At 42.5% G+C, this 72,089-nt stretch overlaps 1 long non-coding RNA gene across 1 annotated transcript; it reads right to left on the minus strand.

The window, feature by feature from the left end:
* Window positions 1-41,488: 41,488 nt before the first annotated feature.
* Window positions 41,489-59,257, minus strand: LOC120380001. The gene is made up of 3 exons (XR_005587624.1): window positions 59,123-59,257; window positions 53,979-54,605; window positions 41,489-43,601 (listed from the first exon to the last, which is right to left on the minus strand). It is a non-coding gene; the product is annotated as an uncharacterized LOC120380001 (long non-coding RNA).
* Window positions 59,258-72,089: the final 12,832 nt, after the last annotated feature.

The raw sequence follows: 72,089 nt of genomic DNA on the forward strand, positions 1-72,089 counted from the left end.
GGCACCCCTGAGTTCTAATCTCTGCTCTGCTGTCTGGCTTGGCACAAGTCACTGAGGCCTACATTCGCTAGCTCATAAATAAGACACTTAAATCTATATTTAGAGCATGTAACTAAGTGGCCACATTTTTCAAGGTGATGAAAACATACAGCTTCCATTGGAGCCACATAAGAAACATGAGTAGCAGTGACAGGATGGGTGAGGTAATATCTTTTATTGGACCAACTTCTATTGGTGAAAGAGACAAGGTTTTGAACTACACAGAGCTCTTCTTCAGGTCAATAGCAGTTCATTTAAAACCCAAGAAATATGCAAAAGCCAGGGCTATGCACCTGGAAAGGTGTATGTGTCCGTAAGTCTCCAATTTGAACACATGCCTTAGAGGTTTTTTAAAAAATGTGAACTTTATCTTTAAAATAAATATTTCAAATAGATATAAAATGGGAGCTATTGCAATAGACAGGTTGTAGCTCTAAGAATGCTCGTTTGGGGAGATAGACTATGTGGGTATAACGGAAGCTCAGCACCACTGAAAATCAGGCCTCTGACATAACTCCCTAACTCGCTAATTTTAGGCGCACAAAACTTAGAACATTTTGGCCTTACACTGTGTATCAGTTCCCTATCTCTGAGCATGGGATCAATGCTATTTAACTGCTAAGTAATGTTCACTCTCAGTCCACCAGCTCTCATTCCAGGCCCTCTGGAGAATCCTTCCTTTTATTTAATGGCCCTGTCTCCTTATTTCCTCTTATGTTATTGCCTTAAGAACATAATAATGGCCATACTGGGTCAGACCAAGGGTCCATCCAGCCCAGCATCCTGTCTGCCGACAGTGGCCAATGCCAGGTGCCCCAGAGGAAGTAAACTTAACAGGCAATGATCAAGTGATCTCTCTTCCGCCATCCATCTCCACTCTCTGACAAACAGAGGCCAGGGACACCATTCCTTACCCATCCTGGCTAATAGCCATTAATGGACTTAACCTCCATGAATTTATCTGGTTCTCTTTTAAACTCTGTTATAGTCCTAGCCTTCACAACCTCCTCAGGTAAGGAGTTCCACAGGTTGACTGTGCACTGTGTGAAGAAGAACTTCCTTTTATTTGTTTTAAACCTGCTGCCCATTAATTTCATTTGGTGGCCCCTAATTCTTCTATTATGGGAACAAGTAAATAACTTTTCCTTATTCTCTTTCTCCACACTTCTATCATATCCCCCCTTAGTCTCCTCTTTTCCAAGCTGAAGAGTCCTAGCCTCTTTAATCTTTCCTCATATGGGATCCATTCCAAACCCCTAATCATTTTAGTTGCCCTTCTCTAAACCTTTTCTAATGCCGGTACGTTTTTTTGAGATGAGGAGACCACATCTGTATGCAGTATTCAAGATGTGGGCATACCGTGGATTTATATAAGGGCAATAAGATATTCTCCGTCTTATTCTCTATCCCTTTTTTAATGATTCCTAACATCCTGTTTGCTTTTTTGACTGCCACTGCATACTGCATGAACATCTTCAGAGAACTAGCCACGATGACTCCAAGATCTCTTTCCTGATTAGTTGTAGCTAAATTAGCCCCCATCATATTGTATGTATAGTTGGGGTTATTTTTTCCAATGTGCATTACTTTACATTTATCCACATTAAATTTCATTTGCCATTTTGTTCCTAATCACTTAGTTTTGTGAGATCTTTTTGAAGTTCTTCACAGTCTGCTTTGGTCTTAACTATCTTGAGCAGTTCAGTATCATCTGCAAACTTTGCCACCTCACTGTTTACCCCTTTCTCCAGATCATTTATGAGTAAGTTGAATAGGATTGGTCCTAGGACTGACCCTTGGGGAACACCACTAGCTATCCCTCTCCATTCTGAAAATTTATCATTTATTCCTACCCTTTGTTCCCTGTCTTTTAACCAGTTCTCAATCCATGAAAGAATCTTCCCTCTTATCCCACAACAACTTAATTTATGTAAGAGTCTTTGGTGAAGGACCTTTTCAAAGGCTTTCTGGAAATCTTAGTACACTATGTCCACTGGATCCCCCTTGTCCACATGTTTGTTGACCCCTTCAAAGAACTCTAATAGATTAGTAAGACATTATTTCCCTTTAGAGAAACCATGTTGACTTTTGCCCAACAATTTATGTTCTTCTATGTGTCTGACAATTTTATTCTTTACTATTGTTTCAACTAATTTGTCCGGTATTGACGTTAGACTTACCGGTCTGTAATTGCCGGAATCACCTCTAGAGCCCTTTTTAAATATTGGCGTTACATTAGCTAACTTCCAGTCATTGGACACAGAAGCTGATTTAAAGGACAGGTTACAAACCATAGTTAATAGTGCCGCTTCCTATGTACTTATCAACTCTTATGTACTAATCAAGCCTTATGTACTTATCAACTCTTGCTACTAGTATTTACCCCACCACTGTCTGTATCTTCAGAGATATAGGAAGGCTAAACGTTATTATACAAAGACTTTGCACCCTTACTCTGTTTGTTTGTTTTGTTTTAATTTCCTTTCATGCACTTTTTGGCATCTCTTTCTATCTCTGTCAATGGCACTATGGGCAACTTTCACCAACTGAGGATTTGGCGCTGAAAATTTAGATACTTATTTGTATAGCTCAAGTAGGCTTTTTAGATAGGAAACAAGGTCCCTGCCCTGAGGATCTTACTAATTTAATTAATTTGCTTTTTTAAAAGAGAGGACAATTGGAAGGTACTATGCCTTTTACAGTAATGGCCTGACTCCTGTAACTAGCTTTGTGCTGGCGCGAGGGCAGCTCATGAGAAGTAACTTGCAGGACTGGAGCTTTAGCTTTCGTTTATTCCTATTCTAATCAAATCAAATCTTTTAGGAAAGATTTTTCTTATTTTGACAATATAGAATTTTTATATAGGAAATATTTGAGGAGGAGAAGAACTGGGGTTGGTTTTGTTCAACATCTTTATTAATGATCTGGATGATGGGATGGATTGCACCCTCAGAAAGTTTGCAGATGACACTAGGCTGGGGGGAGAGGCAGATATGCTGGAGGGTAGGGATAGGGTCCAGAGTGACTTAGACAAATTGGAGGATTGGGCCAAAATAAATCCGATGAGGTTCAACAAGGACAAGTGCAGAGTCCTGCACTTAGGAAGGAAGACTCTCATGCACCGCTACAGGCTGGGGACCGACTGCCTAAGCAGCAGTTCTGCAGAAAAGGACCTGGGGATTACAGTGGACAAGAAGCTGGATATGAGTTAGCAGTGTGCCCTTGTTGCCAAGAAGACCAACGGCATATTGGGCTGTATTAGAAGGAGCATTGCCAGCAGATTGAGGGAAGTGATTATTCCCCTCTATTAAGCACTGGTGAGGCTACATCTGGAGTATTGCATCCAGTTTTGGTCCCCCCACTACAGAAGAGATGGGGACAAATTCGAGAGATTCCAGTGGAGGGCAACAAAAATGTTTAGGGGGTTGGGGCACATGACTTACGAGGAGAGGCTGAGGGAACTGGGATTGTTTAGTCTGCAGAAGAGAAGAATGAGGAGGATTTGATAGCAGCCTTCAACTACCTGAAGGGAGGTTACAAAGAGGATGGAGCTAGGCTGTTCTCAGTGGTAGCAGATGACAGAACAAGGAGTAATGGTCTCACGTTGCGGTGGGGAAGGTCTAGATTGGATATTAGGAAACACAATTTCACTAGGAGGGTGGTGAAGCACTGGAATGGGTTACCTGGGCAGGTGGTGGAATCTCCATCTTTAGAGGATTTTAAGGCCCAGTTTTACAAAGTTCTGACTGGGATGATTTAGTTGGGAATTGGTCATGCTTTGAGCAGGGGGTTGGACTAGATGTCCTCCTGAGGTCTCTTCCAACCCTGATATTCTATGATTTGGTTCATTTCTTTTGTTCACTAAGGTTCTGATCAAAAGCCCAGTGAAGTCAATAGAAAGACTGGCACTGATTTCAGTGAGCACTGGCTCGGGCCCAAAAGTTTCTTTTTGTGATCCTCTTGTGTAAAGGATTTTGCAATCATATTAATTATATATAAATACTAAATGGTGTAAGTATTAATAGGTGAGTCAAGATCTTTTCAGTTTTGACAATATTTACACCCTGATTCCATTATCTTTTTTTTAAATTATTTTTAGTTGCTAGGTTATTCAAGTGTTGAGCATCAGGACTCCTGGGTTTTTAGAGCTTTATGGTCTTATCCAGGCCTGCCACCAATTTCCACCCAAACACACCCACAATCAGTGTTGTTAAAGCATCGTTATTATGTACTCCTTGAACAAGGTAGATTGCAGAGCTGCTACAAGCAGTTTGCATTCTGTACTACATTTGAACTGGCTACAAAACTTCCATTATAGTGAGAGATACAAGAGATGTGTTCTCTTTAAGATACTTTAATGCACTGCCAGGTATAGTACTTAGCTGCTCAGGTAAAATATGTTACGCACACTGCCACCTTGTGGCTGAACATTATAATAGACTTTAGCCTTCCATCATATCCCCCCACACACACACCTTTGAGTTTTACATTCCTTTGTTTCTCATCTGCGTGCAGAGCTATCCATTGCCTATCTGCCCTCTCACCCATACATATGGTTATCGGCAGGAACAGAAGCAATCTGTGTAAAACAGTACACTTCTTCCCTGGCTGCAGATATGGAGAGCCTGAGGGCCTGGCACACAGCAGACTCGTGTGGTGTGGGGGGTGGGGGAGCAGCAGTAGGATAGAAGTATGCACCACAATTTTCCTAGCTGCTTCTTTTTCCTCTAATGTATACCAGGGAGGAAGGGAGTGAATTTGGCCCGTGATAGTTCTTGTTCTTTTTCAATATTATTTCAAATGGAATTCTCTTCACACTGTACAAACTGAGAGCTGAGTTTTGCAAGGGATGGAGCAGCTTTCTTTTGTAAGTTTCTAGCTCACGCCATCTTTCTAGCAAATGTTTTTCAATTCTTTTCTCAGCTCATTTCGGTGTGATGTTTGCTTTTGGTGATATAGTTTTCTTTTCCTAATGTACTTAAAGTTACATTGTGAACAACAATTGCTACCTATTCATATATGGTAATTTATTTATGAAGTTTCCCAAGGATAACACTCCTTCCTTCAAATTAATGTCTTGGAGATACTTTTGAATCTTAGTCAAATAAGTACATTTCTCCTCTGCCTATCAAAACAACATGATAGTGCATTTATTCACAAATCCCATTTCATTGGCAAGGATGTTATTGATTCAACAGGATGTGAATGAACCTATATTGTATCCTCATAGTTATGCACATGCCTAACTTTATGCACATGCTTAACCCTCATTGAACTTAGCTTGAAGTCAAGCAGGAATTAAAGTACTTTGATGAACCAGGGCCTCAATTCATGTATCAGAGAAGAGGTCATTGTTGTGATGGAGGGTTGTTTGAGCATATTGCATGTTGGTTTCAGTTTTTTGCAGTAAGAACAATAAAGCAAGCAGAGCACCCAGCTGGAAAAAACTGAAACCAACATGAAAGTGAGGCTCTGCACTGGGGAGGGGAGAGTGCTCAAACAATTACAGGGAAAAGGCATCACTCACATAATGACTTTTCAGTAAACATCTGGGCAATATGCTCAAACAACCCTCCATCACAACAATGACCTCTTCTCTGATACATGAATTGAGGCCCTGGTTCATCAAAGTACTTTAATTCAACATGAAAGTGAGGCATCACTCACATAATTGGGTCCAGTAATATCGCAACGTGTCTCTAAATATTAAAGTTGAATCATTTAACTCAGGTTTAATATATACGATCCAACTCATAAGCTATGGCCTTTCCATTATTTCATATAATTAATAGTAAATTATGGCAAGACTATTACCATTCTTTAATTATTACTGGAGTTTATTACTATGATGTAAATCTTGCTTTGGATAGCTCTGGGAGCTCATTTCCTGTAAAATGGATGAAAGTAGCATGCTTTACCTAGAACTAACTGAAGCTTTCCAGTCATCTTTACAGTTAGTGCAGAACGCATCTGCCCATCTCCTGAGCAGAATGGATCAGTGAGAGCCCTGAGCGACAGGCAATTTCTGGGTCAAGTTCAAGTTACTGATTACCTCCTGCAAATCTCTAGAGGCCCAACTACCTCAGAGACCGCAGCTTCCTTTCTGCTCCCGTATGACAACAGCATTTATCTGGAATGCTTAAGCTAACTATTCTACATGAACAGTTCTTGCATCTGAAGAAGTGGGTATTCACCCACGAAAGCTCATGCTGCAAAACGTCTGTTAGTCTATAAGGTGCCACAGGATTCTTTGTTGTTCTACATGAGAAGCTCCAAGAAGCTGAAGGGCCCTCACCTCAGAAATTCATTCCCATCAGAAAAGTGTTTAAACCAGGCAGTGCAGCACAAAACCCTTCTGTTCAGGCTGTTCACTGCCACTTCTCCGACCACTAGCATTCAGCCCACTAACACTGTTTGTCCCACCATCTTTACTCTTTAAAGTTGGTTTTGCTCCTTGGCGGAAGGCCTTGTTCCATATGGGCCCAATTCCTAATGCTGAGTGCCCTCGACTCCCATCTTCGGAGGCACTCAGTACCTCACAAAATCGGACACTACATTTAAGAAGTGTTTTACATGCCATGTAGAGTTCTTCCAGAAACTATATAGATGGATGCTTTATTTGCAACAAATAAAGATATAAGAAGTTCTCACTAGTGTAACTCAATCCTCTTTACTAATTTTATAGAAGAGCTAACTCTATAAGACACACAGAGCCTTCATAGTGAACAAATCTTTCCTCCTGAGTTTGTAAATCATCTGAGTCATCTGAGAATTTATAATTTTGTCCTTGTCTTTTATTTCTCAGGTTTGGGCTCCTGCATAATGTTCACATGTCTGGCCACTCTTCCATAGCTTTAGCTTTTACTTCAAATTCATGACTACATAAAGTTAGTAGATGATGATTTAATAATACAGTTATCCAGGGCAGGGTTTTTTTTGTTTTGTTTTGGGGGTTTTTTGTTACTGTTGTTTGTTTCAATGTCAGCAAGGAAACAAAGAATTTTGCTTTGTATTTTTTATTCCTATTTTTGTATTTTTTATTCCTATATCAATTGGAAACATATTTCTTTTGAAAGACGTTTGCTGTTCCTGGCTTTAGGAAAACCTGAACCTGATAGCAGCAAAGAATCCTGTGGCACCTTATAAACTAACAGACGTTTTGGAGCATGAGCTTTCGTGGGTGAATACCCACTTCGTCGGATCCGTTCGTACTTGCATCTAAATCCTCTGCGTGCTGTAGCACCATTGACCAAAATGGGCAACCATTACTTTGTACATTCAGAGATGGGGGCGGGGGGATTTCAAGGTATTAAGGTTGATATTTTCAAAGCCACCTAAAGGCTCTGGGAGTCCAATTCCCATAAAAATTAACTTTTTTTTTGGCATCCAAATCCCTGGGCAGCTTTGAAAATCTCAGCCTGAAAGCACTGCCAGTTATACTGGAAACACTGAGAAACTGTGAGTTGTCAATGATTTCAAGGAATTTTACATGACAGCAGGAAAATGTTTCAAACAGAAATGCCTTAAGAGTTACAGAATAAAGTTATACATTTATAGATCCGAAACCTGCATAGAAAAGTAGATACTCTAGTCACTGGCTCTTTTAATCTGTAGTTCTAATACATGGTAATTTGTTTGCTGGATTTTTGCTTTTGACAGACAATGGGGAATTTTGTATATACTTTAATGTACTATTTGTGTTTTCTTAGAGGCTTGATGTGAATTTAGTGCATAATAAATGGTATAAGATGGATAGGGTGACCATACATCCCATTTTGACTGGGACAGTCCATTTTTTAAGCTCTCTTCCGGCTGTTCCGACATTTTTGGCAAAAGGAAACAGGACAAATGCCCACTTTTGTCAAAAAAGTTATGCGTGGAGGAATGTGCAGGGGTGTGAGCGGCATTCCAGCCCTGCATGGAGGGGATGGGGGATAGGCAGGGCTTGTGCAAGCAGGGACGCCAGCCCCAGCCTTTAGGAAATATTGTCACCCTATCTAGTATGTGAGTTGCTGCTCACCCAAGCCCTGCCTGCCTCCTGTGCTGCGGTGGGAGGTTTTGGGCCAACCCTGCATGGTGTCCCATTTTCCCTGTGGGAAGTATGGTCACCCTATCTAGTATGTGAGTTGCTGCTCCATCAAGCCCTGTCTGCCTCCCTCCAGGGGGCTCAGGCTAGCCCCGTGTGGTGTCTTGTTTTTCCTTTGGGCTATACAGTCACCCTAAAGATGGAGGTCTCTGGCAAATGAAGTCCTCAACTGATTCACAAGGCCATCAGTCTTGCAAAGTGCTGAGCACGCTGACTATGATCCAGCAAAGCAGCTAAGCATGTGCTTAACCTTATGCCCATGAGTAGTCCCATTACTTCCAATAGAACTGTTCCCCGGCTTAAAGCTGAACATATGCGTAAATGCTGTGTTGGATCAGTGCCAGAGTGCTCAGCGCCTTGAAGGCTGGAGCTCAAAGTTGGTACAGGACAGTAGCAGCAGTGCTGGCTTACCCAGTATGCCCTGCCAGCATGCTTCAGCTTGAGCTAATATCTTTTATTGGACCAACTTCTGTTGGTGAATGCAGGGGTGGCTCCAGACCCCAGCACGCCAAGCGCGTGCTTGGGGCAGCATGCCGTGGGGGGCGCTCTGCCGGTCCCGGGAGGGCGGCAGGCGGCTCCGGTGGACCTCCCGGAGGCGTACCTGCCGTGCTCCACAGGCACGTCTGCGGGACCGGCGACCAACAGAGCGCCCCCCGCGGCGTGCCGCCGTGCTTGGGGCGGCGAAATGGCTAGAGCCGCCCCTGGGTGAACGAGACAAGCTTTCAAGGCACACAGAATTCTTTTTCATGTCTGAGAAAGGTAAGCTGCATAGCAAAATGTACGGTGGAAGATTGTTTAGCATAAATAATTAGCACATATTGTAAGGAACCATTCAAGGTAGAGTTTTGGCCAATGGAAAACATTTATAACAATTGTGATATTTTCAATAATGTCCTTGATACAATTTTTTTTACATTGATAAAATATCAAAAAAGCGTGGAATATTTCTCAAAAATCCAAATTGTATAATGTCAAAGTGTTGCACAAAGTGTCATTTTTTAAAAGGACATTTCTTGACCAAAAAAAAAAAAAAACACCCCCACCCCAACAACTCTGCATTCAAAAAATTTGATCAGCTCTAGTTTTGACCGCTCAGTGGTGAAAGGGCTCCATATCCATTTACCAATCCCAAATAATCCAACTCTCACTGTGCTCCATAAAACATATTTCCCCTCTAGATAGGATAGGTCTCGTAAATTTGAATTAATAAAAAAGGCTACTGGAAAAATACTAGCATGAATAAACGTGGCTTTAAATGAGTGCTGCTCAGCAACTACATTCAAAATGTACAGTATTTTCTATCTGTTAAAATGTGTCATTTTTAATACTGAATTATAGTTGATAATTAAATTTACACAGCTGCATCAAACAGGATACCTGTTTTTAAAAGCGATTGCTATCAAAGGAAAGAACCCATCTTATTATCTATTCCCTGAATTCCTCAGTATTTTTAGCTCATTCTTTAATATAGTCCCTTTGGATTTTATTAAAGTACCGATTTTAAGAATTATTTGATAGCTAGGTATATTATATTTAGCGTCTGCAATAAAAGCAAAATTAGGCCCAATTCTTCACATGCTTAACTTCATTGCTGTGAATAGTCCCGCTGATTTCATAGTGACTTAGAAACCAGTAATTCAAGACGTAAATGCAAGTCCAATGGCACATAAAATCCAGTGCATGGGTGGTACCATAGGGTAATTGATCCATGTTATCAGTCTTTTGGATTAATGTTATACTCAAAGATCTAATGATTCAGATTTCTTCTACTGCATTTGACTGAGTGAAAAGATACAGTTATTATTTGGATTATTGTTATTAATGTTTGTGATAACTCCTCTGTAGTTCTAAAAATAATAATTTCAGGACTATTGTACAATGATTTTTTAAAGTATTATATATTTTGCACATTCTCCCCCCTTTAGGAGATGACAATGATGTGAAACAAATGACTGTAAAGACAATAGTCAAGGCCCTAATCCTGCAAAGACTTGTAAATCTTTGTAGAATCTGGGCCCAAAATTCTAAAAGTAGATGGTTTGAGGGAATAAACACTGTATACAAAAGAAGTTAATAGAAACTCAAAATTATCTGAAACCTAATAAAATCGCCAAGCTGTTTAAAATAGCCAGAGAATGAATACCACTTTTGATATGCTTGTCAAGCCACCAAAACCTCTTTATATCTGACTTCTAGACAAACAGTGCTGAGGCAAATATTAACTTCTTGTCTACTGAGATCTTTCCAATAATACAATGTCAATTACAGGGGATTGAAATAGGACTAGCTGAAAATCTTTTCAACTCTTTATCCATATTGATGGGATAAAGATAAACTCTTTGAGATAGGAACTAGATACATCTTGTTACATTTTCACACATTATTGGAGACTCTAGGTACAACCATAACATCCAAGATTAATAATAAATTTTAAAACTAATTATCTTACTGGCTAGATGACTTGAAATGTATGCCAAGATTTTCAAGAATAGGAGCCTAATGTTAAGCTGCTAAATCCTTATTTAGCCTCTTCGCTAAATGACTTGTCTTTCAGAAATCAGCACCTAGCAGCTGCCACAGAAATCCCTAGATCAGCTCCTTTGTTTAGGAGCTTAACTATCAGTGCTAATTTTTGAAAATCTGGGTTTTAGCTACTTCCTGGGGGCCTGGTTCTGCTTTCCTTGAAGACAGTGAAATCAGTGAAAGCTTTGCAGTTGTCTTTGATCAGAGCAGGAAATGGGATTTCTGTCATTGAATTCAGTGGGAGCAAGAATGGGCAAATTGATGGTGAGGTCACTGATATAACAGGTGCGTGAGTCTAATCCCATTGTTTCTGTACATCCAAAATTTGTTCTCTCCTGTACATGGTTCTTTTGATATTCATACTCTGATCCTAATAGGTCTGTGGGGAGGAAAAATTCCTGGACTATAATCCCACTGCTTTTGTGACAAGTCGGTTTCAGGACTGCTTCCTAGAATATTTTTTTCAACACCCATAAACCTAGAAACCAGCTCTTGAAGATTATATTAAAACCTAGATGTTGACAGGCCTATCGTATAAAAGTTATCATCTAAATTTTCAGTTTCCCCCCCTGGAGCTACTTGCAGAAAAAATTGACTCTATATGAATTTAGGTTAAAGAATCAGGCCCAAAGGTTTAAGCACTTGGGGTGAAAAGTGGGACCCATCAAATTCAGTGGGAATTTCACCCGTGAATTCACCAAGAAACTGAAACCTATCAGAACAGAAAAAGTCACTTCATTTGTTTACTCCCCATTGAGCCCAAATTCATCTGCAAAAATGTTTCTTAACTGATGCTGAGGGATTGAATAAGTATTTAGTGGGATTATTTAATTATAAATATGACAAGTTAAAGAGGAATTGCCAGGTTGGCATAAGTACAGGGTTAGACGTATTTTATTGCTGATACAGAACAGAAGAAAGATTGCAGGACTTCGTTAATGAACACTAACATCGTGAAAGAAGGATTTATATTACACCTGCAAAAGTCTACTCCCTCACTTTGGGCAAATAAACTTATTTTATTGATTGTATTATGCTGTTTCCTGGCATTACTAACAAACCAAATAAGTTATTCAACCCTCTTTAAATAATAAAAAGTAATTCAAACAAGTCAAATTAACGTAGAAATCTTGTGATAACCAGTTCAATTTCAAACTGCTCAGAATTCATTCCTTATCTGAGTAGGTTGCCAGATAAACTCTAATATTCTTCTGTAATGCCATAAGTCTTTTTTAATGTTCTAGAGCCTGATTCTCATGTACACTACAGCCCCATTTTTCTACCACTTTTCTAGTGCAAAGCAGTCTTAAAGTGGGAGTAAGTAATATACCCTACAGTAGTATAAGACACTCTGGGGCCTGGTATTGTTGGCAGACTAGGTATTGTTCACAAGGAGAGAGGAAAGTATAAGGCTATAGAATAAGATAAAAGGATTGAAACATAAAACAGCAGAGTCCAGGACAACTTGAATGATTTCTTCCTGCCAGCATTTTAGACCCTTTCACTCACACACAGAATACATTCTCTGAGTGTCAGGCAGTTTGGGTAACTCTCTTCCAAAAAACTTTTGCCAAGTAGTCTCCACGTCTGCCATGACCCTTTAAAAATAATCCTTCATATTATATTTTTTTCACCTTGTCTAAAGAACTAGAGAAACAAACAAATTCCATTTAACGAACTGTAAGTCAAATGCAAGCAGATTATGTCAACTCCAGTATTTAATTCTCATTTAAATCAATTCCATTATGTTTAGGAATAACTGAATTCTCTTTACTATTTCAGCACTGAGTCCCTTTCAAATTAGACTTGCCCCAATCAGTGCTGATACCCTGCACTTGAAAAGCACTCAGTAGTCATGATTTATTCATTTTGGAGGAGGAGGCAGCTATGAAAGTGCACTTAAGGGTTTTATTGCAAAGACTGCATCCTTCCACATTACCCTGTCAGGCCCGGCTCCAGGGTTTTTGCCACCCCAAGCAGGAAAAAAAAAAAAAGGCATGATCGTGATCTGCAGCTCTACCGCCGCCGCTTCATTCTTCAGCGGCAATTTGGTGGCAGGTCCTTCACTCCGAGAGGGAGTGAGGGACCCGCCGCCGAAGACCCAGACGTGCCACCCCTCACCGTTGGCCATCCCAAGTAGCTGCTTGCTGGGCTGGTGCCTGGAGCCGGCCCTGTACCCTGGCATCAAAGGCTAGATGACATATGCTTTCAGGAACAAATTGACTCCTGGTGGTGTAGGCTTGCGCAGGGCCCTCCTCAATACTTAACCCCAGAACAGAGATTGTGCAGAGAGCTTACCCAGCAGTAAAGCACCCTCTGTGCATTGTGTGCAACTGGTCTCCATGTTGGCCTATAAGTAGCCAGCGTGCGAGCTCAATTTGGTTGTGGGCCAGGAGGTTATTAATTTGCAAGAGGGTGAGTTTATTGAATCACCAGCCTATCTCTTCACTCACACATTTGCTTGAGAGTAAGCAACACATGAGAGGTGTTTCCTTTAAGGCTTGACCAGGGAGGTGATTTCTATATTTTCCCTTTCAATGTATTAGCATCTACTGCTTGAGCTAGAGGATCAAGTCATAGAATCATAGAATATCAGGGTTGGAGGGAACCTCAGGAGGTCATCTAGTCTAACCCGCTGCTCAAAGCGGGACCAATCCCCAGACAGTTTTTTGCCCCAGATCCCTAAATGGCCCTCTCAAGGATTGAGCTCACAACCCTGGGTTTAGAGGGCCAATGCTCAAACCACTGAGCTAGCCCTCCCTCTTGGGTTGTGAGCTCAATCCTTGAGGGGGCCATTTAGGGATCTGGGGCAAAAAATCTGTCTGGAGATTGGGCCTGCTTTGAGCAGGGGGTTAGACTAGATGACCTCCTGAGGTCCCTTCCAACCCTGATATTTTATGTATTATTTTTGCTGCTGGTGTTAGCTCTGGGCATGGGAGGAGTGTTGATTAGCATTTTCTACTACTGTCAAGGTGTTTCTCTGTTATTCATTATATATTCAACTATGTAAATACAAGTTTAAGTTGGCTATACATAAAAAATACGGGGAAGGGATTGGTTTTCATTCTGCCCAATGAATGTGTGCCATTTCCTTTAAACGCTGATACAGCAAAGCAGTTAAGTATTTGTCTAACTCTAAGCCCATCCGGCTTCCCATTGAAGTCATCGGGACTACTCACCGTAGTGAGATGCTCAGATACTATGGTAATAGTGGCAATATAAGGACAGACAGCAGCGTGGGAAAGCATCATTAAATCAACATCTCACTCATCTACCTTCTGGAGAGGGAAAAAAGGGCAAAATAAGAACAAAACCTATCTGAGGCAAGGAAAAATTAATACACTGCTGTATCTTTCTTTATATTAAACAACTTTGTGGGGTATTTTTGCCTTAAGATCTACTTTCAGCTGAAGTGCTCAAATAAGTCTGAACAAGCACCTGAACTTCTGAGTGCTTTTCAAAGTCTATACATCATACGTTACTACCTTAGTACTGTTATATAACCTTTCTTCCCCTGGACAGTCCCCTGAGGTGAATATAATGATTGAGAACTCCAGTGTTTCAGGATTTTTCTGGTCCTTAATAATTCCTGGAATGTCCCAAGGTGCTTCTGTCTCAGACTAAGACGTTTTTATAAGAGGCTAATCAATATTTCACTTGATATTAGTTCCAAGAAAAAAATGCCATTAACTTAAAGTTAAGTAGCCCTATCATGCCATCCATTTTTAAAGCATCCCCATTGACCTCATTAGAGAGATCTGCACAGTATGATTGTTATTGTAGTTAACAAAGATTAGACAAATACCAGGAATATGAGAGTTAAAAATACCTAACTCTTAATAAGTATGGGCATTATAAGGTAACAAAAACAGACACCAGAACGTTAACTTTAGACATTTGTAATTAAATTTACCCATTTCTGATTTCAGCCATCTTTGCCACAAGAATGGACTATTTGAAGAACAATACTTTTTAGGAGGACAGTAAAAAGCAGGCAGTAAAATGTACATATGTGTTTGGTTCCTCAAATGTTTAATTGTTTTACTATTGAAGTTACATGGAATATGAACTTACTGTCAATATTTTGATGAAGCTTCACTATAGAACGATAAATTTTAAAATGCTACAGAGTTAGTAGAATATTAGAATGTTACTGTGCATATGACTTGAAATTATTTAACTTTGACACTGCAATAGCACCCAAAGGCTCCAGTCAGGAACAAAGCCCCATCGTACACAGCGCTGAGCCCCCAGGAGTGCTTTCAATCTAGGAATACTTAAAATCTAAAAAGGCCCTGGTCCTACTAGCTGACAACGGGGCTGTATGTGGGCACAGGGATCTGTTTACTCAGATCTGCTTGCTGGAGAAGACAAACAGCAAGAGAAAGGTAATATAGAATAAAATGCCAAAGGTAACCTCATTAATTTAGGTGTTGGGTTTTGGGGTTTTTTTTACTTTCCCCAAACCATCCCCACCACCGCCATCATTTCAGTCTTCCCTGATGTCACAGTCAGTTTTTCTGCCACAGCTGCCCTCAAGTGTCTCTTCCATCCTGCCTATCCAACAGAGTTGAATCAGGCACTGTACAGGAAAGGAAAAAACCTTCCAGCCAGTCAAAGAGTGCCAGAGAAGCAGCATGTCTACAGGACAGGAGGCTGATACCTCCCCTGAGCATATAGTGCAGCTCCTGCTGCTCTCTCTCTTGTTCCCATCCCTGTCATCGAGGAAGAGAGATGAGCTCCTTTTGCTTCCATTAGGGCTATGTCAGGGCATTCCCAGGGTCTGGTGTCTCCGCTGCTGTGCATGCTAGCACTCTCTCACTCTTCACAGGGAAGGATGGGGGCAACACTCTTAAAGCTAATCCCTGCCTTTAGAATCTTAATTAAATAAGAACTTTAACACAGTTATGGAGCAGGCAGCATCCGTTTACAATAAATGGATAATAAATGATGGTAATAGCATTAAAAATTAAATGAATCTTTTCTAGGGTAGCATTAACAGGGCATGCAATTTGCTAATGAGTGTTAATTAATATGGTAATGACATATGACTACAATGTACAATCACACATTATTCTGCAAATCTCTATTGCCTAGTCTGAACTCTTTTTGTGCATATAACACTTGCTGTTCTCAGTGGGAAAATCCACATGCAAATGTACCATGAGAGGTGCAAGCTGGTTAAAGAGGTTAATTTGTTAACGTGATGTTCTTGTTGTTGTTTTTCATTCTTTTCTTTTCAATTTTGTGTGTGAATTTACTTCTTGGGAAGTTTGCCAGTTCTCTGGTCTGGAGACTGCAGCATGTGAGTAAAGCAATAGAGTGGGTCTCTCAGGAGATCTGGGTTCAGTTCCTCGCTCTACTTGTATGACCATAGAAACAAAAAACACCTAGTCTGCTCATGCTTCAGATCCCCATCTCTAAAACGGAGATACAATCCCAACCTACCTACCAGGGGTGCTGCAATGATACAGTCAATACTGTTTGTGAGATACTCGAACTGTGGCAGTATAGGCCTAGATAGATAGGCGCAGTCTGGCAGCCCTACCAGCATGCCAGAGCCCTGACCTGTATTAGAAGTACCTTTGAGGTCACAGGTCACATGCTATTAGAGTTTGTCAACATGGGGTTTTTGCAAAAAAAAAAAAAATCACAATTTTCTCACCAGCTCTCATCTTCAAGTCCATTCCACCTTAGACCTCCCTGCTCAGACTCGCAATGAGGACATGAATTAGCACCAATTGCGGTGGCAGCTTTAGTGACATGAACACCTGGGCATGCTGGGAATTGGACTGATTTGTTTTTCAAGCTTTTCCACGTCAGTAACTGTTCCCTGCACCTGTAACACACATTCAGGAGACACTAAGAGAACCACAGCGTTTGTCACCGCTAATGTCTAAAATAAGATTGAAAATGAAAACTCTGTTACAGTGACCTTTCCAGTCCCTGCACACCTTTGGGGCTCTTTCCAAACAGTGCTGGGATTTCAGGTTTGTTAATGAATTTCTATTGCTAAATAACAAATGCTTCAAGACAGAACAAATCTGTAGTCAGAGGGCAAAACTGTGCTCAGTTACATTGATGTGAATCCCTGTAACTCCTCTGAAGGCTGCATTGTGTTCATTACTTCTGGGAGGGGTTTCTGGCGATAGCTGGGGTTTTAAAGAGTAAGAGATCCGAAATAAATGCAAGTCGAGAAGAACACTAATCAAGGTGGCTATATAAGGAACAAACCTCATTAGACAAATCTGGTAGGTCTTTGGGGAGGTTGGTTCCCCAAAGCCAACCATACCATAGCTGTTAGTTATTCCTGTCAGACTTCATGGCCAATGTGATTTCTCTCTGTCCCAGGGTCATCGTCACTTCTGAGGGGGTGGCCTCTCTCGTGTCTCAGAGTAGCTGTAATTTTCTCCCCAACTGCCTCTTACAAGGGGTCAAAATGTTGTTTCCAATAAAATATTCCAGTGACTTTACTTCAGAACAATCCAAGTTTCTAATAGTCTCATTTCTAACTGAGGTCAACATAGTGGCAGGGTCATAGCCTGCCCCCTCCATTATACTCCCAATTATACTCCTCTTTGTGTGACGGTCCTGCTCAATTGCACTAGTAAATTGAGCAAGACCCTCACGCAGAGAAGAGCATACTGCACCCAATTAAAGGGGACAGTAACAGGCATACTCCCCTGGGGGAAATCAGAGAGGCCTGCTCTCAGCACCACATGCCTCTCTATACTCCCCTTAGGATGAGGCAGCTCCAGGCACAATTGAGCCCTATATAATTGATCAAATAATGCATCACAAGTTACCTGCCTAATAGAAAAAATCATTTTTGACATATTCAAGACTGTAAGTATTTTAAAAAGCCAAATCTAGGGCATGATAAGAACATTCAGTTAAAGATAGGCGTGGAAGTGAACTGTATGGAGTAAAAACATGAATTCGTCATTTAACACAAAATAAACAAGAAAGCAGGTGGTGGGGAAAATTCAAGTTATTTCATTATGCAGCAAATAGAATGAATATTTATTAGCAAAGGAAAAGAGCAGTGTACTATTAAACAAATGTAACTCAGGTGGACTAATAATGAGCAAAATCTATTAAGCTGCCTTACTCCTAAATTACACTGACATTTTTCTTTAATACATCTTGCCCTGCAGTGGATTTGATAGTGTTTCAGTTTAAGCTCCTTTTTGCCCTTCTAATGAAATATTTCCATGGGAAAATTAAGTACATAGCTTGTGATATTAGCCTTCTCCAACACGCTCAATGAATCCCAATTTAATACTCAAATAAAGTCAGACGCTTCTACAGTTAAGTATAAAATCTAATTTGCTCGGATTCCTTTGTTAATGGTTTACATTTCATTGTTATCCTGTAAAGCGCATACACTCTGCAAACTTAAAAATACGATTATGTGTGCTCTCTCAAGCATGTCAAAAGGAGCTTTAGCTTGGTAAAGAACGGATCTATTTCAGAATGAGTCCAGTGTCATATACTAGGGAGCCTCTTTAAGTTCTCCTCAGACACACGCATAAATTATCCCTCCAACCACAGTTAAAATACTTAATTCCTAACATACTCTGAAGAATTCAAGTCTTTTGGCTCATTATAATTCAGCTGGAAATCTTGTGGGAATTAACTTTCCTTGCAAGATTTCCAGTGCTTCCCATTTCCATATGGTTTGAGAATACCACGAAAACAGTTTTTCCTGCAGTGTATCAAAATGTACCGTTTTAGTCTTCTCTGGAACCAAATAGCGTTGAGGAGAAGAAGAATATGAATGGGATGAGAATAGTTCTAATCAGTTCCCAACCCAAACCAGGATGAACTAAAAGCAACAGCCTGGTTTATTTTTTCTCTCAGCCCATCTCACCCGCTGCTCTCATTTGTTCCATTCACTTACTCAAACTGTTTCATACTTTCTCAGAGCTTTCAGCACAGCATTTAGACAACGGGAAACAGAGCAAAATGGGCCAGTTCTTCCCTTCTCTTATCTGCTTCAGCTGCAAATGGCATGTTCCCCTCTGTTCACTCTTCCACCTAAAACCAGGCCTGTAGCTTTTCCCCTTTCTTTTACAAAATATTTCATGACTGTTTACTGAACACAAAGGAAATTATCAGCCAGAATTAGCCACCTGAGCTAATTCTTCCCCATGCACTTTATAAAGTGCATATGAGTGGGCAACACAGCCTACTCTGGCCTTTGAAGTGGTTTAAAAGTGCTAAGATTGTACCAGTTATACTGAATAGATACAGTACAACTTTCAAAGGCTCACAGCTTGGTTAAATCAATATCAGTTTTCCACAGCACAGGCAAAGGCACTTTTTGTCACAGAGGACTATTTTTTTGCCCAATTTCAGCTTCATGTTAGGGACAAGAGCTGTTTAAAAAACAATAATAATGGCAAAAGTATATTTTTTGCCATTTCCTGCTACTCAATACAGGCTAAACAATTTTAACTCAAACATTTTAAAAATAAATTTACTTTCAGGCAGACTTGGCCTGGAAATATTCAGTGCAATAGATAGTGAACATTTTAGAAAGTCATGAGCACCTTGTAACATGGAAGCAACTTTCACTAGTATAGTTGTCTGTGCACATTATAGCTGGAGCAGCAACAATAATGTAAATATTTTTATATTTAAATATTTTATGGCTGCTATGCACAAAGAGAGTCATTATGCAGGAGAGAGCAAGACGGATTGCACTTCTCCAGACCACTATCCTAGCCATGCCATCCCATCCCAAACTAAATGTAGAAGCACACAGAAGCACACAGAATCAGCATCTTCCTAACACTGTCCGCTAACAGACAATATTTGCCTCTCTCCTTTGTGAAAATTGAACATTTATTCCTACCCTTTGTTTCCTGTCTATATCCAGTGGATCACCCTTGTCCACCTGTTTGTTGGAACCCAGCCAGTGTGTACCACCCTATTGCATGGTTGGGGAATATTGGTGAGATCAGTGTATGGAAACTTGAGTGCTGGGAGGCACTTAAAGAGTTAATACAGCAGGTCTTACCACAACCAGAAGCAGTGCTGACTACTGGTATCAATTCCAAGTTGTTATTAATAAAGTGCTTACCTCTGTTGTAACTACGTATTTTCCCCTTTGCTCCTAGTTCCTGTCTTGTTCCCCCTCCCACCACACAGGCCAAACTGCTACTGTCCACACTATACTTGTTCTGTGGATAATTCAAGGACTTCATTTACTGGAAACATCAGTTCAGCACCTTTCACAAGCCTTAAATGTTGCTTAGCTTTAAAAAAAAAAACTCAGTTGGACATAATTGAAGTAAATTACCTTAAAATATGTGTCAAGTATCAGAGGGGTAGCCATGTTAGTCTGGATCTGTAAAAAGCAACAATGAGTCCTGTGGCACCTTAAAGACTACAGTCACCACCACACCATTACATTTTAATTAATACCGAATTTTTGGTTCGAATGGTACTCCACCCACGCAGGGTGAGTAGCAATTCGTGCGCACTGGCAGGCACTGTAGTTGTGCTACTTTGGGCAGGAGCTGCACTTCTATCCTCGGGTGCTATCCGCTGTCGCTCACTCTGCGCTCGCGGGTGGACAGCCAGAGAGACTTGGCTTACAGCCACACAGGAAATGACCCGCCACTGACAGAATTTGCGTTTGATTTCCCAATGATGGGTTTTTTCCTGACGTTGCACATCGGGCACCTGCTCCGATGCAGAGCTCTGCACATGAGGCGAGTTTCGAGCAGGCAGAGAGGGAGATCCCAGAAGAGAAAGAGGTCCGAAGTGACCAGAAGTCCGGAGAATATCGATGTCTGTGCAGTGTGAGGGATGTGCTGCGGGCTGGAGCCTGCGCTGCGGAAAAGCAAGGCTTCGAGTCGATGAAATGGAGCCAGCAGAAAGACAAAAGGCACAGCGGATGGTGAAGTTGAAAGACAATGGAGGACCGATCAACAAGGCGTGCAAGGCGGTGCGGCAGTGCGGACGGGCCAGGGAGCGCTTCAGAGGGTATCCGCCTCGACGCCACTGCATGCCATTCTAGGTGGCCGCCCCACCAGTGCACTGCGATGCGGTGGGGCTGCCGCGGCCAGTGGAGTGTGCCACCAGAGCCCCCTCCCCCTGTTCGGGGATTAGGGGGGGGGGCGGCCCTATGGACAGGGATTCCTACTTAGGAGACCGCCATCCCTTCTTCTTTCGGAGCCCACTTTCATCACCCCACCCGCTTCACAACACCATCCCTCCTCTTCAGATCCCAACCAAGATCCTACCAACAGGCCCGAATCTACACCAGTTGGAACACAACTAGCGAAAAATAATTAGAGTTTGATATATATATATTTATAAAACATAATAATATAATATATTTTAAATTTTAATACAATATTTAAATAATTATATAATAATTATATTTAAATATAAAAATATTAAGAAAACATTAATATTAAATAGAAATTAAAAGTATTATATAATAAAATATAATATATAATAAAAATATAAACAAAAAATATATATAAATACATTTAAGAATAAAGTCATCTCACAAGACATTCGGAAGAAAATGTCTTCTACATGGAAGGAGGAGGGAAAAATAAAGCACTTCCGCAGAAGCCAACTTAGTCCAGGAGTCCATCCAGCGAGTGGAACCATAAAGCCTCTTGGAAAGCAGACATGCGATGGTCGTGGAATCTGTGCAGTGTGTCCATAACATGCATGGTCTGGGCCGCACCCAGTCTCCACGTAGAACCCGCGGTCGTGGTTGCAAATACTGCATCTATACAAGTAAATCAGTGCAGCATCATGTGTAGTATAGCCGTTACAGGTGGTTTTGTGCAATGTTGCATCGCCTACATGACCACATATAGAAATGCAGAGAACATTGTGGTTTGTCAGAGGTTGCGTGCGTTAGAACAATGGTGCAACAAGCTTCTGCTTTGCACATTGGGCTTTTGCATTGACAACATGCAAGCAGTAACTGATAAGAGCTGATAACTGTAAGGCTTACAGGCTTTTACCATTACTGCGGCAGTTAGCAAGCAGAGGCCTTTCTTCCTCAGTGCAATCAGTTGCCATTGCCTCAAGTGCGAGAGCAATGAGAGCGCGCCTCAAATCTCAATATTCTTCCTCTCGGTCTAGTCCCTCATTCTCCTTAGACCTTGTTTCTCTGAAACTTCTCTGTACTGTGTCTTCTAACTGTGTCCCTACTTATGTCACATGTTTTGTCACAGCTGGCTTCACTTCACAGTTGGCCCACACACGACCCACCTCGCCGGCTCCTTTAGGCTACCCGGCAGAACCTTAAAGAAAAAGGCTTTGATGAGATCCCCAGAAGGAACCATGTTCCAGGACATGAACAAAGGGCAGCAGAGCCAGCAGAGCAACAGGGCTGATGTGCAGAGACAGAGCAGGGCACAGAAGCAGGAGGAGGATAGGGCGGCAGGAGCGACCGACAGGCAGAGGAGAGCAAGCGCAGAGGCGGCAGCGAGAGGAGCGGCCTGCAAGCTGGAGAGAGGAGAGCGGCGCCTGGAGCGGAGTGCAGTCCCCAGACAGTCTGCAGTGCATCCAGTCCCGCGCCCCTGCGTGCAGAGCTGCCAGCCCTCCAACGCCAAAGTAGGGGCCCCGAGCACTGCCCCAAAGTGAGCAGCACAGACGAATGTTAGAGACAGCTGTCGCCTGTGTAAATTTGTTTAACTCCATCTTCTTACAAGCAACCAGTCCCAACTCAAGTTCTCTCCCCCCACTGTGTATTAACTTATATTAAAAACCCCTGGCATGTACCTACTGCTTGGGTTATTGTTACTGTTTCTCTTCTGACTGTGTTTCTTTCTGTTTCTGTCAATTTCCTGCATAGCCCACAGTGTGCCATGCTCTGCTTGGCCCACAGTGCACAGGCACAGACTTGGCTGCTGTCACTGCACACTAGCAGCAGGCACACAGACTGCAGTCCCTAGGCACCAGGGACAGTCTGTATGCTGTGTGCTGGCTTGTCCAGGGTCCTGGTGCCTGTGCAGTGTCCTGGTGCCAGACATCCCCGCAATGTGGCAGGCTTCCGATCACCCCGGTGCCACGCCCCCCCCCCCAAAAGAGACCTCATCCAGGGCCACCTCCACCCCTCCCAGGGCCCTCCCTCACCCCCCCAAACCCTTCCCCGCCATGGTACCCCCCCCCCAGCCCTCAACCCCCACCCATCCACCACCCACCACAACCCACTGCAAACACACCCCCCAGTAATGCTTCAGAAACAGCAAAAATCTGTGAAAAGTAACATAAAAGATTTATCAATTAAAAGATTTATTTTTAATTACTAACATGTCCTTAGTTTTTTTACGAAGTGGGGGGGAAGATCAAAACTTGGTTTCAGATTAAAAGTAACAGGTTACCCTGCTCTGCCTGCTCTCTGCCCTGCTCTGCGAGAACCTCCCTCCGCCTCCCTGATCCGGGGCGCTTCCCTTCAAGGCTCTCCTGATGGGTGTCTGCTGACAGTAAACAGATTTGCCTCAACCTGCCAAGCGGCCAAAAAAACGCGGCCCTTGCTCCACAGAGGATTGTGGAGCACACAGCAAGCAACAATAAGCATAGGGATATTCTTGCGGGGATATTCTTTCGCTGATGTCCGCCATGTGAGCCCTTGAATGTCCTCTCCTAGGCGTCCGGCACACCACAGCACCTCCCACCACCATTCTGCACTTGCTCACAGGTAGTTGAAGAGTCCCCTTCGGCCTGTAAAGGCTTCATGAGCCAGGTCATTAGAGGGGGGGCCGGGTCCCAGAGGATCACTAGGCATCTGCACATCCCCAACGCCCGTTTTGTGGTCCGGGAAGAAAGTGCAGCGTCTAAAGGCGTCTAAACACCTCAGAGTTCCTGAACACATGACGCGCTGAACCACCGCCCGTTGACCCACCAAACGTCCCCCTTGTCCCCTAACAGCTCCTGGGCAGACAAAGCAAGCCCTACAAGTAGCGCTAAGGTTAATCGGTTAATGGGCCTGGTGTGCTGTGATAGGGATGTGAGTCCCATCTATACCACCACATAGCCCCACCGCAGTTTGGGAATCTTTGGCCCCATGCCATCTATGATGGCCCATACATCAATCTTAGTCACAGTTTTTCGCAGCAGCGATGAGCGTTTGATGTTGATTGCGTGGGCTACTTGCCCCCATTTAATCCCCACGGTGCAGCTACTGACCATGACCGGTCTGGGCTGGCTGTCTGGCCAGGGAAGGGCTATAGCGGCGCACAGTCACAGTCAGGGCAGCTCCGCCTCCTTGGGTCCCTCCTGCAGGGGGTCTGGCAGCTCAGGGAGTTCAAGGAAAAGTGCCCATTGAAAACTGAAGTCGCCTAAGAGCCACTCCACTCTGTCATCCCCCACCTGCCCAGCTATGCAGTCCCACCTCAGTCTGTGCTTGTCCCACCGCCCAGAATCGCTGTTCACACCATGCCACCATGATCTTGCCACCACCCACCCATGATCTGCTTGAGCGTTGCTTTGCCTCTCCACTCCTCTCCTCGCCACTGCTCCGCGCCTCTCGGGCCTCCGGTGGCCTCTTTCTCATCTGACTGTGGAAGAGGTGGGCGATGGAGTGCGACAAGAGCAGCGGGCAGCGCAGCCAGCTGCAGCGATGATGTGGCGGCCACCATGTAACCGACCAGAGAAGGGCGACCAGAACCGAGCCAGAGCGCGCTTTCAAGGAAGACAGGGAGAAGGGAGGACAGGGGTTCAATGGGATTGATTTTTCCCCCAGCAGGCATTGGGGGGAAATCCCAAATTCAAATGGGCAGCGCAGCGAAGGGCGGGGATAGGGGGTCACAGTGCACCGCACAAAGTCGCTCAAAGCGAAGCTGGCCCGTGAATGTGGACTAAGTTGTATTTGGTATGGATACACAATACAATTTTATTAGGTCGATGTCCGAATCACAAACTGACTTAGATTCGAAATAGTCCTGTAGTGTAGACAAGCCCTAACAGATGTATTGGAGCATAAGCTTTCGTGGGTGAATACCCACTTCGTCAGACGCATGCTTATGCTCCAATACATCTGTTAGTCTTTAAGGCGCCACAAGACTCATTGCTGCTTAAAATATGTGGAATATCATAAATCCTATTGCAGACTGCATTCCTTCTTATCATTCTTGACACAGAATCTAAGGTTATAGTACATCACCAGCAAGACCGATATTCTTTTTCGGAGAGAGCTACCCTGGTAGCTATTGACAGGCGTGTTCCAGTTAGAGCGGTACCTAGGGTGACCAGACAGCAAGTGTGAAAAATTGGGATGGGGTGAAGGGTAATGGGCGCCTATATAAGAAAAAGCCCCAAATATCGGGACTGTCCATATTAAATAGGGACATCTGGTCACCCGAGCGGTAACAGAAAATGATTTGATCAGTATACAACCGTTGCAATAACTTTGGGGCACTAACATGGGGAGAATGCACCAATAAACTATTATTACTCTGAAGGGACACATAGTGTGGGTTTGTTGCTTTTCCTGTAACTTTATCTTGTTAAGGTTGTATATTTTGGATAACACAGGAAAAATGATGAAGTAATTGATTTATATTTGAATGCAAAAGAAAGTTGCCTATTAGTTGGCTTTTAATTAAGAGACATTTCAAAGTATAAAGTAAGAAATGTTCATGCTAAATTGAGTTATATGTTGTTGTTGTTGTTCTTATTTCTTTGTATGGCAGTGGCAGCTATGAACCAGTCATAGATCAGGATCCCACTGAGCTTAGTGCTGTACCAACACAGAACAAAAAAGATCGTCCCTGCTCCAAAGAGTGTTAGTTATTCCTGTGCTCAGTGCTACAAGGGTGAGGTTTTCAAAATAGGTTTACCTTATATTTTATGGGTGAAATCCTGGCCATATTGAAATCAATGGCAGCTTTGCCATTGACTTCAATGGGAGCGGGAGCAGGCTTCGGCATAACACCTCTTATTCAAAGTGCTAGGTAGAGGTAACAGAAGGACACAATTGCATTAAAAATAGCAATAGCCAACAACTGGTGGTCACAAGTGAAAACAACATACTTAGAAGACAACAAAGAGAAAAGATAAAAATTCAGTCAAGTGGAGGTTCTGGGTTGGTCTTTAAAATGGCATACTGTGGAGGAGAACAAAAACAGCGAGATGAAGATCGTTCCCAAGAGCTGAGGCTAGCAGAGGAAAAGCATATTTTAAATTGGCAACAGAAGAATGAATTACAGTAAGATAATGAGAAGTTAAATGAAAAAGCTAAGGTTAATGGGATGGTAGGAAATAAGAGGAGAAAGGTAAGAAGGGCCAGGTCAGGTGATGGTTTAATGTTAGAAAGAGAATTTTAGGATGACAGCATAGATGGATGAGAAGCCAATGAAGAGAACAGGGAGATGTGACCAATGAGGCAAAGGTTTTGAACCAATTTGGCTTGGTTTTCAACCGAGCAAACTAATTGAAGAGATTTTAGAAGACAGGAATAGCCATTATTGCAGAAATCAAGAAACTGGAAGTGTTCAAGTAATCAAGGCATAAGATCAAAAGGTCACAGCCCTGGTTCTATTTTTCTGTGTTGTGAATGAGCAATTTGAAAATAAATTAGTTTAGAAGATACGTGTGTGGTTTAGCAACATGAGAAATATATGAACAAAGCTGCTGGTTGAAAAACATGCCAAGGTTCCTGAAAAGCAGCATAAGGGAAATGCCCTTGCTGGTAAAAAATGGGAATGAAAGAAGTGAGGAGAGGGGAACTTCTGTTTTGATCATATTACGTTTCAGGGAATTGGCTCTTATCCAGGAGGAAATCTGAAAAGCTCAGCTAGAAATAGTACTCTGGACACACAGGGAAAATGAACTGTGAAAGAAAGAGCTTTTAACTTTAAAACCTTGCTGCTTAATTGTGAACGGCATTTTGGATAGACATGAAAGCTATACGATGTACAGAGATAATGAATTTTTTTTTCTGAAATAGCACCAAAGCACTAAAAACAGTCTGCAGGAATACAAAGCAGAAGATAGGTGTGCAGCTGAACTCCACTTGCAAGTAAGAAACTCCCCCAAAAAGCTGTAACTTTTGCATCCCTATTTTTATCACAGAAAGGGAAGGAGAGTGTTGAGGTGTTTTTTTAAATATATGAGCTAATAAAATATTTAGAGCATCACTGACCACTCAACTGATGCCAAACATCTAATATAGACCGTGTGTTTGTTAAATAATAGTAATGATTAGTAATAAATAGCTCTGCATTTATACAGCCATTTCATCAGTTTGATGTTAAAACTCTACTTCCTCTTTTCAATGTGTCATCCTGCTTGGGCTGTGGAAGCATTTTACAAATTCCGTAGGTGGTCAAAACATCAGCTTCAGAGTTTTTCCTCTCATTACAAAGAATTCATAGGCTGGCCATGGGACACCTTATATGTAACTGGGTCACCCATGTCTTATAAACTTGGATCTGATTTACAGTTGTGTTCCAGCACTCGAGAGTATTTTAATGAGTTATTAAACTACTAGCAGGCCACAGAATGCAAATTTCTTAAATCTATCCTGAGTAGCATTGCTGATGAGCAGATAGATGGGATGAATTTAATCCTTGCAGTAACTCCACTAGTTTCAGAGCAGTTACCCCAGAGATTAATTTGCTACTGTGTTCAAAACCCTAAAGTGCAACTTACCCTCTCTAAAAGTTGTTCTAATTAGCTGAATTTCAGCCTTCAGTACAAGACCATTCACACATGTCCAGAACTTTTGTTTTTGTCTAACAGCAAAGAGGTAACTCATTAGACCTGCTTTCTGCACAGAGGCAGAAAATATCCTATGCAGATTAAGAACACAGACACAAAAACAAATCATTCTGAGAATGGTAATATGAATATGGTATTGACAACACAACTGTTCAGACAGATCTCAGCTGATTTCTAAATGTTAAATAGTGATTTTAATTGAATGACTACTTGTCATGATACTTAGAAATTAAGGAGTGAGAAATTAACAGAGGGAGTTGTATATTAAAAGTAACTGTAGTGAGTCAGTGTGGGTCCCCTCCTGCCCAGCAGAGGGAGCGCTCTTGCAGACACCCAAGTGGGCGGAGCCACCACCAACTGTCCCCGCCCCCCGGAAGTCAAGGGGAGGGACAGGAAGTAGAAAAGCCGGCCGCCAGAGCTCAGTCAGGGCCCAGCTGCCGCAGGGAGCAGACGTGCCATCGGGAGCTCCTGACTGGGAACCCTCCAGGACCCGAGGCAGCTGTCCTGACTGGCCGAAGCTTCCCCGCGCCCGCTACGAAGAGGAGCCACTGGAGCTTCCCCGGGTGCGGTACTGAGAGGAGCTGCTGGAACTCCCCTGCGCCCACTACGAGGAGGAGCCATCAGAGCCTTCCCGGCCCTGCTGTTACCCAGAGGAGCCGCCTGAGCACGCCTGGCCGGACTTCCCCGAGGAGCTGCCGGACCTGCCACCAAGCCCTGGCCGAGAGGAGCCTATGCAGGTAGACTGGCCTGGACCCGGTGCAACCGACAAGGTAGGCCCTGAGGGGGGAAGTGGAAGTAGCCCGGGGGTAGCTGACCCCTGTCAGGCTGCAGACACAGAGGTACCGATGTCAGTGTGTTGCGGTCAGGACCCCACTGACCAGCAGCGGTGATAGCCACTGCTAGGGCCCCGGGCTGGGACACAGTGGAGTGGGTGGGCCTGTATCCCCCCCTGCCACCCCACTCACGGGTGGCAGTTTTCTCCCTCACCCAACGCTCCGGTCTAGGGACCTGGGCCTATATAATTACAGTTTGTTGCTGCTCAGCCCCTGCCCCAGAAGGCCTGAGCCATTTTGTATTGTTGGCTGCTCAGCCCCTGCCCCAGAGGGCCTGAGCCATTTTGTACTGTTTACTGTTGTTCAGCCGGTTCCACAGAAGACGTGGAGTGAGTTGGTGTGGCTCCCCTCCTGCCCTCAGGAGGGTCGAGCCCCGGCACGATCGATTACAGTAACTAATAAGTGCCTGTTTTCTATAGGTAATGAAACAATGATTGGAGTAAGAGATAAGACATATCATGACCCAAAGTACTCTTACATTGGGCTGCTCTCCCTGTTTATCACAGTTAATACTCATGCACTGTAGTCTACAGGGTCTGATCCAGCTCCCACTGAAGTCAGTGGGCGTCTTTCAATTGACTTCAAGGGGAGTTTGGACGATGCCACAGTCCTCTCTATAGTCTAGTAGACAGCCATCAGTTTGTTGTTGGATATAAATAAAGGCTGGAATTTTCGAAGCGGCACAAGAGATTAAGGATCCAACCGTCTTTGAAAATCCCAGCAAAGTAAATACCTGATAAGTTTCAGCAACTAACCCTAACCTGGGGAGGAAAAGTGTTTTATTCTCTACATAACTACACAATACTAGCTGTGTGGCTGTCACACTGAAAATAAATACTTTTCCTTTAAAAAGAATGTTTCAGCAATAATATCAGTCTAGAAAGAAAGACGGCAACGTTTTATTTTCTGAGCTGGTGTCCTTTCACTGGCAGGCAAAACTGCCTGCTACAGTGCCAGCTGGTGGTAACAGTAAAATACTATTTTGATGAAAAAACTATTGTTTCTTTTAGAAATATATCTTGTAGTCTGTTTATATCAGAAGAAGATAAAGTTAATAAAATGTTCCAAGAAGTTTCAATATCTTTTTAACCTGCTCCAGGGCTCTTCGGTGAGTGTTTTCCTTCCTTGAGTGAGCTCCTCCTTGGTTACATTTTTTTTCAATTTGTTGGTGGAGAGAGAGAGTGGCCATGAGAGGATGTTTTTGTAAATATCATTTCATTCATGTTCCTTGCTACTGACACCTTTTACTTTCATTTTGGTATAACAGCATCATGTTGTATTATTGAGACATCGCATATATGTACACTGCATTTCTTGCTGATGTATCTTTCTGTTTCTTGGCAACTTAGATTACAATGGAAAAGAAAAGCCTATAATTTTAAAGTAAATAGAAACATGGGGGTTGACAAGATATTCCAATTCTTCAACACTTAAATTCCAGATATTTCAAAAAAGGAAGATAAAAGAAGAAACTAGACAAATTTTCACATCAAGTAACATTGTTCATACATATATGCCATGATTTTCAGTGTGCTAGAAATTCATAGAAATGCTAGATTACAGGCATTAGCTAGAGATGCTTTGAAAATTTAGTTCTTCTTGTGTCAGGGAGTTGAGAAATGGTAGTTTTTCACCATAAGGTATAGTACTACTACAGAGACAAAAAATGTCAGACATTCCAAGTACTCAGAGTAGCAGCCGTGTTAGTCTGTATCCGCAAAAAGAACAGGAGTACTTGTGGCACCTTAAAGACTAACAAATTTATTTTAGCATGAGCTTTCGTGAGCTACAGCTCACTTCTTCGGATGCATAGAATGGAACATACAGACAGGAGATATTTATACATACAGAGAACATGAAAAGGTGGAAGTATGCATAACAACAGGAAAAGTCTATTAGATTACAGAGTACAGTTTATCTTCTTCATCAGGACAATGATTAGACTTTTCCTGTTATGCATACTTCCACCTTTTCATGTTCTCTGTATGTATAAATATCTCCTGTCTGTATGTTCCATTCTATGCATCCGAAGAAGTGAGCTGTAGCTCACGAAAGCTCATGCTAAAATAAATTTGTTAGTCTTTAAGGTGCCACAAGTACTCCTGTTCTTATTCCGAGTACTGACCATCTAAAGTTCTGTCCACATTTAAATCAAATTGACTCCATAATTTTACTTGCTCAGAGTGTTTTATGAAGTTATCAGTTGCCAAGGTATAGTTACTGCTTAGCCCAGAAATATACTTTATATTAAGTATATTTTAAGAAAAGCTTGTAAGTGGATGGGTAGGTTTCACTTTTCATTGTCCTGATGAAGAAGATAAACTGTACTCTGTAATCTAATCACTTTATACCACAGGAACATAGGAATTGCCATATTGGGTCAGAGCCCTGGCTAATCTAGTCTCAGTCTCTATTCTGACAGTGATTTGCTTATAGAGAAAGTTTCTGCTTACCCCCCCTAGAATTATGACTAATGTGTGCTTAAAGCAGGCATGTAGGGGGAGTTGGTAAATAGGTCTTATAGGATGAGTATAAAAATAAAGAATTAGTGTTGGCTTAAATTTGGTTAAGAAAATAACATTTGCTTTATAGTTTGTGACCAGTAGGGAGAAGATCCCAATCAGCAAATAAAAAAAGGCCATGAGAATAATAAGTAGTATTACTTGTAGTGTTGGAAGGATGTATGGTTCCAAAAATAACTAATAAAATAAAGAGTTGCAGTAACAAGACAAAGAAAAACTGTCTTAAAAGAAACAATTCCAAATCTTCCCTCTGTTCTTCTGTACTACTAAGCAAGGAGTAGTGGGGAGAAGATAAGAAAGGAAAGGCCTTGGGAAGGAAGGATGCTGTAAATCTTATCTGGACTAAGACTGGAAATTAGCGCGGACTGTCTCAAATTGGGTTTTAGATGAAGTCAGTAATTCGCAGTGATAGCACTTGTTTCTTAAAGGCTATATAGAAAGTAAATTCTTAAAGGGTTCATTGCTAATGCCTGCCTGACCACATTGGTGCCATCCAACATGAGTCTAAGCACCCCTGGCTTTAGCACTTTGTAAGAATCTTGGTCAAATGCTTAAAAATGTTTTGTTACTATTTGGATGTAGTAAATTGTTTATTAATTAGGCTTTTTAGGAAAGTACCATTTAGCATTAGGATTTAATAAAGGAATGTATGGTTAATTAGTGTTTGGTGGTTTCCCATATTGATATTAATAATTTCAAATATTATTAATAACTCCAACAGGAATGTGTTTGCTTCTCTTACCAGCCAGGTCCTCAAGCAGAGACAATGAAGGTACATTTACAGATCAGGTAAACAAAGCTAACAAGGGGGGAAAGAGACAGCTTGAGGTCTCTGCCCCAGAAGGAGAGAGAAGGTTGGTCAGGGTTTTACTTTTAAAAGAATTCATTGCAAAGGTTCACTAGTCTATAAAGACAGGAGGGCTGAACTTCAAGTGATAAGCAATTGAATCAACAGACTATATGATATTACTTTATTATAGCAGTGTACAAAGTGAGGTGTTTTATGAAAGCTTATGACACACTGGTAGTTAATAAAATTATGTATGTATTAACACTGAATAAGGAAATATGGATGCTCATTGATACAAGTGTAACCCTTCTGCCAGTCAGAGGTGGCAGCAACAAGGGCCAGTATCTAGCAATCTATCAGTATCTAGGGGTTCCTTTTCAACAATACAACACAAAACTGGCTTGAGCCCTCACGCAGTGACCTGGGACAATGACACATCACCCCTGGGCAGCTCTGAGAGGCAATACTTCCCCACTCGCAAGCACAGAGTCTGAGTGTAGAAAAGAAACTTTTAATAAAGGGAGGGAAGTAACTCAATGTTAATTTGGGGAAACACTGCAAACGGGGTTCATAAACTATGAGCAAAAGACCCACCCCCAAGTAAGCTGGGCAGTGTCCTTTTCCCCTCAGGGTCTTAAGTCCAGCAACCCAAAAGTCCCTTTAACATGCCCGTATCTTCTCTGCACACCACTCACAGTTGCTGTCCTTGGTCAGTGCAGCCCCAGAGGTCAGAGGTTCATTGGCAGAGTTCACCTCCCATCCTGGGTGGAAATGGGGGGAGGGGGTAAGGAGACACCTTACATGCTCTGCTGCTCAGGCACTCGCTCGCCACCCATCTGGCTGTTTGCTGCGCCTCTCTGTGGGGCTCTGCTTCTGGCTCTCTCTGCCAGCTGTCCTGCTGGCCGCTCAGCACGCCTCTCCGCCAGCCACCCTGCTGGCCACACCCCTCCACCAGCTGCCTTGCAAGCCAGGCCCCTCTGCCAACCAGCCGCTTGCCAAGATGTCTTCAGGGCCCACAACTTAACACAGCTCTCAGTGATTTCAGCTGTTAGTGGGGGAGCCTCATTGCTAATTGCTCCCTACTGTTACTCACACCTTGTTGTCAACTGTCTCTAATGGGCCACTCTCTTACCACTTCAGAAGTTATTTTTCCTCCCTCCATATCCTGCTGTTAATTGATTTATCTAGTTACACTGACCTAACACTTGGTAAGGCACCCCCATCCTTTCATGTATTTATACCTGCTCCTGTATTTTTTACTTCATACGTCTGATAAAGTGGGTTCTAGCCCATGAAAGCTTATGCCCAAATAAATTTGTTAGTCTAAGGTGCCACAAGGACTCCTCATTTTTTTTGTCCCAAAGTAGGGTTAATACTTAGACCTAGGTATCAGTGATTTCAGCTCTGCAGCATGTAACAAGACTCTCAATTAAGTAAATTAGCTCTTTTATTATTCAGTGAAGAGAGGAAGAGTCAAATGGTAGGCTGGCTGTGAGCATCCCAGACTGGGAGCTACAGCAGCAAAGCATTATAAGGCACCCAGGATTCCAGGGCAAGTGGTGACACAACCCCTTGCTGGTCTGAATTGCACCCCGAACAGTGACAGGCACTGTGTCTTGGAAAAGGTTAGATCTGTTCTTTAAAACAAACATTGTTTTTAGATTATATTTAGGAAGTACGGATAGTGCAAGGGTCTGATGAACAATATGAATAAAATTGTGTATATGGGCTTACCTTTTGTTTCATTCCTCAGAGGATAAAATACCTCACCATGCTTTTGGTGCAAAGAGAGACATTTGATTCAATTTAGGTGCTATGCCACCTTCAGGATACATTTTAGTTGGTGCTGATAGTCTCTTTATGTAGCAAACTGTTCTCCATAATCCACTTTGCCTCTTGCATGCAAGTCTCATAAGGCTAGAGTGTTGCTCCAACCACCAGCAAATTGAATACATTTCCTTTCCTCAGATGGTGACAGCCTTAATTCTCAAGGATCAAATGACAGCCTGTACTTGTTAGCAATCTTTTAACTAAAGATTGCATCCTGTCACAGCCATTCGGTGAAAATACTGAGGTTAATATTAGTAAGACACCGTTTCCCTGTTAGTTTTCAAATGCCCTTATATTGTCAACTTGGAGCAGACATGGAAGCAGAACCACATTTAGATAAAAAAGGAGATCCCTTTTTATCGTCTCTCTAGAGATATTTGTTTCATTTATAAATACATACGAGTATTTTCCTGAAAACCCTGGCCAAGTTTCAGTATTAGTCTATCAAAGATTTCAGCTAAAACACAGAATCCTCAACCTGAGTATTGGAAAGAAGTAACAGAGGATTTGATTAACAGATATTGTTACATTTTCTAATTAACAATAAACTTCTCTTCTATTACTTTTGGTATCTTACAAAGTTTTTATTCAGATACAAATTCGAGTCACTTTTATAACAACATGATTGGAAAGAATACAAAACATAATGGCATGAATATAAAATGTATGTAGCATACATTCTAAGAACTTGATTATATTATGCAAGAGGAAGCTAGAAAAACTTACATTCGGACTGTTAAGGAATAATATAGCAAGGAATTAATATAACAGTTGCCTTCTATTGTAAGTAGAGCAGCCCAATTATTCAGTTTACCCATCCATGAAATTGTTATAATATTTATTTCATAGGTGCGAGGCCTCATTAACATTGGTAAACCACTTTGAGATACTTGAATGAAAGATACTACATATGTGCAAATTATTATTAGTCTTTACAGTTTGGTTTAAAATATCATTCCTCAAAGTTCACCCTTGTTCCAAACTGAGAGCTAAATCCTGCCCTGGCCAGCATAGTGAAGGGGAAGCAGACATGCTAGTTCATCCTCTGCATTAGGGATCCTGCCAGCCAAGGCACTCAGGAAAGACATCTTGGTGTCATCGTGGATAGTCCTCTGAACACATCTGTTCAATACACAGCAGCAGTCAAAAAAGCAAACAGAATGTTACGAACCATTAGGAAAGGGATAGATAAAAAGACAGGAAATATAATAATCCCACTATATAAATCCATGGTTTGCCCACACCTTGAATATTGTATGCTGTTCTGGTTGCCCCATCTCAAAAAAAAAAGATATATTAGAATTGGAAAAAGTACAGAGAAGGGGAACAAAAATGATTGGAACAGCTTCCATATGAGGAGAGATTTAATAAGACTTGGACTGTTCAGCTTGGAAGAGAGAGGACTTAGGAAGAATGTGATAGTAGTCTATAAAATCTATATGTGAGGAAAGTGAACAAGGAAGTGTTATTTACCCCTTCACACAACACATGAACCAGGGGTCACCCAAGGAAATTAATAGGCAGTAGATTTAAAACTAACATAAAGAAGTAGTTCTGCACTGCTGTCTCCTCCTTCCTCCCTCTCTTAACAGAGTGCAGGATTTTGCCCTATATGTGTTTGCCTTCTAGTCTTACAAGACACACATGCTGAAATTTTTGCTTATCTGACTGAATTCTTTGCTTATCTCAAATCTTTATATATCTGGTGATAAGTTTGAGAGGACAAAACTTTTGTTTCATACTCGACTGTACAAGGCTACATACTATCCCCTGAAGTATTTTCCTCCCATTGGCTCTAGCTTTTGAATGCAGAATTATTGCTCGCAATTATATAGAAAGCAGAAATAATACAATAATTTCATAAATGTTGTTCTTTTGAACCTCTCTTCTTGAACAACAACAAATGTTTTCATTTGTAAATTGGCCAACAAGCCACAAGGGAGTAAAGTAATAGTAATGTCCTGTTGTGAAATTCTCTCTCTGGAAAAGAAAAGTAGTCCCTTGTTCTTAATAGCAAAATGTGTTAATGTCAAAAGCTCAGATGAGATGTATCATAGCAGCAAACTTTAACTGATTTTTAAAAAGTTGTGCCTATTAGAAACTACAGAGAAAAGGTACTTGAATAACACTGAACAGCTGATTTGAACAGGTTTAACTGCAACATATGTGGAGCCAAATTCTAACACATGAATGCACATACGTGAAGCAAAGTAGTGCTAACTTGTTTGTGCATTTTTGCTGAGATCTGCCCAATGCAGCTCTCTTGCACATTCTGAGTCAAATTCTTTGCTGGTGTAAATTGGCATAACTCTGCTGAAGTCAATGAGGTTATGCCAATTTACAACAGCTGAGAATCTGTCCCTTAATTCTTAATAAAGACAGGAATGCTTGGCCTGGAGGGCGGGGTGTAAATATGGGCCAATACCAATATAGGGAGCATATGTATATAAACATAAACTACATTGCCTGTTTTCCCAATACTATGTACCCTTTATCTTCCCTTGTGATGCACATTACAGGGTTCCTACAGAAACATCATTCTACTGGCAGTGTTCCTAGTCACATCAACAGCCAAAATTGGCATATGGTGAGTAGTAAGAGCATCCACTGTCTGCCAACCCCTGTAATAGCAGTGCACAAGGTGAGTGCAGAGTGAAGTTTCAACCTCATCGTTTTGTTTCTTAGTATCTGACTGTTTAAATCAGGTCAGTGAAGTGCCATGCTACCCTGAAAAGTAGAAAGACCATCACTAGGTTATCTGTTTGTTACAGCTTGTTAACATCTGAATCACATTTGCTCAGTTGACAATGAAAGAGACGTTTTTCTCAATGTCCACCCTGCAAACTCAATCTGAGCTCTGAAAGTCAATATGTCTTATTTCTGATTCATGCATCATTCCAGTAAATAAAGATGCCAAGACCCAACTTTGTCCTCATTTCATGCGACTCCTCTCTCTTCCAATTCTCTTCTCAGTTAAATCTCTGCTTTCAGTGTGGGGCTTCACAAATGCAGTGAAGAACTTGGATACAGCACATTTAATCCTCACTTGAGTCCAGCTCACACTCAATACAGCTGAGGAGGGGGAGGCAAAAGGAGTTGCTAAGCCACTTTGCTGCCTCTCCTGATTCGGCCCAGGACCGAACCAGCCCCCAGTATAAGTGAGAGCAACTGCAGGGCTACTCTAACTTGTGCAGACCAGAATGATCTCCTAGCTTCCTTAGCTCTCGTTCCCTAACGCCCCTACTCTACTTGCGCTACATTGATGACGTCTTCATCATCTGGACTCATGGAAAAGAAACCCTCGAGGAATTCCACCGTGATTTTAACAATTTCCATCCCACCATCAACCTCAGCCTAGACCAATCCACACAAGTGGTCCATTTCCTAGACACTACTGTGCTAATAAGCGATGGTCACATAAACACCATCTTATACCGGAAACCCACTGACCGCTATACCTACCTACATGCCTCCAGCTTCCATCCAGGACACACCACACGATCCATTGTCTACAGCCAAGCTCTAAGATACAACCGTATTTGCTCCAATCCCTCAGACAGAGATAAACACCTGCAAGATCTCTATCAAGCATTCTTAAAACTACAATACCCACCTGCTGAAGTGAAAAAACAGGATTGACAGAGCCAGAAGAGTAGCCAGAAGCCACCTACTACAGGACAGGCCCAACAAAGAAAATAAGACCGCCACTAGCCATCACCTACAGCCCCCAACTAAAACCTCTCCAGCGCATCATCAAAGATCTGCAACCTATCCTTAAAGATGATCCCTCACTCTCAAAGATCTTGGGAGACAGGCCAGTCCTCGCTTATAGACAGCCTCCCAACCTGAAGCAAATACTCACCAGCAACCGCACACCATACAACATAAACACTAACCCCGGAACCTATCCTTGCAACAAAGCCTGATGCCAGCTCTGTCTACATATCTATTAAAGTGACACCATCATAGGACCTAATCACATCAGCCACGCCATCAGGGGCTCGTACACCTGCACATCTACCAATGTGATATATGCCATCATGTACCAGCAATGCCCCTCTGCCATGGACATTGGCCAAACCGGACAGTCTCTATGCAAAAGAATAAATGGACACAAATCTGACATCAAGAATCATAACATTCAAAAACCAGTGGGAGAACACTTCAATCTCTCTAACCACTCAGTGACAGACTTGAAGGTGGCAATTTTGCAACAAAAAATCTTCAAAAACAGACTCCAAAGAGAAACTGCTGAACTCGAATTAATATGCAAATTAGATACAATTAACTCAGGCCTAAACAGACACTGGGAATGGTGGGGTCATTACACTAATTGAATCTATTTCCCTATGTTAAGTTCTCCTCACACCTTCTATGGGCCATCTTAATTATCACTTCAAACGTTTTTTTCTCCTCCTGATGATAGCTCATCTCAATTGATTAGACTCTTCCTGTTGTTATGCATACTTCCACCTTTTCATGTTCTCTGTATGTATAAATATCTCCTGTCTGTGTGTTCCATTCTATGCATCCGAAGAAGTGAGCTGTAGCTCATGAAAGCTCATGCTGAAATAAATTTGTTAGTCTCTAAGGTGCCACAAGTACTCCTGTTCTTTTTGCGGATACAGACTAACACGGCTGCTACTCTGAATCCTAGCAATCATTTCACTAGCCCAGTATCACCAGCATGCAATGCACTTCAGTCACACTCCCTCAAGACCCTGTAATAGCCTGTCCCCTTGTCTCAGCCCAGATCATCCCCTAGGAAGAAGGGGAAGGAGTAGGTGGCATAAAGTCAGTTACGCTGGCTTCATGCCACTGTGGGAATCCTCTTCATCAGAGGAATCCCCATCTGATCCTTTAGGGCAGCTTCGTGCCACATCATAACTTATCGCTCTGCTAGTAAAGCCTGGTACTTTAATTACTATGAATCCAACTGTACTGAACTTAGCAAAAGCCATAAACATCACCAAAAATATTATATAGAAAAGCTATTACTGGTGCAGGGCTCAATTTTACCCATTGTGGGTCTAGTAGCTAGTCATTTTATATAATCATTTAATTGTATTCTCTATTGTTGTGGTTAATTCATATGTAATCTATGTGTGATGAACAGATTTAAGTTGTAGGTACAGGAATAAGTAGGATGGTATTATGGGTATAAGGTTGAAAGCATTTATGAGTGATAAATGTGTATTAAGTATATACGCAAAGTAAGGCTGTAATGAAACGCCTACCAGATGAGGCCTATAAGATTTTAGCTTAACCACATTGGGCCTTAGGCCTAAAAAAGGGTTGAGATGGTTAGGTGACCCAGGAATAACCCTGTACCAGTAAAGTTACAAGATTACTGTAAAGAATGTGTCAGTGAGTAATGTTTGGAATAACATGCCATTATGTAACTGTTTAGACCACGAGACACCCGATTGTCATGGCAAATTCTGCAGCAACCATATGTTACCATGGGGACTTGCTGATTTTAATACTAATGAAGATACGGGGAACTAAGAGGCTAACCTATGAAAAGCGGAGTGTGATGCTGTGTGTAAGAAAGGTGACCATTTATATTACTATTGTTACCACTGTTACTTTGCACAAGATTTATGGTCATTGTGTATGTGATGTAAAGCATCAATAGAAAAGTTGTGAAATGCTAAGTATAATTGTCCTTTTTATATGCATGTATAATATTTGTATCTGAAGTTATGAATATTGGCTATGTACCTGTATCTCAAACATGTGTTGTGTGCCTGGGTGACACCCTCCAGATAGATTTACATCCAGATTAGACAACTATGGGTTCATGGCCCATTAAGGACACTCCATTCTCACAATAGGCCACTGAAGGAACTCATCCCAGCCAGCAGATGCTTCAGATGGCGAGGCTCCAATGGCCGCTCTGTGATTCAGCAAATCATGTAAGGACATGTGATTATGACATGTGACCTAAGACTCCCCCTTTTACCAGTAACTTTCCATGTTCATGTGACACTAGACTCCATCTTGGGCCAGTAACTTTCCAGGCACATGGCAGAGGATATACATTTCAAGCTGTGACATTTCTGCTTTGCCTCTTTCCTGCTCCAAGTCTCTGGACTGTGGATTTACAACTAAAAGGAGTATTTTGAACAATGGACTGAGGACCCTCCAATCTTTTGGAAGTTACCAGAGAGACTTTTGCAAGCCAGCAGCCTATTTCATCATTGCTACAAGCCCGATATATGGAGTTTACAATCATTTGTATGTATATGATCTATTAACCATTTATAACGTTTCTTTTATTAATAAATCTTTACTGAGGCTTGGCTGACAGCGTGATATTTGGTAAGATCTGAAATACATATTGACGTGGAGGTAAGTGTCTGATCAATGGTTCTCAACTGATTACACATTGTGGGCCGCCTGCCCCAGACACAGCCCCTGGAGCTTATGGGGCTGGGTGGCTGCCCCAACCCCCGCAGGACCTGCCAGCAGCCTGGACTCCCGACCTTGTGGGGCCCGCTGGCAGCCCAGACCTCGGACTCCCACTATACAGAGCGGGCCAGCAGCCCTGATCCCACCATGCTGGGCAGCAGGGCAGTCCGAACGGACCCCTCAGCACCTGGCAGCGAGGCAGTTCAGACCCCTCTGTGCCGGGCAGCTGTGAACCTGGTGGACTCTGGGCACACTGGCCGGCCATTAGCACACAGCTGATCTGGGCTGCAGTTGTGTGCTAATTGGGCTGCTGGTTGAGAACTGCTGGTCTGATCCTTTGGGATTAGTAGAATTTCACATATGGTGAATTGGGTTTTCAGTAACCTGTGACTATATTAGGCCTGTTTGTCTGGATGGGAGCCAAGGGCTGGAATACCTAAGTGGGACTGTTTGGCTCTTGTTAACCAGAGTGGTACTGCAGAAGCTCTTTTGTTACTGGCTTGTTGAATCTAATTATAGACTAAACCCCACTTGTTTGGGGGGATTGCCTGCCCTGTTTCTTGCAGGCTGCCTGAGTGTGGCAGTCTCAGTGTGGCCCATCCCAGGTACCTGGTCACATGGAGTACCCCAAATTTTAGACTCTTCCCAACCTTCTGCAGAAATTCTACACCCCATTGGGGGGTAGAAGACCCAATAAGGGGAAATGGGTTGGAACCTTCAGGCAAATGAACACAGATTATGGGTGTGAGTAATACAGCATAAAGGTGTCCCCCAGCATGAACAGGGAAGAAGAATCCATCAGGAGACCCTCCACAGATAACCACCTATTGAGCGAGCTGCCCATATTGATGGGGGTGTGGGTCTGAGAACAGTGATGCTGGACATCTTATGGTATTGCTCCTTCTTCATTTATATCTCTGTAACTGTGGCATTGACTATCTGCGTATAAGGTTTTTTAATAAAGGGGAGCTTGATAACTTGTGAATGCTGTTGTGGTCTCTGCTGTTATTCCTCGTATGTTCCTAGAATATCCAGACCAAATCACATTTCTAGTGAGAGAGTTCTCACTTGGATAAAACTAATACTGTAGCCATTAGCGAGCACGAACTTTTGACCCAGGTTACTATGGTTTAAGATAGCACTGGTAATATCAACCCATCTATAATGTAAAGGCTTCAGTCTTGAACAAGTGTAATTTCTGCAGAAGGTTGATTTTTCCCCACCCCTCAAGACTAGCTGTTTACACTACCAATAATGTTTGTCTGTTAAATACTGGGTGAGATGGATTAGTGGGCAAAGAGGAAGTGCGGTGTTCAGAGGTGCATGATAACATCATTTACCACCTTGCTCTGCAATTTATCACGTAGATACCACCTCCATGTAGGAGAAACATGGCTTTAAAAATATCAGCCTAAGGGAATTGGACACCCCATTCCCATTTAAATTGCTGGGAACTGGATATCCATGAGATAGGTGGTTTGAAAACTTCAGCCGTAGGATTCACACACACACTTGAATTCTTGAAGTACAAAAAAAAGCATCTAAAACTGGTAATCCTTTCTCTCTTTTTCACTCGCCTAACTTAACACATAATTTACTGATCTTTTAAAATGCTGACCTTATATGCTAAATTTCACCTAAAAATTTGTTAAGGCTAAATTATATAACTTGGTGAAATGGGAGTTTCTAATTAATAATCTGAGAGATTTGCCCTTAATTTTTACATCTACTACATTTTTACGTCCACTAATGCATAGAGCCAGAATGTTAGCCAAACCAAAAACCTTGGGAATGTTTTTCTATACAGGTGAGAATAATATTGATGCAACTCTAAACTTGTCTGTGTAAGAATGCCATTACAGTCCACATGACTTTCTGCTATTGAATGCCAATATACTCTAGTGATAGTCAAAATCTTACTTAGATCACTAGCAGCAGATGAAAAGAAAATATTTTTGTAAAAATTTGTTAAACTTTATTTGCAAAGGTTGCTCAATGCAGTAAGTGTGAATTAACCTCATATTGGATCAAAAATCACCCAACTATTTCTGTATGGGGCTTTTGGAGACTCCTAGCATTTAAAAATCAGGAAAAGACAAATGGGATGCATTTAAAACTGATGTTATTGTAACCAGTGAATTATAAAACTATGAACAAGTTTAAAACATACCTGGATTCAGAAGCATGCTACACAGTACTTGAGTTGGGGGAGGGGGGTTAACTGACCCCATGATCAAACATATTTTTTAAAAAGCTACACACTATGCAGGTGTCAGCGTTTAAGTGACCCAAAGTTTAGAAAATGAAAATAGATAGCAACAAAAACAATATAAAAAGACACAAACACAGCAAAGGGGCAGTAAATGGAGCGGTAAGTGACATATATTCTGAACATACAATGTTTTTACACTTTGCACAATTTTTATGTGTTTTTCTGTCTTGTTCTTTGGAACAGAAGTAACATCTTCCCCATTCTTTAGGCTATAGATCAGTGCCCAGCACACTAGATACTGCTTACCTAGAAGCCTGAGGAAAGGCTGTAGTGTTCCTTTCCTGCACCAGAGGTTTCACTATTTCTATACCGAGGTCCCCGAGAAACATCCATCTCTTACTCAAAGATTTATTACGCCAGGTGTGAGTCAAAAAAACCCAAACAATGCAGGCCATCGGACACGCAATGGACATGTGCAATGCACCAGTGAGTCTTTCTCCCAGCAACAGAATCAGTCAAGTGTGGGCTTGCCAGAAAATGAGGCTAAGAACTGTGGCCTTCCCAGAAACTCTTCCTAGCACATGCAGACTTCCCAGAAAAAAATCAATTTGACAGTGTTAGCTTCAGAGAAAGTCAATCTGCTGGCCAATTGTGATGGTACGCGGGGCAACTGTAATCTCCAAGACACTGTTGGTGCATTTTTTTGAAAAACAAAACCACTGAAACTCTGATAAAAACAGTGCTGAAAGATTCATATAATCATATCACAATTACTGCCTCAAAATAAAAACAATCTGATGCTGGAACGCATGCGTCATTAATTTGGGGTCTAACTGACCCCAATACCTTTTGAGTGACTTTTTTCGTTATATCAAAACCACAACAGGTATGCAGACAAAACCAATGCTAACAAGTTGTTCTCTTCATAGTTTGAGAAGACTTAAAGAAAGAAGCAGCAATGGTTTGCCTATGATGTTTTATTTACATTTTTATATAAGTTTGGGGTCCAAGAGACCCCCAAACACCTTGGAAATGTAAGACTTTCTTTTTCTGCACTGACTAACATTGAAGTGTCTACTGAGCCCATTATCTTTTTAGTGACTTTTTTGCTACATGAAAACCACAACATATGGAATGATAAAACCACTACAGAAAGACTGACCTCATCCTAGTCTGAGAACACTTAATGTATGAGGCGGCACAGGTTTGGCACGAAAAATTGTAGTTACTTTGTTGTGCACGTTAGGGGTGAGACAGAAGGGTTAAGCCAAATTATTGCTGGTAGGACAAAGTAGTCTGGACATAATTCCTCCATTCTCAGTCTCCAGGTCTGGCTTTTGCAGCAGAGATTAAGTCTAAAGAAATGGGGGCGGATTTGCAGGTCCTGCTTGGTCTAGAGCCAAACAACTATTTACCAAATGATATGAATGTTCCTCATAGGGAGAAAAGCTTGACTCGTACCAGATGCAAACATGGATTAACAAAGTAATTCATCCCACAGGGCAATGTTTCTGACTTTGGTGATGTTTCAGTAGAGGTGAAGAAACCTTATTTAACTTTCTGCACAGGCTTGGCATACATTTTCCAATATTCTTTATGCTGCAGTCAGTCAGCTGCAGCCCGTGCGTCCATCATTTTTGGAAGCTACCTAGTAACGAATAAAAAAAGATACAGAATATATTAAACCACAGACTTCTCCACTACATAGACTTCTTTCTTGGGAGGCCACTTGGCAAAGCAACAAATTGAACTTTTGTCTATTCTGCACCTTCTACTGTGTTTCAGAGCCACTTTATCCAAAACTAATTTATATTACAGGAAGTGGGGACCATCACTTCAGCAGATTTAAAGGGGAATTCATTAAAGTGCAAAATATAAAGCAAAACAAAAATCTTTTAAAAAGAGAATCACCTCTTGTCTGAAAGCTCTCTCTGAAGTACCGTGATCTTAAAACAAGCTTGCTTCAGAGTGGTCCTCTCGATATTTTATAATATAGCCTATTTGCCTTTAATATTTTTTAACCTCTGGGGTGTGTTTGTTTGGAGCTGAAAGACTCTCCTTCTCAGATTTGTGAAAGAAGAGTATTACAGAGCATTATTTTTTGTCCTACAGAGAAATATAGAAAATAAGATTCCTTAAAATTTCAGCCCGGTGTTCCATTATACTAGCAAATTCAAGATCAAAGCATCTTCATATTTCAGTGACAATGGACAATTTAATCTGAGGTATGGGAAATAAAATTGTGCAAAAATGATGTAGTTAATAAAATTTACACTAAGGGAGAAATTAGCACTTTTAAAAATACATTATATTAGTGAAGCTTCTGCTTTGATGTTCCTCTGTTTTGACTGAGATCCCCTGAGTCTCAGAATTAAATAAAGTATACCCTTCCCTTTATGCTTTGCATTTAAATTTTCCTCAGGAATTTTCTGTCTCTTGAAGTAGAAAGTTAGACTAGTAGCTAACAGAGCAGGAAAGGATCATTCTGCAAGACAATGGGGTGTCAGACCTCTATTCTGCAAAGCAATTTGCACAGGTGGAACTGTAAACCAGTAGGCTGGCCCACTGAAGATGTGTGGGTGAGCTGCAGACTGTGTGTGCTGGAAATTACCAGCAGTGCAGATCCTTTGGCAGGACTGGGGCCTCGATGAGTTTAGGGAGAGATTTTCAAAGGCATTAAAAGGCAGTTAGACAATCAACTCCTATTGCCTTTCAACATGCCTTTGAAAAGCTCCCCTGGATTCATCAAGCTGGCTGATGAGGAGCTTTGAGGAGACTGCATTTAAATACAGTTATAAATAGGTATGGCACCTCCAGATTTCTGATGTATGACTAGGCTCAGTACACATTTTATATGACTGTATTTGAATACCAAAGTAGTTGATGAGTATGAGTATGACTTAGTGTGCTGTTTATAAAACTGTACCATGTGTAGGTACAGTATGATTCTACATTGAACTCAAGGGCCCTATGTAAACAGTAGTGACAGCTGCCCAGAAAGATGGTACCCAGCTATTCCCCCTTTCCAGAGGAGAAGTGTCACAGTGACAAACTCTGTAATGGGAGGCAAACCACATGTGTTACATGAAGAGAAAAGATGTCAGCACAAGTCATCTTTAGAGGCTAAAAACCCTTTTGTACAACTCTTCACATACCAGGACCCCCCTGACAGGAGCAACCAGACTGAATAGTAATATTTAGGGAGCAGGAACTGGCTAAAGGGGAGAAGGCAATGAATTATCATGCAAGATGAATCATTGGACTGGATAGAGGTTACTAGTGGAGTTCCTCAAGGATTGGTCTTGGAACCAATTTTAATCAATATTCTTATTAATGACCTTGGCACAAAAAGCAGGAGTGCGCTAATGAAATTTGCTGATGATACAAAGTTGGTAGGCATCAATACAGAGGAGGGTGGGAATGTTATACAAGAAGATCTGGATGACTTTGAAGACTGGAGTGACAGAAATGGGATGAAATTCAATAGTACCAAGTGCAAGATCATGCACCTGAGAGCTAATAACAATTTCTGCGACAAGTTTGAGGCTCAGCAGTTGGCAGCCTGGGTGTGTGGGTCGATCACAGGATGACTATGGAGCCACCAATGTGAGGGGGGCATGAAAAAGGCAATTGCCATCATAGGCTGTATCAGGCGAGCCATTTGCTGTAGAGATAGAGAAGTATTAATGCCATTGGACAAGGCACCGATACGCCCTCATTTGGAATACTACATACAATTCTAATTACCCCTGGCCAAGAAAGATTAATTTAAAGTGAAACAGATTGAAAGAAGAGCTGCTGGATGATCAGAGGAATAGAGGACTTAGCTTATGAGAGGAGACTGGAAGAGCTTGGCTTGCTTAGTCTCACAAAAAAAAAGGCTGAGAGGGGCAATGATTGCTCTTTATAAATGCATTAGGGGGTAAATACCAGGCAAGGTGAAGAGCTATTTCAGCTAAAGGACAATGCTGGCACAAGAACAAATGGATATAAACTGGCCATGAACAAATTCAGGCTGGAAATAAGAAGCAAGTTTCTAACCATCAGAGGGGGGTGAGGTTCTGAAACAACCTCCGTATTGCTATTGTGGGGGGAAACACCTTAATTAGTTTTCAGAGAGAGCTAGACAAGTTTATGAGTGCAATTTTATGACAGGGTTGCTTGTGATGGTAGGAGACAGGGCTCAACAGCCCTGGAGCTCACTTCCAGTTTATGTCTTATGTTCCTAAAACTACATGCTTCAAGGTTTCAGCTGGCCATTTACAGAGGTCAGGAAGGGATTCACACACACACACACACACACACAAAATGTATTCTGGGGTTGTTTCTCAGCTCCCTCCTCTGAAGCATCAGAGATGGCCATCCCTGGAGATGGGACAGTGGAGGCTGAGGGCCAGGGCTCTGAATTGGTTTCCCTCTCAAGTGTTTGGTTGGCTGGTTCTTGCTCACATGCTCAGCATCACCATATGTGGTGTCAGGAAGGAAGGAATTTTCCCTCAGGTCACATTGACAGTGACACTGGAGGGTTTTTTGCCTTCTTCTGCAGCATGTGGGTCACTTGCCAGGATTATCTGGCTATATCTCATGTAATCATTTCCCTGCTATTGAGGTGCCTCAGACACTGATGCACCTTGGCTCATCCTATTCTATGACTGTGGCACATAATAGCCTCCTGTGGTCTAATTTCAGTTGTTGGGTTTAGCATGCAGGTGCTGGTGACCTGTGATCTACTGGAGGTCAGATTAGATGATCTGGTGGTCACTTCTGGCCTTAAACGCTATAACTGTATATGATCTTCATGAAGGTCTTCTTGTCCACCTTGTATAATCATTATTTTCCTTCTACATGTGCTTCTAGGAACCAATTAGCTGGGGGATCTGATTGTTTTTCATGATTGTAGCTACTTCATTCTTCCTATGTAGCTCTTCTGTTCAGGAAGTTCTGCGTTTTATCAGCCGCTACAGAGCGATACAAAACGAATTATCTTCCTGAACATATGCCAGATCCATGATGCTCCTTGTCTCTGCCAGATAGAGAAGCAAGAGCCATAGCTTGAAGTAAGAAACTAGGTCATTTACTTGGCACTCAAAGATAATTCTGGGGCAACACTCAAGCTTTGGTCTGTAATTTGGTCCAGTGTGATGTATGTCCCATGCACATTGCTCTTGACAGCACATAAATAAAAGACTTCAGAGTTCAGTATTAGCAGTCCTTTAGAATAGCTACCAGCCAAACTCTGATGCTTAATACTGCTGAACTTGGGGAAATTCAGGCTTCAGATGTATAGCTCAGACCCTCTCTTTCTCTACTTTAAGAGAAAACTTCACCTACTTTTTTACTAAGCTTTTGGGGTTTTTTCTCTCTAAGATTCTAGAGGTTGAGATTTTTTTCATGTTGTGTGAATTAATACTGCCACGTGGCACCTCCTATCCAGATCGGCTGTACATTTTAATTAGGTATTTACTGGGTTGTCATTATTATGACAGCAGTGCTAGTTGTGCAAGAAAGCATGCCTGGCCTCACTGCTGTAAAAAAATAAGGACAACTTGAAGCCCAAGATTGCAGAACACTCTTACAGCCTTTGTAACACTGAAACTTAACGCACATATTTCAATCAGTGCTGTGGTGGAGGGGGCTCTTGGAGGCTCACAGGAACCTCTTGTTAAAATCCCATCATCAGATGGAAGGGGGCTTTGGAGTTAGTCTCTGGTCTCTGAAGGAGTCTAAATTCTGTTAAACTATTCCTTGAAAAGATGCAGTGTTCCCGTGTACTTAAGTACATTTGTATATATGGATTTTGAAGTACCCCACTTACCTGTATCGAAGTATTTTAAATATTCTGTACTTAGTACTTGTATCCAAGTACATTTTAAATGTACTTCAAGTGTAAGTAACTTTTTTATTTGGAAGAGCTTTTTCAAAATAGCTTTTCTGAAACAATCACATCCCTCCCAACTGTCCGGGATTCTGGTTGGTCCCAGAACCCACTGTCCCAGCTTGGGAGCTCCAGGCTCTGACTTCCGGCTCACAGGGCTTCTTTTCTGTTGGTCCTGCTGTTGTGCCTTTTTGCCTCTCACTGCTTCTTTCACTTTGTTATTTAGCCACGGTGGGACACTTTTGGTTCTATCTGTGATGTTACACCCCATAGTCTTCATAGAAATATTGTTATGATATGAATATGGCATAACTAAGATGTGCTTTATGCAAGATGAATCATGTGAGGTATCATTGGAAAGCTTGTGATTTACTGAATGCGTTTATCCAATTTGTATGCATATATTGTTTCTGTATCTGAAGTTAGGAATATTGTCTATGTAACAATTACAACTGTGTGTGTACTTGGAAAACGCTCACCAGACAGTAAGCAATCAGCCTTAATGGGCCATTAGGAAAAGACAATGAGTCTTCGAAGATGTGGATCTCCCATCTTCCCTGGAGTTCCTTCCTGTGGACATTGCAAATAAACCTTGTTTCATGGTTGCTTTGACACTGTAAGGTCAGGTGATAAGGTCACCTGGTACAAAATACCACCTTGGACACCGCTGGTACTTTTCCACTGGAAACAAAGACTTCCCACCTTATGTAAATTCTATTTAAGGCTGGGAAGGAAGGGATTCAGGGATCTCCTCTATTTGCCTGCCCAAGAAGGAAGACTGCTAAAAACACCTGAAGGGAAGGCAGGGTTGAGTCCAGGCTGAAACAAGGGTCCAGTCTGTAAAGAAAAATAACTGGAACTCTAAGCTATAGAAACTCTGCAACTTGCCTAAAACCTGGAGGGTGAGAAATTACATTTTGTAACCTGTTTCTTGAGTGTATTAAGCTTAGTTTGTGTGTTTTGTTTTATTTGCTCAGTAATCTGCTTTGTTCTGTTTGCTATCCCTTATAATCACTTAAAATTTACCTTTTGTAGTTAATAAAGGTATTTCTTGTTCATTTCAAAACCCAGTTTGTGCAATTCATATCTGCGGGGGTCGGGGACAAAAAGCCGTGCATATCTTTCTCCACCTGGAGAGTGGGGGCTATTTTTATGAGCATGCGTTGTGCAGCTCTCTCTATACAGCGCAAGACATTATTTTGGGTTTACATCCCAAAAGAGGTGTGCACGTGAGTGCTGGATAAATCCCTGAGCTGAATCTTCCCACACAGAGCTGATCTCAATGTCTCTGTGTCCATCTGCAGCTGAATGTGGCCTCACCTGTGTGTGTGCTAGAGAAGGCTTGAGGGCCTGGCACAGCAAGGACAAAGCGAGGAAGCCCAGGCTGGGGGAACGGGCGGACGCAGTGGGACCCCAGCACATCAGGTGGCATCCTGGATGCGGGGTCCAACCTGTCACACTCTATGTTTTTTAATTTGGAGTATACATTTAAGTTGAGCCTCTATTATGGTGTCTTTAAAAAGGTTTCCATGCAGCTTGCAGGGATTTCACTTTTGGCGCTGTACCTTTTAATTTCTGTTTTACTAACTTGCTCATTTTTGTGTAGTCCCCCTTTCCGAAATTAAATGCTACAATGTTGGGCTGCTGTGGTGTTTTCCTCACCATAGGGATGTTAAATTTAATTATATTATGGTCACTATTACCAAGCATCCAGCTATATTCCCCTCTTGGACCAGATCCTGTGCTCCACTTAGGATTAAATCAAGAATTGTCTCTCCTCTTGTGGGTTCCAGGACTAGCTGCTCCAAGAAGCCATCATTTAAGGTGTCAAGAAACTTTATCTCTGCATCCCGTCCTGAGGTGACATGTACCCAGTTAATAGGGAGATAGTTGAAATCCCCCATTATTACTGAGTTTTTTTATTTTAATAGTTTATCTAATCTCTGAGCATTGCACAGTCACTATCACCATCCTGGTCAGGTTGTTGGTAATATATCCCTATTGCTATATTCTTATTATTCAAGCATGGAATTACCATTCTATGATTCTATGGTACAGTTTGGTTCATTTAAGATTTTTACTTCATTTGATTCTATGCTATTTTTCACATAAAGTGCCACTCCCCCACCAGCACGGTCTGTTCTGTCCTTCCAATATATTTTGTACCCTGGTATTACTGGGTCCCATTGATTATCCTCATTCTGCCAAGTTTCTGTGTTGCCTACCATATCGATATCTTCATCTAATATGAGGCACTCTGGTTTGCCCATCTTATTATTTAGACTTTAGCTTGGTATAAAAGCACTTTAAAAACTTGTCACTTTTTAGCTGCCTGCCATTACATGATGTAACTGAATGAGACTTTTATTCATTTGACTGTTTCTCATCAGATCCTACCTGTATTTTATTATCTTCCATCCTCTCCTCATTACTAGGACATAGAATCTCATAGACTCAGACTCATAGACTTTAAGGTCAGAAGGGACCATTATGATCATCTAGTCTGACCTCCTGCACAATGCAGGCCACAGAATCTCACCCACCCTCTCCTGTAACAAACCCCTAACCTATGTGTGAGTTATTGAAGTCCTCAGATTGTGGTTTGAAGACCTCAAGCTGCAGAGAATCCTCCAGCAAGTGACCCATTAATAGATCCTCCCCTAAGGGATGTCTCTGTCTGAACCACATGCTCCTCCACACTCTGTCAGCTTTCCCCCAGCCTTCAGTTTAAAAACTGCTCTATGACCTTTTTAATTTTAAGTGCTAGCAATCTGGTTCCATTTTGGTTTAGGTGGAGCCCATCCTTCCTGTATAGGCTGCCCTTCCCAAAAGTTTCCCCAGTTCCTACTAATCAAAGCACCTCTTCTCTACAGCATTGTCTCATCCACACATTGAGACCCTGCCGTTCTGCCTGTCTAACTGGCCCTGTGCATGGAACTGGGAGCATTTCAGAGAATGCTACCATAGAGGTCCTGGACTTCAATCTTTGACCTAGCAGCCTAAATTTGGCCTCCAGGAACTCTCTCCTATCCTTCCCTATGTCATTGGTACCTATATGTACCACAACCACTGACTCCTCCCCAGCACTACAAATAAGTCTATGTAGAGGTCTCAAGAGATCCACAACCTTCACACCAGGCAGGCAAGTCACCATGCTGTTCTCCCTGTCATCACAAACCAGCTAACTATGTTTCTAATGATCAAATCCCCCCATAACTATTACCTGTCTCTTCCTAATAACTGGAGTTCCCTCCCCCAGAGAGGTATCCTCAGTGCAAGAGGTTACCGCATCATCATCTGGAAGGAGGGTCCCAACTATGGATCATTTCCCTCTGCTCCAGTTGGATGTCCTCCTTCTGAGACTTTCATCCTCCTCAATAGCACAGAGGCTTTCAAACTGGTGGTGGGACCGTTCTACTATATCCCGGAAAGTCTCCTCACACACCATGTGACCCTCACGTCTGAGCTGCCCATTGCTGTCCGACTGTCCAGTCGGAAGTCAGCGCCTCTGTCAGCAGCAGCGCAGAAGTAAGGGTGGCAATACCACAACCACCCTACAATAGCATTGCGACCCCCACCCCACCCCAACCCTCTTTTGGATTGGGACCCCCATGGTTATAACATCATGAAATTTCAGATGTAATTATCTGAAACCATGAAGTTGGTGATTTTTAAAGTCCTATGTCTGTGTAATAGACCAAAATGGACCGTGAACTTGGTAGGGCCTTACTCATGAGTTGCTCCCTGTCCCAGCCTAGCAGCTGTGGGGACACTTGTTCATAGCATCTGAGAAAAATCACAGAGTACAAGGCTCCCTGTTTGGAAACTTTACTGCAGTAACAACTCTGTGGTGGACCAGTGTCCAAAGAAATAAATAGACAATTTAATTCTCATAATACAGGCATTGAAAGTACTTACATTTATACTTGTAGTTGTACTTTTACTTATAAATACATAGCGTTATTTCCACAGCATCCTTGTGCCTATAAATACATATAAGTGCCAAACACACCATTACAGAAGGAAGTCCTTTTTATCAGTACTTAGGTAATACCGTAGAGATGACACATTCCTGGGGACTCACGAAGTGAAGTGCAATTTTTTGGCTGCTGGAATGCATCAGATTGCATGAAATAGCAGGTCTTAAAAAAAAAAAAATTCTAGAAGAGGATTCCTGAAAGAATCTCTCCCTCTTTCTCTCTCTCACACACACACTTACACTTCCAATCAATACACTCAAGCTGAATGCTGTGCCAAATATTACAATATCAATATATGCAGTTCATACTTTGTTTCTGAAAAGTATGAACATGTCCAGTAAGTGCATTTAATACAGGTTTGTTTGCCAAATAGCTTCCTGGTTATAGATATGAGAAAATGTTTCTAGCGAAATGAGAAAACAAGGGCCTGATTCAGGGCTGATAGAAGAAAATGGGAGTCTGTTGACTTCTGTAGGCTGTGGTTCAGGCCCCATTTGAATAATATCCACAGTATCTCCTCTGGTATAGCGGCTAAAGGTGAGAGGGATGTTTGTCAAACCCCTTATTACAATACTGGCAGCACATCACAGATTTCAACTGAGCCTTGTCAAAACAGACTATCCAGATATACAATGGCTTTTGTAAGAATTTAAAAAGAGCAGAAGCTGTAGATAAAGCTGCAGTCATGCAAATTCAAAGTTCTGACAAGTGTCTTCCTTAAGGAACCAAAAATCAAGCCAAGTTACAAGAAATTTAGTTTTAACATTCTGAAATTTAAAAATGATGTGTGTGAACACACTCAGTAAGTCAATTTTCTTTTTAAAATCGAAATATTTCTGAACTGGACATTGGCTGCACTGAAAATAAATTGCTCATGCACTCTAGCTGAAGTTCAAGGGAGGCAAAGTACTCCAATTAAAATGCATCAGGCATTTAACATGAACCAAAATCTAAAGCTAAGATATAAGTGTGTATTTTATCCTAGCGTAAGTCAATTGTGAAAGAATGAGAGAGTATGCCTTCCTTATGCACGGTACAGGTTGTGTTAATTCAAACCGGAATTTTCAGAAGGAAAATTAGATGCTTTGTGGTTTACACTATGATAGGACAGGGCCCAGGGGGGGGGGGGGGGGGGGGGGGGGGCCCCCCCCCCCGGGCCCCAGCCCCAGAGAGCCCAGCCTCCCCCCTGGCCTCTCCCTGCCTCCCTCGCCCTGAGCCTCACTCCGAGCGAGCCCGCGCCCCGCCCCGAGCCCCGCCCCGAGGGCGCGGGGGGGGGGGGGGGGGGGCCTGAGCCCCCGCCGCGAGGAGCGCCCCGCCGGGGGGGGGGGCCTGGGGGGGGGGGGGGAGCCCCGGGGCCCGAGAGCCGAGCCCGAGCCGGGGGGGGGGGGGGGGGGGGGGGCGGGGAGCCTGGCCCGCCCCCGAGCCCGCGGCGGTGGGGGGGCGGGGGGGGGGGGGAGCGGGGGGCGGCCCTCCCAGCCCCCCCCCCCCCCCCCCACCACACGCGGCGCGACGCGGACGGGCTCCCGCCCGCCGGCGCGGCGCTCGGGGGGGGGGGGGGGTGGGGGGAGGGGGCGCGGGCGGGCCGCCGGGGCCGGGGGGGCGGGGGGGGGCGGGCGGGGGGGGGGGGGGGGGGGGCGCGGGGGGACCCGCCCCCCGCCACAGCCCAGTCTTCGGCGGCGGGGGGCCCCATCTGTTCCGGGACCCGCCGCCGAAGACCCTGGGCCCCCGGAATCCTCTGGGCGGCCCTGTGATAGGAGTAGAGATTGGTGGGAAATAGGAGAAACTTCAGTTTCAGGACTATTAGATTTAGTGAAGTCACACTATCTGAACTTTGCCCTCTAAAAAGCATCAGCTAACCAACCCTCCAGCAGAAGAAGACTAACACAGTAATAGCTTAGAGAAATAATGGAATTGTATCATGGTAGATTTTTCTTATAAGAAGAGCATGTCTCAGTAAATAAAGTAAGATATATAACCAAGAATGGAAGGAACAAAAGGTGTCTTCATAACTCTGGGACCTTTTATTCATTTAACCTTGTGTTGCCTCATAACTTGAGAGCACAGCTAAGATTACAAAGGATATTAAAGGCACTTTCTGTCCTTGGTTATTCCCATTGTATCACAGGTGTTTTATTAGTGTACCTCAGGTTTTTATAAAGTTGTCACTGACCTTAGCAGTATTACATAGTTGCAATTTTCACACAGACAAATTGTTCTTGAGAGATTCTTTCCAAGAAGTTAAGCACAGATATGTTTCAACCATCAGATCTCCACATCTTTGCTTTCATTCCATTGGTTCTTTAGCAAATATCTCTTGCAGACATTACAAAGCACCTTTGGAGGCAATTCAAAACAGGAAAGATCCCAGTGACTTCAGGGGACATTGGTCCAGACCCTTTAAGCTTCAATCCCCCTTTTCTTTATTTACAGGCTTATGGTGAAGTCCAGGGATTTGTTTCACAATCTCCCTTTAAGCCTTCACTGTCTCCAAGCAGTTGGCAATATTTGCAACTCTTCTACATGGGTAGTTATTTTTTGTAGGAGGTGGGAAAATTTGATTACTGTACTTTCATCCTGGCATGTATAGTTCCAGACTGTGTAGGATCTCCCAAGAGTTCACAGGCCAAACATAAATTCAGGCATCCAAAGTGGCCGCAACAGGAATTTTAACACCTATGGAGTAGATGTGGCATTTCCTTTTCCCCAGTGGTTCTATGCATTAGTCACAGCACCAGACTGAATCTCTGTGGTAGAATGTTCTGTGAAGCATACGTTGTGCATTCAAATAGTCCGTGTTCTATATAAAGTGATTAAAAAGGGAATTTATTTTGCATGGGTGAGATCTGTACTCCATACACATTGCCCAAAACATTTTCGAAGCCATTTATGTACAGGTACAGTATTTTATTAATATTCTGTTATGATATTAAATATCATATCCCATAAACTTATGTACCTGCTCTGCCATAGCCATGAAAACTTTCTTTTAAAGTTAAAGAAGTCAGCTCTTAAGGACTGAAGGACTAAATAAATAAAGCTCTTTTACCACTTTCCGAGTTGGTAAGAAATTGTCCATCAAGCCAACCCTGAATAGAAATGTATACAGTATTTCAATAAAAGCCATTCAAAATCTATGTACAAAGTTAGAACTTGGAGAAGATGCATTGCCAAGCTAAACTGCTCAGATTGCTTACATGACATGCTGCTGCATCAGAAGGAATAAACAATGGAATTTCCTCTAATCCTTTGGAAACTGCAGTTCTTACAGAATTATTTCTATACGAGCTCCTTAGCTGTCATTTGGAAAAGGCCAACATTCCAAAGATTAAAATTGCTTAATAACTTCCCTCTTACAAAAAATATCCCCTTTATAGAAGATAGTGCTTTCAACCACCTTCCATTAAACCCCTGAGCTTTAGAATCAAACCAACAATATACTGAGGGCCATCCTGTCATGGACTTTATACATCACACACACACACAGACACACCTTTGTTTTCATTTGGCTTTCCACATATTATCAATGGCAAAAATATAGGGCCAAACTTAGGAAACTGAAATATTGCTTCAGTGTAACTTGGCAGTGACTCGTCTGAAAGAGGGGGAAGCATAAGGGAGTAGAACTGAATAATGCACAGAATTATTAGCCACTGCAGGCCAGATCCTCAGAGCTATATTATCTGGAGGAGTTCCACCAGCTGAGGAGTCATATATGCAAGTGTTGGGGTTTGTAATATCAAGTTCAGCTGTAGGTGCGCTGGTATTAACTCAATAGAGAAAAAGATGACGTCACTGTTTGAGCAATAGCTGTAGTAGCTACTGTCCTGTATATTCACATCTGTGAGTGTCTTGCTGACCCAGAGATCTTTTTTATTGCTAATTCATCCTATGAAATTTGAAATGCAGTTTATCACACTGAAAACTAAATGCAAAATCCTCAATTTTACCTGAGATGCGACTGTAAAAACTGAGTGAGAGCTTCAGGATTTAGCCCATGGAGCTAAGCAGAACTATCCTCTGTGCCTCCAGGTATAATCCAGACAGATTTCAATCAAACTTTAACAGTGCCATCTGCCAATCACAGCCCCTGAGGCAGAGGGCGGGAAAGGAGCACGGTCAGAGTGTATCTACACTCTAAATACTTCTGGTGCTAGAATGGCCACTTGGGATCCTATCAACTGGGCACGAGCTACCGGAGTGCTGAAGCTGAACTAATTTACACTATGAACCAAGTTGACCCTTAGGCTGCCCCGGAGTTGTGGAGCCACAAAAGTGATGGGGCCTTCTCTTTGGATTCTGTGCTAACTTCAGCTCAGTCAGACTCAAGAATCAGGCACACAGCTATTCTCTCTCTCCACACAAACACACCCTCCCAGAGAACACAGGGCTCAGGGGCAGGGGTAGGAGAGAGAAGTGTACACAGTGATTCTCAACCAGAGAAGCTGGGGCCTAACTGAAGGACTTTTCAGAGTGCTTGAGTGGGTGCTGGTGGGGACAAACCTTCTTGAACCAGCTAACATGCCATTTTTGCCTTTAAAGAAAAACTGAAGCACTTTATTCAGCAGAGCATCCTAAATGCTTTTGGCAGTCCCTGTGCTTAGAAGTATTTGTCAATATGTGGAAACTGTAGTGTGTAAAATTACAGCTTTTAATTAAAAGTGGCACTGCTGCAAACATTTTTCTGGTTATGGTTTAGTAGTTCAAGTGGCAGAGAGGGTGATGTAGCATTGCCAAAAGCTGGAGATATGGAGGACTTAGAGGGTAAATGGTTCTGAGGTGGAAAACTGATCTGCGTTGTGACTGTTTTTGAAAGACAAGATAAATATAGGTGAATTTTTCTTTACAAGCCACACTCTTGTCCCATTGATCTCTCCTACAGCTTTAAGACACAGCCAATGTTGAGCAGAGAACTGAACTTCTGGCTAACAGTGTTTAAACACAGTTCATCACTATTAAGACTATCACTGTACATTATGTGGCTGAGGTGTCTGACTAGGTTTGCTTGGAGATCTGACTTGGTAACTGCCGAATCTGTGTTGGTTAAGCCTGTTCCACTCAAATGCTTTGTTCAGCATGAGCCCAGGGAGACTCAGGTAGGAGGTATATGCACATAAAACTGTGACCTCATAATATTTAGGGTTCCTCTACACAGCTTGTGGCAGCAAGTCTCAGAGTCCAAGTCTGCAGAGATTTGATTCTCCATTGCCCTGAACAAAAATCTGGCCCTACTGAAGTTGATGGGAGGTTTACCACTGGCTTAGAATATCAGGGTTGGAAGAGACCTCAGAAGGTTATCTAGTCCAACCTGCCCCCAGACAGATTTTTGCCCCAAATGGCCTCCTGAAGGATTGAACTCACAACCCTGGGTTTAGCAGACTAAATGCTCAAACCACTGAGCTCTCCCTCCCCCACATGTTCTGGGGGCTAGGATTTCAACCCTTTGTGTACACCTGTGAAAAATGAATGTAAAACTACCATTCTGATTTGGTAGAATTTTGCACACGCTTGTGCAGTCATTTACACCAGTGCAAACATCTAGTGTAATGGAGACCCTGCATCACTGCACTCACTCCTTGGTTGTAGCATTTGGTCTACTAAGTTCTTCTGGTAGTAAAAGTTCTAATTTTCATGCCAACTTCTTGTTGGGATATGTAAGGGTTAAGTAAAGACCTGGGAAACCGCTGGTCTGCTGGTATGGTATTAGGGAGTAAAGGCACTGTTTATTCAATCCGCCTCTGGGTCCCCCTGCTCTTTTTCTAACACTTCTGTTGCATGTTTGTATGTGTTTTTATATTTTTCTAATTAAAGCACCTCACTGAGATCTATAGTTTATAAATATTAATAAAATGAACTGAATGGCAGGGGACGTTAACAAAATAAAAACTCATTAGACTGTGTAAAAGTGATGTAGAGGCCAAGGAGAACAGAACTCGTAAAATGAGTGGTGGGTGTTCATAAACCTATTTCCTGTACCTAGAAACCATGATAAGAGGCCCAGAGGCTCATATGCCTGCATCCTGCAGACAGTCCTATAATTGATCATTACTTTGACATCCTGAAGCGGAGATGTGTGGGTGGACACAGTCAGCATGTGTAATCCAAAACAAACCCAATTATTCATAAATGTTAAGCTTTAAAAATACAAGAACAGCCAGTTAATGTTGCTTTTCTCTCTTACAGCTGCAATGTTTTGCTAAAGAGGATACAGCCTCAATGTTCTGCTGTGTTCATCCATTAATACTTCAGGTGTTCCAGGGACTAGAAGGCAAACTTGGGTACTCAAAAGGCTTTCTATTAAAGATATTTTGATGCTGGAGAAAACGAAGTGGCTATTAATATATCTTTTCGTTTGCATTTCACCATAGATAAAAAAATCCATGGAATGTAAGACATCTGCACTGTAATCTTTAAGAAAAATACATCAATATGCTGATTTGTGCTTGTGATATCCTGTTCAGGACACCCAGAACCATGAGCCCCTGTATTACTCCTCAGCCTCACCAAGTGAGAGATTTGTTGCTGCTCAGCTGTGTCTCAGCTCCCTGACACACCAGCCTGTCTGCCTTGTCAACAAACTCTTCAAGACTCTGCCAGTGTAAGCTTTATCTTGCAGGTAACAGTGAACCCTAGTTCCCCAGAGATATCTGTCTGAAATGTCCCATCCCTCGTACTGGACACTCACAGAAATTGTTTGTTGCCTCCAAAAATAAGCATACACACCTGCCTGTTAGATTAGCTGAAGACTTAAACTTCACTTGAATGCACAGTTGTGATGGGCTCCACTCACCATTCTAGGACTCCCAGACCCACATCTCTCCAAGGACCACAGCACTCTCTTCATGACGCAGCCCTGCAGCCATGCCACGCTCTGCACTCCACCCTTCTGAGGGGCCAGTACTGCAGTCCAATTGTCCAGCCACTTCCTCAGTGACAAGTGGGAGGAGGGGGGACCCAGGCCCACCCACTATTCTGGGTCCTGGCCCAGGAACCCTGTAGATCAGTGGGTCTCAAACTTTTATACTGGCGATCCCTTTCACACAGCAAGGCTCTGAGTGTGACCCTCCCCCCAATAAATTAAACACACAAATATATTTAACACCATTACAAATGCTGGAGGTAAGTGGAGTTTGGGTGGAGGTTGACAGCTCACAACCCCCCCTCCATTGTAATAACCTCACGACTCCCTGAGGGGTCCTGACCCCCAGTTTAAGAATCCCTGCTGTAGATGGCAGCTAGATGCTGCATCCCCTCCAACCTCTCAGTACATTTCCCTGGGTCACTTTCCTGCAGCCTCAGCACCTTCTTCACCCTTACCTCAAGGCCTCAGCATACCAGTGTTAACAGTCAGCCAGGAGCTCTCTCTCATTCCCCTGATCTTGCCCAGCACTGCTCTGTCCAAGGTGCTAGCTTTCTTCCACCTGCATGGCAGCCAATCCTCTCTTTTTGAGTTCCAGGGAGCAACTGACCATGCTCTGTCCTGCAGCTGTTCTTATATGGGCCTGCCATGCCTTGATTGGCTGCTCCTTGCAGCCCCCCTCCTATTGGCTGCTTTTTGCACAGCCTCCCTAAGGCTCCATCACTCCATACAGGCCAGTCCTATTGGGTTCTGGGAAGTGGGTGGGTGCAAGCCTGCCCACTGCTAAAGCACCCTCCCCCAGCTTTAGGGGAGGATCCACAAGGTCCAGGAACTCAAATAATTATGGGGGACAACCAAAAATGTAATAGGGGCAGGTGTGAAGGTCACGGGCCAAACAAAGGGAACCTGAAGGGGACACCGAGAAGAGAACTCTGGACAGCACCCAGTGTTCCTTGAAGCTGTCAAGGGAGCCAGTGGATGCCCCCCAGAGGAACTCTGCCTGAATGCATGAGCGAAGGCAGGATCAGAAGTAGGCCCCACAGTCATAGGGGCCTACCTCCTCCCCCTGGTCTTATAGAGGGCCACTTTGGCCAGCGATAGGAGGCAGCTGACAAGGAGGTCCCGCGACTTTGTGGGGCCACAGATAGAGTGTGAGTACATGAAAAGGCGAGCGGAAAAGTGCAGCCAGAAACATAAAAGGATGGTCAGGAGGAGCCAGAACAGGGGCTGCAACCTAGCGCACTCCAGGTATACGTGCACCAGGGTCTCCCTCATGCCACAAAAGGGGAAGGCATCAGGGATGGGGGTGAACCGCACCAAATACATGCCCGTGCTCATGGCTCCATGGTGGAGCCACCAACTAATATCCCCGGCAGGCCTTGGGACTAGGGTGGAATATAGGCTGGCCCTCCAGAATTCCTCACCCTCAAAAGGTGGCAATAGGTCCTGCCACTTCATATTGGGGCAGGACACAAGGGTCAGGAAATAGAGAATGTGAAGCAAGAGTGTTTACAGATGTTTCCTCGGCACGGTCCAGAACTGAACCAGCTGCAAATTGCATAGCCGGCTCGTGGTGTACGGGTGGGATGGCCAGAGGGACTCATGGGCCAAGGGCCCAATGAAAAGGTCCAGAGGGCCCAGGGTGCAGGGCGGGCGAGGAGTACCCTCCCACAGGACCCAGTCGAGGTAAACCCGAGCAGTGGGCAGTAAGGGTGCCCTCACCTCCTGAAGTACGCACCGAGGAGTACGAAGAGTGGAGAGCCCCATACACTGAGCAAGCATCAGGGGATCCACCCAGTCTCCCAGTCTTAGTCCAGGAGGTCTCTGACTCTGGTGACTTCTGCCAGGACCAACCTCTGGCTTACCGATGGGGACTCTGCCACCTGCACACAAAGTTGGGGATTGTGTAGCAGGGGCTCTGCGAGGAGATCTACCCCCTTCATAGCCGCCATGGACCTGGTCACCGAAACCAGCTTCCAGGTCCAGAGAAGGTCCTGGTAGGAGACCAGCAGCCTGGAGAGGTCTCACATAAGACCTCTCGGATGGAGATAAAGGAGCTGCCGGTCATATCGGAGCCCTCGGAGACGGCGCAGGAAGGTGTGTGCCTATGTGCTCAAGCCGGACTACCTGCACCATAGAGGAGTTTCTGCAGGGCCCGGAGGTGGAAGACATAGACCTGAGCACGCAAGCATATCAGACCCTGTTCTCCCTCCTCCAGGGAGACCCAGTGCAGTCAGTGGTTTGAGCATTGGCCTGCTAAACCCAGGGTTGTGAGTTCAATCCTTGAGGGGTCCATTTAGGGAACTGGGGTAAAAATCTGTCTGGCGATTGGTCCTGCTTTGAGCAGGGGGTTGGACTAGATGACCTCCTGAGGTCCCTTCCAACCCTATGATTCTATGATAACTCCAGAACCAGCTTCTGGATATCAGCCAAGAAACATAGGACTGGGACCAGGGTGTTGAGTCGGTGACAGAGCATGGACAGGACTAGTTGGTTGAGCACCAGTGCCCTCCCCCACAGGGAGAGGCACCAGAGCAGTCCCATCCACCTCCACAGCCACTCAGACACCCTCCCTTAAAGGCCAGTGTGGGGCAATCACCCCATCACAACAGCCCTGAGATGGTTTTGCAATAAAACAAGAATACATTTATTAATAAAGAACAGGGATTTAAGTGATACTAAACAAGAGACAAAGAGCAGGTATGGTAACAAACTAAACAATCTAAAACACACTTTCTGGTGCCTAAAACTTAATTCTAGCAAGTTATATCTTTGCCTAAAACAGTTTCTCACTTACATCAGGCCAGGAGGACCCACCATTCCCAGGATCAAAAGATGCTGTTCCCTATGTCCCCTTTGTGATGGATAATGAGAATGTCTTTTTGCTCCCTTATATTACTTAAAGTCCATTTTTTCTGCCTCAAGAGCCAGGAAGGCTTCCTATGGTGAAGACTCTGCTCTCCTCCCTCTCCCACACCAGTGAGCTCACTAAGCTCCTTCCTCAGTTACTTGTTAGCCTGATAGCTTTGTTTACCATACGTGTAAATGTAGTTCCATTGTCCTCTGCCAGTAATCCAGCCAGTCCAACAGGGCGTCCACATTCCTTTCTCTAGGGCAGGCTCAATATACGCACGGCCTACCAAAAAAACATACTTCCAGCACACATCTATACTTTATGTACACAACCTGCACATACCTCACACAATGATTTTTGGGGTCACTGTGACACCAGTTTACATATGTGACACCAGTTTACCAGTTTTATATGACACTTTTTAGTGTGTCAGGTCTGATCTGAGTTACAATATGGTGGGCCCTCTGGCAGTGGCCATTGAGGGCTCCCAAGGTCACAGTGGTATTTTTTCTGTCCACAAACACCATTTCTAAATCACAATCCAGTTTTCTTTCATCCCTAACTACAGATGGGTGCATATATCTGCTGCCACAACACATGACAATAACTCAGAATGTTGGCTTATGAACTGAGACAATAAAAATGACCATTAACCTCATCCCATTCGGAACTGAATGAAAATCCATCGTTTTGTCTTACTTTCTCTCATTAAATTATTTGAAACAGAAACACAATACAACCTCTTGCACGCACACAAACACACACACACACACACACACACACACCACAAATGCAAACCAATCACATTGTTTTTCCTACAGGCTGGGAAGGAATTAAAACACAGAGATTATTACCAGTGTTTGTAATTTGAAATGCCTGAGATACTACAGTGATGAAGACTCTATAAATAGACATCACACAGCACAATGTAAACTGATCTACCATATAAAAACACACAATGTAAAAATTGTATTTTCACACCATATGTAAGGAAATATCAATTGTTTGAAGGCATTTGAAAAGTCAAGCCAATAGGTAATGTTTAAAACCTCTAAATTTCTCATGGAGAAAAGACTTCATGAAATAATTTGTATCAGGATTAAGTAACCTATCAACAGGACAGCTAATAGGGTAGAAATCAGAGCTGTTGAAATTTTTATATTACAGTGCTTTATTCTAGTTGTCATGATTTCCTAAGATGTGTTCGCCAATTCCTATACATATTTGTGCAGACTATAAATACCACAATATTACTGGAAAAAACACAGGTGAAATGAGCTGAAAACCCCCTTCCATGGGTGGAACAAAACAACATCCTTTACTATTGTGTGGGTGTAAATTACAAGTCAAAAAAGAAAATAAAAATTAGTTCATTATTTGCTCCTGTGATAGGCCAACAACTTACTGTCACCCTGGAGCAAGTGGGGAGCAGGGAGGGAATGGGGACACTTTGAGTCAGTGTCTTATCTGAAATGCTCTTGGAGCAGCACAGCAACTCACCACCCCTATGTCCTTGGGCCACAATCTAACCGTACATAAATTCTACACTATGTAAATGTATAGGGCAAGATAAAAATTGCCCTCTCCAATCTGCATCACTGATTTCAACTCAAAAATGCAGTTCTCCCTGCACACACGAAAGTTCTTACAATGTTAGAGCACAATATCGGAGTCAAGTTCTGAAATGGAGAATTTTTGCTGTTTAACGTGTAGTTTTAAAAATTCATTCAGAACCTCCATCTTAAAGCATATCTAGTCTTTTCAGAGTATGTCAATGCCAAGTTAGCACTCAGCCCTGTGCATAATAAAATACAGCAGCTATCTAAATCCCTTTGAATACAAGTGGACCTTATTTCTAGTTCACAGCATTGCAATGGTAATCAACTGAAGGAGGCTATTTCTCATAGTCTCTTTGAATGTCCAAATACAAATAAGTGCTAGAAACAAACTCACAGAAATGTTCTAGTTAGACATCCCCTTAGTCAATATTTCTAGTACTTTTTACTTTACTTCATTTTGAAGGCCTTTTGTGTATTGTGGTCTGAGTACATATAGCATGATAAAGAAGCTAGCTGGCAGGGATTCTTTTCCCCTCTGCAGTTAAATAGAGCAGGCTAAAATGAGGAAAATAGTAATAAGGTACATCGGTCATTGGCTAAAGAAAATCTGCCAGCCGTAGTTATGCTGGGCTCATATCTTATATGCCAACCTCTATAGGGGACATGTGCACACACTTGGGCAGGTCTGACATGTCATTCAGTGAGACATATTCTGGTCAGTATATTATAGTAAACTAGCCAAGATATTTCAGTGCTTGCATCCTATGGTATATACTAGTGTAAGGCACAGTAGTGGATAGAGAGTGGTCGCTGTTATCCTTGCAAATAATTAATGTTACTCTGGTACTTCTTAAGATATCAAGAGTGACAAGACTGAATGTCATTTTTAGATTCAGGTTTATCATGTAGCTACAATATTTGTTGTTTAAAGTGAATTCCTCATCACCTACTGTAATTTAAAAAAAGGTCATAATTGGTATATCTCCAATCTCCTGGAACAGACCTTGAAAGGTCATGGAGTCCAGCCCCCTGCCTTCACTAGGAGGACCAATTTTTGCCCCAAATCCCTAAGTGGCCCCCTCAAGGATTGAGCTCATAACCCTAGGTTTAGCAGGCTAATGCTCAAACCACTGAGCTATCCCTCCCCCCTCAATTTGGCACATGCATGAAGATTATTTGTTATCGATAAGAAAAGTGATGGAAACAAGTGTGGGCTAGATCTTTGGCTTTGAGTCTGTCTGCCCAGAGGGGCCATCCCGTGAGTCGCCTGACAAAGAGGAATGCTTGGGTGGTGTAGAGCCAGGGCCAGGAAAGGGAATGGGTGTGTCCAGGGGAAGGGCAGAGCACCAGGGCACTGTCTAATCCCTAGCTGGCCCAGTGGGCCTTGGTGTTTTAAATTATACCTGAGCAATTTTGGCTCCAAAAAGGTTACACAAGGTGTCATTTAGACTGAAAGAATGCCAGATAAGAGTAGCCGGAGTTCAGAGGCTGCAGGGTGCTCAACGACATTTATTTAGGTTCCTAAATATGGATTTAGGTGCCTACCTTTGGGCATCCCTTTTTGAAAAATCTTGGCCTAGGTTTCTGTTCAGTACCTCTGCATTTAGGATGTCACCTCTCCTTATAGAGTATCAGATGGCTGTCCAGTTAAAAAGTATGAAAATCTACAGTGTAAACCAAAAAAACCTTTCAGTGATGTGATTTTGAATATAGTAATAGACAAACCCATCAAGGTTGCACTATACACAACATAGCAAATACAAAACCCTAAAAGCAAAGAAATGAGAAGTTAAGGCACCTAACAGTACATACCCTTGCTCCTCCACCCAGAGACACCATGCCCCACTTGAACCAGACTAGACTTCCCTTCTCCTATCCTTTCTACACAGGTCTGGGGAAATAGTCAAGGGAACAAACAACCTAACAGCTGACACCAGGAATACGTCAGTTACTCAAACAGCTCATTTGGCACAAATGTGTTTCACCTCACAACTTCCCTCTGGAACCCCATTTACTGCCTTCTCCATGTAGCTCTAAGTACCCAAGAGCCAAGATTTCTGAGCTGAGCTTTAATACTCTCTTTTCATGCATAACTCCCCACACCCCACACACCCTTGCAGGAGGATTTCTTCCTTTACATTTCATACCTCTCTATATTGCTACTCTTCGAGTCAGTGGACATTCTTCTTACAGATATCTGAATGAACAGCAGCAGTGCTGTACCCACATCTTTCGCATCAATGTTATCGCTGCTTTACCTCCTGCTTCAGAAGACAGTATTTAGAATGGTCTTCCTCTCAGCGATGACAGTAGTTTGTAGGTGTCCTCACATGTATACCCAGAAGTTGGGCAGCATCATTTACCACCCAAGACAGTATGTGCATTTCTTTTAATCCTAAAATAGAAGCCCTGGGTACAATGATAGTATAGACCATAAACGTTTCATAGCTAGTAACCGCCAGAGAGAGAATGCATGCATAGAAAAGGTTGGAACTTTCAAGTGAGCAGTTCTTCAGGTCCAGGCAGAGGAAAACACAGAGGGCTGTTTTTCCCCTCTATTGCGTGTAAAGATTCCGTGTAATAGTTCACTTCAGATCACACCACAAGTAAGGCCTCATCTACACAGAGTTATCTGCATCGGTGCCTGAAGTGTGCCTGGTCAAAAAAGGTCACAGATCCAACAAATGATATGTCTCTAGCTGGTTCTGGGCTGCTGTAGGGTGCACAATTCAGCCCTGCCTGGGGAACTCCCTGCTGATTGCCTGCTTTCCCCACTTACCCACCTCCTCGGAAGAGCAGCCAATCAGGGCGCTACCCCTCCCCTCAGGGGATTACACCATTCTCCAGGAAGGGAGGAGGAGAAGGGAGGGGAAAGGTCCCAGCAGCACAGGGTGACTCCACTTCTTCCACCCTTCCTGTGAGCAACGGGGACAGCTCCTCTGCTCATCCCACACTGTCAGGGCTGGATTACCCAATAGGCAGACCAAGTATGTGCTTAGGGCATCAGCAAAGCAGGAGGCACCAAAAAAATGAGATTTAAAAAAAATTGATATTTGATATTTAAAAAAAGCATTGAAGTAGTCATCATGGGAAAAATCAGAACTTTATTAGACTTCCTTACACTCCACTACACACACTTCCCTTGTTTTTCTGTTCTCTTTTTATTACTTATCCCCACCTAAACCAGGGGGGTGTCCTACTAATGTAGATCAAAATAATGTGAGGAAATCAGATCCTGTCATGTATTGCAATAAATTTATGTTTTATTATTGATATAGTCTTCTGAGTTGTACATACTTGATTCATTTTTTTCCTTTCTTATTATATATATGCACACATTAAACAAAACAAATTACACAACTTACACTATTTTTAAGTTCAGATAACTGAGATAAGGGGCAGGATAAAACGTAACCAGCTGAGTGGAGCACAGAAACGTAAACTAGTGGAAGAACAGAAACAAAAAACTAGTGAAATTTTTCAAAATCTATCAAAGCTGACATCATTTTTCAAAGTGAATCCATTAGAAGCAACATCTTCTCTCAGTAGCACAGACATCGTTCCAAAACCTATATGTTTTTCAGAGACTGACCCTTCTGCTATTGGTGAAACAAACACCATTCCAGAACATGTGGATGTGTCAGAGACTGTAACTGATCATCCTACTCCTGGTGGTAAAATAGACATTATTCTAGAAGGTATGGATGTGTCAGAGACTGAACCTGCTCATGCTGTAAATAATAGGAGAAAAGATCCTGGTATGTGGGTTGATTTCAGTACTGATGATATAGCTTACTGGACAGATCATGGACCAAATGACAGCCATTTGAGAAATCACGTCAGACTTTTACCAATGGCAAACAAATAAGATATTGTCCACACAAACAAAATTTCAGCATGAAAGCGAATGGTGAGAAATACACTTGAGAATGGCTACTGTATTCACCATCAACAGGATCTGTGTACTGTTTTGTTTGCAAACTTTTTGCATATAAACCTTCAACATTCCGGTTTGCTGCAGATGGATTTAGTGACTGGGGGGGAATACTGTTTTAATTGAACAACATGAAAATAGCACTACTCACAGAGATTCAATGTTGATATATTTAAATCGAAGACAGGGATTTGGATTGACACAAAAATTGGAAGAACAAATTAAAGGAGAGCGTGAATACTGGCAACATGTCTTGCAGCATGTTATAGCTGTTATTCAAACATTAGCTGAATGTGGTCTGCCTTTCCGGGGATCAAATGACACATTTGGATCATTGCAGAATGGAAATTTCTTGGGATTGTTGGAGCTTGTGGCTCAGTTTGACCCATTTTTAGAAGGCCATATCTCAAAATATGGGAATGCTGGCAAAGGTATCATCATACTTACCCAAGACAATATGTGATGAACTCATTGGTCTAATGAGTGACAAAGTTCGTTCAGCTATTGTAGATGAAATAAGTACTGCTGGGTACTTCAGGTTTATCTGTCAACTCTACACCTGATCTTTCACAAATTGATCAGTTGAGTATTGTACTAAGATGTGTCTCCCACAGGTGGAAAACCTGTTGAATAATTTATAACATTCCTCAATTTGAAAAGCCACACTGGTGAAGAAATGGCAAATCAAGTGCTGCATTATCTGTGCCAAGTTTGCAAAATAGATTTCTCAAAGTGCAAAGGCCAATCTTATGACAACGCTGCCAACATGTCAGGGTGTTATCAAGGAATGCAGAAGAAGCTTTTAGAACAGAACAAATATGCTATATTCATACCGTGTGCTGCACATGCTCTCAATCTTGTTGGCCGCAGTGCTGTTGATTGTTGTCTGGTGGCAGTAAGGTTTTTCTCAACAGTCCAGTTACTTTATACATTTTTCTCTGCCTCAACACACCGATGGGCAGTTCTTAAAAAATATTTGGGCAATGCTCATGTGTTGAAATCTCTTTCTAATACTCACTGGGAGGCACATGCAGTGGCAACAAATGCAATTCTGGAGTCCTACTCAAAGATTGTGGATGCATTAGAAAGTATCGTTGAAGACCAATCACAAAAGGGAGAAACTATACAAGAGGCAGAAAACATTGCAAACAAGATGCAAGAACTAGAGTCAGTATTCATGTTGACCATGTGGAATGAAATTTTACAACACTTTTACCACACAAGTCCAGGTCTCCAAGAAAAAGAATTGGATTTGAACACATGTGCAGACCTCTGTCAATCATTAGCAGACCACTTACACACTTTGAGGAATAATTTCAAAAGATTTGAAGACATATCAAAAGATATCTTGCCTGATACTAACTACAAAGAAGCCCAGTCCCGCAAGCGAATCAGGAAAAAACAAGCAAATGATAGCAGTGCAACAGAAACAGCATTGAATCCTAGAGACAAATTTCGCGTATCTACGTAACTACGCTATAATTGATACACTTGAAGCTCATATGAAGAGGAGAGGTGAAGTGTACAAAGAAGTATCAAGTAGATTTTCTTTTCTAAACAATGGACTTATCTGTCAAACAATATTAACATGGTTCCCAAAAGCTAGTTGACTCATACCCTGTTGACTTGAACATGAATCTCTGTGAAGAAGTACAGCAGTTCCACTGTTATATGCGTGCAAAGTTTAATGAAACAGGAAAAATGAAATTCAGGCCCATTGATCTTCATGACACAATATTGAAAGACGGAATACAATGTTTATTTCCAAATGTAGAGATCGCACTACTGACGATTACTAACTGCTCCGCAGAATGCTCTTTTTCTCAGCTGAAAAGAATAAAAAACCCTCAGAGAACAACAATGTGTCAGAACAGACTTGATTCACTTTCCCTATTGTGTATGGAAGCAGACATGCTTCGTCGAGTCAGCTTCGATGAACTTATCCAGAATTTTGCAATCAGAAAATCTGGAAAGAAGCTACTTTAGTTTCAGCATACATGTAAGTTTTGTGTCATTTTGAAAAATAAAATTTTATTTTACAGTATAGTATTGTTTTTATTTTGAATTACCTGTGGGAGGGCACCATAATCTTTTCAGTGCTTAGGGCTTCTGAAGGTCTTAATCCGGCCCTGCCTACTGTCCTCTCCCTCCCTGCAATACCCAGCTAGAGAATGGGAGAGGGGACCCCACTGCAGCCCTTCCAGGCCCAGGAGAGGTGGGATGAAGAATGCCTACAGCTGCAGAAGGATCAGAACAGCTGTGGGGGCTGAACTGATGGCGAGCGCAGGGAAGACCAGATATGGGGCAGAAGTGATGTCACGTCCATTTCTGTACAAAGTGAGACATCCCCCACACACTTTTTTCCAGAGCACTTTAAGCATTGATTTGCATCACCAGCGCTGTTACAGCTGGGTGGCTGGTCGTGCTGGTGTGTGTGTGTCCAGTGTGCTAACAGCACTGCACAGCAGCTGCATTTGCAGCACTTTTGCAGTTGCAGCATTTGTTGCAGGCTATGGGCAGCTATCCTAGGCAGCAGCACAGCTATTCAAAAGAGGGGCAAGGGGGGGGGGGGACAGGGGGCGGGGAGAGAGAGAGAGAGAGAGAGAGAGAGGAGAGAGAGAGCAGGAGAGAGCACTAGCTCCTGACTTGCAAAATTTAAAATTTTCCCTTTTTCTTAGTCTTAACTGCAAACAGCCTGCAGACAGATAAGCAGCACGGACTCTCTCTTTCTCCCCCTCCCCCTTCTTCTCCAAACACTCAAACCAACCCCCTGTGGCAGAGGGGGGGGATGGGGGATATCTCATTTCAGTCAGTTACAGATACAGACAACAAACAGTTTGTTTTTGTTTTTTTTTTTTAGATAAGCAGCCAGAGGAGCCCCCGGAGCCCAACACAACACACAAAACAAAGAGAACAAAACAAAGAAAAAAAGTAATTTAATTAAAAGCATACATTCTATAATCCATATACCTGGAGGCCAATAAGTGTGTGTGTGTGGCCCTGACTGACACAGCTGACGAGCAGCGCTGCAGCACTAGCGCTGCCCAGCCCAGACCCTAGGTTCAGCCAGCTGCCAGCAGGGGCAGGCAGCGCTGGATGTGCCTGCAGGTGTGTGTGTGTTATAAGTTGCAGCAGCTGAAAGCCTCTCCACCAGCTGCAACTCTCAAGTGTAGCCAAGCCCTGTATCTTCACCAGTGTAGCTGCACTGGTGTAAACCCCCTCTGGAGAAGTTCTGCAGCTATGTAAAATGTAATGTGTAGCAGCTTCAAACCTGGGTAAACTGCACTGGTGCAGTGTCACTATATAGAGGGTTGTGCTGGGGCAGATACATCAGTCTAAAATCTTTCAGTTTGGAGACAAAGGCTCGGGCCTTGACTGATTCCACTGCCTTATACAACTTAGTTTAGAACAGTAATAATCAGACCTCAGTGGTTCAGGAGCAAAAATTAGCAATCAACATTACCCAAAAGAGACACAGTAGTGTGAATTCATTATTTGAATTTACTGTAGTACTGTATATTTAAGCAATATCACAGGGGAACTCTAACAAGGAGCACTTGCTGATTGTCTATAGAGATCTGGCTGGTCACAACCTACTGGCTCTCCTTCTCTCTAGCTGCCAAAGTGCGTTAAGAGATAGGAAAGTATTTTAGACATGTTTAGTTAATATTTTTCTATGTAAAACAATTGCTGTAGCTGTTCACTTCCATGTTATGTGACTCACAGGTGTCAAAGGAGGAGGTCCAAGTGATCACAAATGGGATGGGAGATAATCTCTTTATTAATATGTGGTCTGAAATACAAAAAACTTTGAGAACCACCTGTTTTATGGTCCTGGTAAAACAGCCACCTTTAGAGAAAAGTCTGATGGGGTTTTAAAAAGAGTGAAACAAAAATGATTCTGTAGACATGCAGCAGTGTTGTTTAGAAACTGCTTTAAAAACATAGAGAACTTAACAGAGAATTGTATCCTTCTTCTAACTTTTTTAAATCATCCTACAGAATTCTATAGCAGAGAGATGATTTTCTATGATGTTGCTTTCTAAAAGTTATAATTTTCTATTCAATTGTCTAGAATTTTCTAAAGGGAATTTATATACATCAAAATTTCAAATATGTAAATAGTAGATATCTGTGCTTTATATCCAGGCATTAATATTCAAAAACTAATGCTGTGCCAGATTCCCAAAAGAATCTGGACAAGAGAACCAAGCAGAGATTTTCTCAACTAAATTTTTGTCAACCCTTCAGTTAAATGGAATACATGAACTGTCAATACATATAACTAATTCCAGGTAAATACAGAATTTGAATTATTTTCTGCATTTTAAAGGTGTCATTTATTCCATGAATATTTAATCACCAAAGCTTGTTAACATAAACACATTAATTGGGAAATGGATTTAGCTACAAATGTTGCTGTGTAATTGCAAGCACAGCACTGTGGATTTTCTTGGCTCAAGCCCCTGGACCACACGCCTCTACACTGGACTGATGCTTTTTTAATGAAGTGTCACAAAAGTTTGGGATGAATTATTGCATATCGACTTTGTGAAGCAGCTCACTTTGTGAACAAATAACTGTTATCTATGATTTATATTTTCTCTGCTGAGTAATGAACTACTGATTGTCCTGAGTTACTCTTTAAGATGTTTTATGGTTAGTAATTTTTGGAGACACTGATTTTCAACAGCTTATTTTCAACATATTATTTATATTGTTCCAGCTGTGAAGCTTATATACCAAGAAAGAGGACAGAAAAAGATTCTCTTGGGTTATTGAACAGAGGTTAATATTTATTATTTTTGGCAAGTGAACTGCACAGCCACATTTTGGAGGCTTTTTTCAACATTTTCTTTAATTTCACCTTTCTTTCCTCCTTATTTGTTTGGTCAACCTGTCCACCATCCACATCTGGGGATAGGTTGGTTTTTGTCAGCTATCACTTATAGCCTAGATGGGTTGGGGTTACAATGTTAGCACCTATTACAGCACCAAGTTCTGTGTAATGGACTGTTTTCCCCAGGGACTGACCCATTTGCATACAAACACCAAACAAAACCAAAAAGTAGCCGCTA

This window comes from Mauremys reevesii, linkage group 1, assembly GCF_016161935.1.
Source record: "Mauremys reevesii isolate NIE-2019 linkage group 1, ASM1616193v1, whole genome shotgun sequence".
Lineage (NCBI taxonomy): Eukaryota > Metazoa > Chordata > Testudines > Geoemydidae > Mauremys > Mauremys reevesii.